At 59.3% G+C, this 69,298-nt stretch overlaps 2 protein-coding genes across 2 annotated transcripts; both read right to left on the reverse strand.

The window, feature by feature from the left end:
• Positions 1-7,207: 7,207 nt before the first annotated feature.
• FOXL3 (forkhead box L3) lies at positions 7,208-8,540 on the reverse strand. Its single transcript, XM_057749572.1, has 3 exons — positions 8,434-8,540; positions 7,907-8,075; positions 7,208-7,609 (listed from the first exon to the last, which is right to left on the reverse strand). Exons 1-3 carry the CDS (start codon positions 8,538-8,540, stop codon positions 7,208-7,210), a joined length of 678 nt encoding a protein of 225 aa, XP_057605555.1.
• Positions 8,541-16,154: 7,614 nt separating this feature from the next.
• On the reverse strand, positions 16,155-52,482 carry FAM20C (FAM20C golgi associated secretory pathway kinase). Its single transcript, XM_057750342.1, has 10 exons — positions 51,021-52,482; positions 49,061-49,236; positions 43,168-43,246; positions 24,976-25,068; positions 24,470-24,585; positions 19,051-19,231; positions 18,391-18,500; positions 18,151-18,232; positions 17,482-17,541; positions 16,155-16,996 (listed from the first exon to the last, which is right to left on the reverse strand). Exons 1-10 carry the CDS (start codon positions 51,629-51,631, stop codon positions 16,747-16,749), a joined length of 1,758 nt encoding a protein of 585 aa, XP_057606325.1. The 5' UTR covers positions 51,632-52,482; the 3' UTR covers positions 16,155-16,746.
• Positions 52,483-69,298: the final 16,816 nt, after the last annotated feature.

The raw sequence follows: 69,298 nt of genomic DNA on the forward strand, positions 1-69,298 counted from the left end.
GGGCGTTGGCACTTCTCTGCCTCTAAGTAGACTTATCAGGAGAAAGGAACAATGTCAGGAGTGAGAGAGGTGACATCATTGCAGATTCTATGATTATTAAGAGGATACCAAAGAGACTGTTAGGAACCATTTTTCTGTTAGACGATGTATATGAAATGGACAAATTCCTTAAAAATTGGAAACCACCAAAGCTTATTAAAGATTAGATAACCTGAATAGCCCTATATTTGTTAAACAAATCAAATTAGTAGTTAAAACCCTCCCTACATGGAAAACTCATGTGGCTTCACTGGTGAATTCTACCAAAATGTAAATTCTACACCAATTCTCCATGAAATTGAGAAGGTGGGAATATTTTCAAACTCATCCTATAAGATCAGACCAGCAGTACCTTGAAACCAAAGCCAGACCACATCCTTAGAAGAAAACTGCAGCCCAATCTCTCTTATAGACGTAGATATAAAAAGTCTAAACAAGATTTTATCAAATTGAATCCAATATATATAAAAAGAAAAATATATAATGACCAGTGGAGTTTATTCCAGGAATGTAAGGGTGATTTAACATTTGCAAACAATTGATGCAATCACCATATTAACGACATTATCTCAAGAGGTGCAGGAAAAAAATTTGACATAATCCAATATCCATTCCCAGTAAAACCTCTCAGCAAACTAGCAACCAAAAAGGAATTTCCTCAACCTGACAAACACATTTATTTACAAAAACCCGTAGCTGGGGTCACACTTCACAGTGGAAGATGGAATTCTTTCCCCTCAGGATAAGAGCAAGGCAAGGATACCCGCTCTTGCCACTTCTATCCAACAACGTGCTGGAGGTTCTAGCCACTGCGAAAAGCAAGAAAATGAGTAAAGTGCATCCAGATTGGAAATCATGAGATAAAACTCCTTACCTTCTGTGCAGAAAATCTGTTGGAAACTACAAAAAGCTAATAAGTGAGTTTACCAAGGTTTTGGAATACAAGATCAATATACAAAAATTAATTGTATTTCTGTAGACTACCAACAAACAATGAGACATTTAAAATTTAGAAATACAATTCATAGTGGTATCAAAAATATGAACTACTTATGATGTCAATTTTCCCCCAACTGATCTGTGGCTTCAACACAATCCCAGTCCCTCCCAGCAGGTTTCTCGTAGAAATCCACAAGCTGATTCTAAAATTTATTTGGCATTTCAAAGACTCTAGAATAGCCCAACCAACTTTGAAAAAGCAAAGCAAAGTTGTGAGACCAACACTCCGTACTTTCCATATTTACACTGTAGAATACAGTGCGGTATTTGTGCCAAATAGATGAGCAGCTCAATAGGACATTACGAGAGTTTAGAAACAGACCCATGCATGGACAACCGATTTCTGACAAGGACATCAAAATAATCCCACAGGGAGAGGGAATTAATGGTGCTGAAATGACTGTATGGGGAAAATAAATTTTAACGCTTTCCCGAGGCCACCCAGAGCTTAATTCAAGATGGAGAGGACAACTAAGCGTTAGATAGAGAACTGTGAGCTTCCAGACCAAAGTGTAATATAAGACGTTTATAACCTGGGGGTTACAGGAAGGACAGCTGGGGAAGGCTTCCTGGAGGAGGCAGCCTGCGCACTGCGACTCAGAGCGCAAACATGAGTTAGCAAGGCTGAGAGGGAAAGGTGGCCCAGCGGAGGCATGCCCAGTTGGAAAGCTGGCAGCCCTGGCTCTGGGCTGGGGAGAGGACGTCGTCAGGGTCTGTGGAGGCAGACAGGAGAAGGGGCCTCATTTATTTACTGCAGCTGAAGAAATGCTAAAAAATGAAGTAACTGGCCAAACAGGGCTGTGATTTTTAAGAGTAGTTTCAATGCTTAAGTTTAACAATATTTAACACAGACTGCAAGCATCATCTCACTTGGAGATAACATAGAAAGCACACCTGCAGACCTCTGCAGACGCGAGGCCCAGAGCCCCGACATCCCGCTGCCGCTCAGGCCCTGGGCTGGGTCCTGGCTCTTGGAGGCTGCCCGCTGGCCCCAGGGAGGGTCTTGGCCCCGTTTGGAGTGTCCCACGTGAAGCTGGCAGCCACAGGCAGGCAGAAGGCACGGGGGCCTGGACAGAGCAGGGCAGGAAACGGGCTGCACGGGGAGGTCTTGGGAAGGAAGGTGTCTCCTGAGCTTTCTGTCTGGCTCCTCAGGGCCGATCCCAGGACGCACATGCCCTCGGGCCGTGTGGAAAGTTCTTGTGACCTGACCCCATGTTTGTGATGCGTCCTGGGTGTCCTCGGGGCCCCGGGGCCGATCGATGGGCACACACTCCCACCGGGGAAGCAACAGAGGATGCGTCTGGATCGAGGGCTATTAGTCCGGAGGTGTTATGGACACGACTTTTCTGAGGTTCTGTGAGCAAGTGCCGGGCGCCCGGCCCCACCCCAAATTATGCCTCAACCAAGGTTAAAAGGCCTCTGACACTTCCTTTTGATTTATGTACTGGCCTCCCCAGCCAGCGGCTCCGATGACGTTCACGTGAGCACGTCTCACCCCGTCCTGCTGAGTGGCTCCTGGAGGCAGGGCTCCCCACAGAGGACCCCACCAGCCACCCCACGGGGCAGCTGTTCCCCTGAGACCTGGGGAGCACCTAGGCACCTTTGCTTTGCACACACTTTTTTGGCACAAAAAAGATTGGAAAAGGTGTTGCCGCGACACACACTCATGAGTGTACCCTGGTGTGTGCACGCTCTCTCGTGTGCACACCCACCTGAGCACACTCGCAGGTGTACGCTCTGGTCACCCACGTGCGCCTACCACATACGTGCATTCACACCCACACGTGCACACTCACCAGCGCTCACAGTTGCACACTTGGCAGGCACGCCCACACGGCCCGTGCACAGCCAGCATTCAGACACATGCAGAGCACCCCAGCGGGGGAGCCCTCTCTGCTCCCGGCGGTCAGGACCCAGGGCGACAGGACTTCGCGTCACCCGGTGGATGAAGTGTTCCCATGACAGTGCCCTGGGCCTGGGCCTGTGTCCGGGGGAGGCCACGTGCCACACCCCCCCACCCCGAGTGCACCAGGCCTTCCTCCCGTGTCCCTCCTCTCCCTGAAACGCCAGGCTCCCTGCGTGTGGTTGGAGTCCAGGCTCGGCAGCCCGGAACGAGGGGTGTGCCCGCCCCAGACTCCTCGCGGGGAGCATACCGTCCTGTCCCTGTCCCCTGAGTGAGGCTCCAGGATGCCCGTAAGCGGGGCATGGGAGGCAGGCGAGTTGCCCTCGGGAGCCTGGGCTCTCAGGCGTCCGTCCGGGTCTGCTGCTCCCGCGTCTCCCACACCTCGAGGCCCCAGGGCCCGCGCTCTGTGGCTCGCTGTCTGCATGTGAAGGGAAGGAGGCAGGTGTAAAGCAACGAAGGCGGGAATGGATGTGGGAACCCCGCCCCCACCGCCCATCGGCAGCTCAGCGCTTCCCTGTGAGTGTCTGAAGAGACTGGCTGGTCTGAACTCTCTCTTCTTGCCCCCAGTTCAGGGGCAAACAGTGTGGTGTCTCAGATCCTGGGGGCCCTGGGCTTGGCGGGGCCGGGGGGACGCGTCGGCCGTCCCAGAGGACTGAGGGCTCCTGGGTGAGCGGAAGGAAAACCACCACCTGATGGGTGACAGGTGAGCGCCGGGCAGGAACCCGGGACGGGAGCGCCCGCCCCCCGCGCCCCGCCCCCCACTCGCATCCAGCGCAGAGCAGGACAAAGTTCTCACTCAATTTCCGCTCTTTAAAAGCGGCACAGCCGCGCGGCCCCTCTCAGTTTATTATAAATCTAATACAGCGAGTTTCAGCTGAGTGAGCGCACACCTTCTTTGGACTCTGGGCTTGAAGTCGCCTAAAGCTGGGGAAACGTAATTGCACAGTCGTGTGTGAGGACAGTTCATCTGTCCTCGGCGGTAGCCTGACGAGCTGTGCCTTTGGTTCTGGGGAACCGATTTCTCCAGAACAGCGAGGCCCACTTATATGAGATGCACTTGGTATTTTTAACGGGATGAAAACAAGCGATCGTGCGAATGTGTGTGGACTGTTAATTTGGCTGAATACAAGGTCAAATTACAGCTCCCAGACTGTGTCCCTCCTGGCTTCCTCTTGAAGTAAGTACTGGGGACCACACACCAGGCCGATTCCCCCCGACTATGGGGCAGAAGGTTAGGCCGCTCAGGGGTCCACACCCTGGAATTCCCAGACTCGGGTGCCTGGCCCTTGCTCAGGGGCTGAACGCTAGCGGGCGCAGGGAGTGGATGGACGGGCCTCTAACCTCCTGGGCACAGGATGCTATGCCGCCCTCCGCCGTGCATCCGGGGCACCTGAGGTGGGGGAGGGCGGGCCCAGCACCTGCCCCCCCAACCTCAGTTTCCTCTTCTGTGAAATGGAGCTCTGTGTCTGCCCGTCCCTGCTCATAGGGCTCCTGGAGCCTGCGGAATGAGGCCAGTTGTGTTTACATACGGGCTTGGCGGTTGAGGGCCCTGGAGAGGGGAGCTGCAGGTGTCCCTGTAGGGATGTGGGGATGCCGCAGGCGGGGTGTCCACCCGCCCCTTGGTTGTCAGTACCCTGTCCTCACCCCTGCAGCACCCAGCTTGGACGGAGGCCCCTCGCTTGGCCGGCCGCTCTGAGCAGGCACACCTCACCGTCCGTGAGCCCGATACCGCACAGCCCAGGAACCTGCTCTGCACGACGGCAGTTCACACGCGCCTCCCACACGCAGCCCCCTGACTCTGCTAATGGAAACCTGGTGATCCATGACGCGTGTGGCAGACATCTGCCCGGGGTAATGTGCTGGTGATGTACGTATCGGTGATCAATCAGCAGATTTGCAAGAGAGGCATAAAGTATTTAATTATAATTGCGTTGGGCAGGTGTGCGTGGTGGAGGCGACATTTGAATAGGTCAGGCCAGCCCTCGCCCCGCTGTGTTGTTTGGGATTAAATGCCATTCACTGTGAGGGCTGGGAGCCTTTCTGAAGTCGCAGGGTGTCACATGTTGGCAAATTGAAAATGTCCCTTCGCTTTTAAAAACATGATTGATATCCTCTGCAAAACAAACGCTACACCTCACAGTACACAGAGCTCACGGCCCGGTGCCGCCCCTTGGCTGCGGCCGCCGCGGGCCTCTGCCCAGGAACGTGTGCGGGGAGGCTGTTCCGGGGCTTCTCCCCTCTCCAAGGCTGGCGCCTCCAGACTGCCTGCTCAGGGCAAAGCGTCTTTCCATCTCAACGAAGCTTGATCACCGGAATGAAACGCAGGAAGATAACTCAAAAGATAAAATGAAACTTTATTTGCTCAGTTGGTAGCAGAAGAATACATCTTCAGATACTCTATGTGCGGTGTACTCGTGTGTAGAACCACCTGTGTCCGTCACCCTCTGACTTATATGTGGTATAACTCAAAATGATGCTTTCTGCACAACTGACAAGGAGGGATAAGTAAAAGGAATGAGACAGACGCAACACACACCCATGAGGCACATGCACGCACACGTGTGCATGTGACCACGGCACAGAGGAAGTCACGTGTTGGCAGCCTGGCCCCGGAGTCACACGCTTGCATCTCAGACTGGGGCCCGCTGTGCTGCAGGTTCCAGATCTGCAAGTGGGATGAGGGGAACAGGGCTGGGGTGCTGGCCATGGACCGCTGGCGCTGGGGGCTCAGCACGGTGCCTGGCTGGCCCTGAGAGCCCACAGACGCTGGCTGCTGCCCCAGCAAAGAGTTCCGGCCGTGGGTGTGTGAAGGCGCGGGTGGCCTCCGTGTTACAGGCCACGGTCCTCTCCCATTGGCAGAGGCTGCCTTTGGTGGCCCGGCCATGCCGAGAGGGAGCTGGCAGGGCGAGGGGGCACATGGCCGCCAGTGCCCATCTCCGGAGTTGGGGCCGGGCACCTCCCACGAGTTATCCCCTCTTCTCCAAACAATGAAAGGGAGGACATGTGGGGTTTCTTTTTTACAGGGTGGTGAAGGTAGGAATACGGTGATCTAATGAACTGCCCAGGCTTCTGAATCAGACACGGAGCCGCGTGGACGCATGTCTGCGTGATTCCGTCTGTCTCGGCTGCCCGCCTGCCTGCCTGCATCTGCCCGCAGCCCCAGTTTCTCAGGGTCTGATAAAGCAAGACTGTAATTCCCAGTCGAGACAGCCAGCCTCCTTGGGTGTGTTTTTGCCGTTTACAAAAGTAGCCAATCATTGTCACCTAGTGAATCAGATTAGGTGCAATCCATACTAATGTTCAAATTAAGTCATGGAAGCAATTAACTCTGCAAAAACGGGCTGGTGAAAAATGATAAGGTTGGTCAAATAGTTTCACTGTGCGTAATTGTGTTTTTTAAATGCCCGTCTCTACACAGTAATTAAATCATTTACATTTCAAATGGATGCACCCACCCCCAATGCTTGCAGTTGTGTACTTCCTAACCACACACCTCATAGCGTAGCAGGAATTTATCAGCCGGCTGCGACGGAATGTCTGCTTTCTTGGGAAGCCAGCTGGATGGAAGATGCCGGAATAGGGCTTCCTCCCTGCTCAGCTGTCCCAAATTTGGACCTCCCTCCCTTTCCCCTCCCATCCTTCCTTTCTTCCTTCCTTCTTTCCTTTATAAAAAAGGACACAGAATTTTTTAAACAATCATCAAATATTCTGCCCACAACACGAGATGCATTTGTCACTTCTAATCACATCATCCATGACACAAGGACACAGTCAAAAACCTTGGGCAACATTCATGGGATTGATTAATAGCTGACTTGACCGTCTGCACTTTATTATTATTGTTTTCAGCTCTAGGGAAGATGCCCACCGACTTCACCGACTGGACACTTAGCTCACCGGGAGCCTGGCGTGCTGCCGTCTGTGAAGCCAACTCTCCAACGTTACCTTGACTCTGAGTGAATGTGACCCTGAACCCGCGTTCTTAGTCCTCAAGCAGGATCACCCCGTGAGTCTAGAGCAAACCCTTAGGTCATCAAACAGGAACCCTGTGGGCGTCATCTGAAGGGATAAAGCCACAGTACAGAAATGTGTGCCTTTCATCAGATCCCCATCTTCCCCTCCAACCCAAGCTGGCTTCAGCTTGAACTTGAGTCTGTGGAGGTTCAGGAGATGTGGCAGGACCTCACTTCCCCGCCTGAGGTGGGCTGAAAGCACCTAGGAGACCCCAAACGGATGGGGTGCCAGCCCCAGCCCCTCTCACACCGTCTAAAGGTGGAGGTTCATTTGCTGGGCCTCTGGCCGGGGGTACCTGCCCTCCTGCGCGTAGGGCGACCTGAGCCCGGGAAAAGGGTCGGGGGCAGAGAGGATGTAGTCGATGCTGAACTTGATGTCCCTGTGTGCCTCCCCGCCCAGGGCGGCGGGGCTGGCTGGGGTCGCGGGCTCGCGGCGGGGGATGGGGGTCCCCCTCGCCCTGGCCGGCTCAGGGGGACCCGAGGGAGCCTCCGCATCTGCCGCGCGCGCCGCCCTCGCCTCCTCGCTCTTGGGGCCGCGTCGCCGCCGCCGCCGCCGGTAGTTGCCGTTCTCGAAAAGGTCCAGCAGCGACTCACAGCCGCCGGCGAAGGTCCAGTAGTTGCCTTTGCCCTTCTCACGGCCGTCGATCCGCGGCACCTGTGTGAGCGAGGCGCTCAGCGCCCGGCCGACGTCCAGGCGCGCCCTGCCTGCCCCGCGCGCGCGCGCTCTCGGGGTCCCTTGGGGTGAGCCCTGGGCAGCTCGGGGATGACGCGCCCCCGCCCCGGGGTAGGGGCGTCCCTCGGGAGCAGGCGGAGGCAGCCCAGGTTGCTAAGAATGAACTTTCCAGCAACCACCGCTGCAAAATACACCCTCCCCCCAATCAGGGACGACGGGGTCCAGGTGTCACAAGGCCTGGGACACTCGGCCGCCACTCAGGGGGCGGGAGGGGCTCACCTTGACGAAGCAGCTGTTGAGCGACAGGTTGTGGCGGATGGAGTTCTGCCAGGCGCGCTGGTTGGCGCGGTAATAGGGGAACTTGCGCATGATGAAATCGTAGATGCCCGACAGGGTCACCCTGCCCGTTGGGCTCTGCTGAATGGCCATGGCGATCAGCGCGATGTAGCTGCAAACAGGGGCGCTCAGGCCAGGCGGGCGCCGGAGGAGGGACCCCGGGGCGCGTCTGGAGTCTCCCCTGCCGGCCCTTCCCGGCCGGGCCCGCTCTGCCCTGCCTTCCCCCGGGGAGCCTAGGGGTGTTGGAGGTGGAGAGCGGGGACAGGTTGTTTGGGTTGGGGACCCCTAGAGCTCCCCGCGCTGCTCTGCGCAGACCCCAGAAGCTCTCCCTCACACCTGGGGGCTCCCCAAACGTGAGGACGAGCAGAGAGCCAGCCCTCCCCCGTCCCAGACGGGCCCTGGCCGGCTCACGGAGGAAGGCCGCTGTCCCCCACGGCCCCGCCCCGGCCCCGCCCCGGCCCCGCGGTCACCTGTACGCCGGCCGCGTGAGCCGCTTCTCCTCGTCGGAGCTGCCCGCCGGGTAGTCGTCGGCGTCGTAATTGAAGCAATTGTAGGGATACTGCGAGCTGTCAAACATCCTGGTGCGCCTGGCGCCTGCGGGGCCGCCGCTGCTGCCGCCTCCTCCGCGCCGCCCGCCGGCGCTCCAGGTCTGGGCGGAGGTTCTCTCCCGCGCGGACCAGCGGCGTCTGCACTTCCCGCTGCTCTCTGCCTGAGCTGGGAACCTGGGCTCCTGGGGTCCCCCCGCCCGCCCCCACCCGGTTCTCTCGCATCCAATCCCGGAGCGGGGGAGGCCCCAGTCACCGGTAAAGCGGTCGAGGGAGCCGAGCGGCTCGGTGACCCTGTGACTCTCGGCAGGAGGAGGGAGCCGAGCGTTGGGTGGTCCGACGGGCGGGGCCGTCACCGCCTCCCGCTCCAGGATGCGCTCGCGCTCCCGGCTCCGGCCCCAGGCTTCAGGGCAGAGCTCGCTGTGTCCCCCAAGCCTGGGCGCACCCCGAGACATGCAGATTCTTCTCTGGCTCCTGGACCCCCAGAGGGGACTCCGGAGCTGCCAGGAGCCTCTCGCCCCTTCCCCACCAGGCCCTGCACCTTGCCTTCAGCCCTGGAGCAGCAGTGGTCCAGGGTGTGTCCTGCCTGGACACTGGACCAGAGCTGGGCCAGAGAGACAGGGTCTGACACATCCTCCGACGCCCTGTGTCCCTGATGCACTGTCTCCAACTGTCCCCTCCTCCAGGGGCCCGGTGCGGCACTCTGAGCCCAGTGGCCACCTGCTCTGTACCAGCTCCTGCCGCCTGGGGTGAAGGGCTGGCACTCCTCCTCAGCCGAGGCACTGCTTCGCGGGTCCCTTCTGGGGGGTGCCCGTGGGAGAAGACAGGGCTAGGATGTTTTAGGAAGATATGAGGTGGCATCTTAAGGGGGTCCCTTTGTTTCAAGGTGGACGTGCCACCAAAAGGCATTTCCATGAATAATCTGCAGAGTTCCAGCCATGAGCCCTGGCTGTGAGTCTGCCCAAGGCCAGGACATCTGGATAGTCTTCTTTCAGAAGATTCTACCTTCAAAGCTGCGCTTGTAGCTCTGAAATGACCTGTGCTCAGTCCAGCCCGCTGCCCCGGGAGGGCCTGCTGCGCTGGGCTGGGGCGCGGCCAGGACCTGGGGCCGCCGGGGTGGCTGGGCCAGCCCCCTTCCTGTTCAGGTGGAGTCCGAGGCGCACGCGGGCTCAGATGCGGTCAGTGGCATTTCTCTGCATCCTCTCCACAGGTGGCAAAATTAAACACGCTGGAACGCGGGGACAGGAGGTGGCGCAGCCCCTTGCGGGAACATTCTGGTTGTTTCTTTAAAAACTAAACATGCGACTACTGTGTGACCCAGCAGTTGCTCTCTTGGGCGGTTATCCCAAGTGAAGACCTAACGCACACGGGCCCTTGTGACACATGTTCAGAGGGGCTTTATTCCTCTTTTCCCCAAATGAATCAGCCCAGATACCCTTCAACAGGAAAGCGCTGGACAAGCTGTGGTCCAGCCACACCACAGGCACCACCAGCGGCGCAGAGGCCAGCGGCTGATACAGCTCCGACAGGGGCCCGCCCGCACAGTGGAAAGGGCAGCACTCCCACCCTCCCAGCAGTAGAGCCAGAAATCTGCACTGTCGTGACCTTTCTTGAATCTGTCAGAGAACTAAGGTTGCAGGGCAACCAACTCACACCCAGGGGAACTGGCCCATCAGAGGAGAGCGGGTCTGAATGCCCACTTACCTGCAGCAGGTGGGGCTCAGAACAGTGAGTTGCTGAAGCCACACGAGCACCTGTGGGAGAGCCCAGAGTCCCGGACAGGATAGGCGGAAGCACGGCCGGCTCTCCGGTGGACCTCACTGGATGCACAGGAGGAAGAGAGGGAGACATCTGGGAAGGCCTCTTGCGAGCCAGGCCTGGGGGCACAGAATCGCACAGCTCTTTCCTGGAACAAAACAGGATCTGCTCAGGGAAGGCAACAGCCAGCTGGTGCCCTGTCCCAGAGGTGCTGCAGGTCCTGAGACAAGGTTTCGGGAGAGAAGGAAGGAGCTTCCGAAGCATTAAAGAGTGGATGGTGGAGGAAACGGCTCAATTTGTTCACTTGTTTAACTGAATAGAAAAATGAAGGATGATTGGTTAGGAAACCTTCTGAATGTGTTTTGGTCTCTTAGGCTTCTAAGACGTGCTTGACTTACTTCTGAGAATAACATTAATTTGGGGCCTGGCAGTGAGAAGGAAAGAGTTAGGGTTAGGGTTTTAAGCCTCTGGTCTTTAAGCCAAAAATTTCCTCCAAAAACCACTAATACTGGCAGCACCAGCAGCAATCCTAGGCCAGCAGTGTTCTAAGATTCTTTTCTGTTTCTTATGTTTACTCACTTCTCAGGACAGTCTTGTGAGACAGGCCTACAGTTTAGTCCCCTCTACCGGGGCGGAGAAGTCACAGCACTCGTGTGGGGGTGGAGCCGGGTGCGGGGGAAGCCAGGCCCTTCAGGAAAGGATGTGACCAGAGTGTCAGGGGTTGGGAGGTGGCCTGAGGGAGCCGGCACTCCTGTTCACGGGGAGGCCTGTGCAAAGATGGGGGGGACCAGCCAGGGGGCTGCAGCTGGTCCTTGGGAGAAGTCCTGGACCCCAGCAGCCCTCACCCAGCATGTGTGATGCAGAAATGTCACAACCGGTGCAAGAGAACGGGGGGCGAGGGGAGACGGGGGACCGCACGTGATCTCTATAGTGTCTTGTAACTTCCTCACACTCTTGTATTTTGTAATTCAAAGTTGTGTTTGTCACAGAAAGTTTATAAAGTAGAGAAAGGTAAAAACATAAAAATCCTCACACACGGCAGCCCACCCCCTTCACGAGAGGTCCAGAGAGAGGGCTCGGAGCCCGGGGTGTCCCGTAGCCCCGCTCTGACCCTGACCGGCTACCACGCACGTGTCTCCTATTGGCCTCACAGACGATCTGGGCACCGGGTGGGGGTGGGCTCATCGGCTGTGATACGAGGAGGCGTGGACCCCTGTGCGCTGCCGCCACACGTGGGGAACTGGGAACCCTGGACCCCGACGGCGGGGACGGCGTGGGGTCTGGAGAGGATCAGAAAGGCTGGAGCAGCTCGACGACGGACCAGGCCAGCCTGGACGCGGGGCCGGGGGGCTGGTGCCTCTGCGGAAGCTGGGACGGTCAGGGTCGGGAGAGCAGCCAGGGCAGCGGGGCTGAGCCAGGCAGAGCTCATCAGGCCTGTGTGTGCGGGGAGCTGTGCTCTTTCTTGTCCTCATGGGGCTTCCAGTCTAGTGGAAAGTGGACGCTGGCCAGATGACCTCAGAAACATATGATCTGAGATGGGGTGGGGGGCGTCCGCGGGAGAACCCACTGCGGTCACCCAGGCTAAAGGCTAGGATGGGATGTTTGAGCAGCACTTGGAATAAGAATTAAAGAAATAAAGGTGGGGTGGGGCAGACAGCTCCAGGGCGGAAGGCTGGGCTATGACCCAGGGGCACCACAGAGATGGTGCTTCTAGAAGCTTCTGGAAGGCCAGAACACTTCAGCCCTCCAGATGAATTCCATATTCTTCTTTGCTGTTTAAATATTTATCACTGAAGAATGACCCACTGACTCTGCAGGTCTTTTTGGACACAGGCAGTGTGCCAGGAACTGGACGATAGGGGCCACAGTGGACAGCCCCTCACGTGGACTCCAGGCCTGGCCTGGGGGCTGGAGTCACCACCCTGAGCCCCTGGACACGGAAAGGACGGGCTGGCCTGGCTGGGGCCCGGGTGGCTGGGGGACCTACCTGCCAGGCAGATGAGGGTCTCTGCAGCACCTCTGCTTCTGAGGTCTTGGATTTGGACCTGAGGACCTAGGGGGCTTCCAAGGCCAGACTCTGGTCATCTCTGCCCCGAGGAGGACGGTCCCGCTTTTCTCAGGTTCTCCTCTAGATGGTGCAGGGGGACCAGATGTGGCCGTGTCCCCAGTACAGGCCTCTCTGCCCCCCCGCCCTGGGAGGACAGTGACCACAGGGTACAACCGGCAGCTGGGAGTGCTGCGACCAGGGACGGGACCGAGCACAGGCCTTGGGCGGGGCTGGCGGACTGGAGCCCCCACAGCAGCCTAGCAGGGCTGCCCTGGGCCTCGTGCACCCACGGACCCCACCCTGCAGCCAGCCCCGAGGGCCCCTCCTCTGGCCTCCTCTCCCCACTTATTCCATTAAAGCGGCAAGGCCAGGAGCTGCTCCTCCCCTTAAGGACTGGATGGACACTGTTCTCAGTCCCTGGTCAGCCCACAAGCTCCTGCTCCGAGAAGAGTAAGAAAGACCCCTCTGTGCACGTGGGTATCCCCTCCCACGAGGGCTTTGGAGCTCTGCTCTCCTTATGAAGGTGGGGTTCATCCCCCCTGCCCCCAGGCCAAGGCCTCTGAGGTGTCTCTGCTCACCTGCTTTGTTCATGGTCCCTTTGGGTGGGGGGGACTGTGACTTGAGAGAGTTTCCCAGGGGGACTGGGCAGGACCCCGGGAGGGTAGCCTGCGGGCCCCTGCGTCCAGCCCTCCTGGGAGCCTGCACCTCTGGGCGTGGCCTTTTGGGGGACTGGCTCCGGGAATCTGTACCTTTGACTTGCTCCCAAGTGGAGAGGCCCCGGGGAGGGTCAGGGTCCACGTGGGGCCTCTGCTAGCGCCCTCCTCGGCCTCCCTCTCCTTCGTCTCTCTCAGGCTTGCGGGTGGGGGCCGGGAGTGAGGGCGAGCCCACCACCTGCACCCCTGGAGCCGCACGGACACACGCCACCCCTCGGGCCCACGGGGCAGAGGTCACGCACGCATCCCCATCTATATACTGATTCGTTTGTCCATTTACTTGTTTTAATTCCGGAAGTGGTCTCTGCCCTCAGAGGGGCCACTTTTGCCTCTTGGGTCTCCACAACCAGCTCCCAGGCCGGCTGAAGGAGGGTTTTTGTTTTGATTTCCACCCAGTTTGTTTTTTCAATCACGTTTGAATTCTTACCACTTTCTCCTTGGCCCTGTGGCAGGTGCTGTCCTACCTGTGGACAAAGCAGGCCGCCTACCTCTCCCGGGGAAGCAGACCTTCACGAGAGGAATTTAGTCGAAAGCCTTTCCCTTCATCCTGTTCAAGGCTTCCTCCACGGCCCTCCCCCCTCGGGCCCTCCCCCTGCAGATCTGGGTCCCAAACACCAGGAACACCCGAGTTAATTCAGGACAGTCCCTTCACCCATGTGGGCCTCGGTTTAGGTGGTGACAGTGGGCATGGTGGAATTCAGATTTCAGCCGCTCGGCCGTCGTGAGCAGCAGACAGGACAGGGCAGGAGGGCCCTGGGCGGCCGGGCTCACCCCCTTCTCCCCTCCTGTCCAGCAGCTTCACCCGCTGTTTGAATTTGTATCAAATAGACGAACACAGTTTTAAAAGTCAAACAACACTACAGATCAGATCATGGAGAAGAGCTGGCCCTCTACCCGCCTCACCTCGTTCCCGAAGCAAAGACCCAGAGCATCCCCCGTTGGCAAGTCCCCGGGCGTGTGGTTCTGCTTTGTCTCCTCTGTGCGTTACCTCCACCTTGCTAGACGGCAGGCTTTTCATTTTAAAGTTTTACAAGATGCCTACCAGCTTCCAACCTGAGAGAAGACCCAGCTCTCCCCAGCGCCACCCCCGGCCCCCCCGGTTCGGTTGTATCGCATTTTCCTGTGGGAAACTGTGCTGACTGCTGACAGGGCCACGTCTGTGAACCTCCTCGCGGCCAAGCCAGACTGTCCTCCATTGGGTTTCCTTTCCTGTGTGACTCTCACCCGGATGTACCCTGTTCTCGCGGCTGCCGTGCTAGGCCTGTCCTCACCCTGACGCGGCCTCAGCCTTTCCCCACAGAAGGACCGAAGTTCCTCTTCGTTCCTGTTTTCCTGGGGACCGTCTTCGGAGCCCTGTCTGGTAACTTTCTTCATCATGCAGGGGTCCTGTCCCCCACCCCGTTTTGCTTTTTCTTGACTTCTTCCGGGTTCTGCACCCCCGACAGCATCCTCAGGACCTTGGGGGCGGGGGGTGTGCACCGTCTGTTTGCTGCACGTCTGTCTGTCCCAGCCTCACCTCTAGGCTTCCAGGCGGGCAGCCTGCTGGCTGCTGCCCCGGCTCTGGAGCCTCTGAGAGTGCTGCCTGCCGTGTGCCGAGGGGTGAGACCCGGTCCTACTGGTAGGTGTCACTCAGCCTCCTTGGAAGCCCCTCCCAGCAAGGCCTCGACTCCCGTGTCCGGCTTTGCATTGCCCAGTTTTACCAGGAATCTTGTTAACTCGGTTGGATGAGAGACCCTGGCCTGCCATCACCAAGAGTCCTGGTTTAGCCAGAAGCCCGGATGCAGCAATTTTCCACCCCCCACCCCCACCCCGGCACCCGCCCCTTGGCTATCGGTCCTCACCTTCCAGGCGGCACTGGGAATGAAGCTGGCTCTGCACTGAGGCGTTTTGTCCGCACTGCAATGGTGCTGAACCAAACTGTCTCCATGGCTTCAATACTGGGCAGTTCTGGGCCTCTCGGGCAGCTCTGTGGCGCTCGGAAGCGCCTTCGCAATGCTGCTTGGCCTCTGAAGGGAAGCAGATGCCACCCAAAGTGTGCCTCTTTGGCATTATGAATATTTTGAGCTGATTATTTTGAGAAACAATGGAGCAGAAGCTGCCCTCGCGGGAGGGGCGTTCGCAAGGCTAAGGAAATCTCTCTCTATAAGTGTCTCTCTCTCTGCACCCGCACGGGGGTGACTCGGGGTCAGGAGACTCTTATCCAGGAGAAGCACACATGTCACCCACGTAACAACCACACCCTCATCTCTGCTCTCCCTGGTCACCCCCGCAGCTGGCTTCCCCACACCCTTCTTTCATCTTTAGCTCAGGGAGTTCCGAGGGATTGAGAAGCTCTGTGTCACGATGGAGGACAAAGACCACGTGTGTATTTCTGGTCACGCCCCAGACACCACACCCGGACAAGGCAGATGGGGCGGCTGAAACACAGACGCTGCTCCGTGTTCCAGAGGCTGGAAGCCCAAGGTCAGTTTTCTGGCAGGGTTATTTCTGGTGGGGTTGTTTCTGGTGAGGCCTCTCTCCTGGCTTCCAGACGGCCATGTCCTCCCCGCATCCCTACGTGGCCTCCCCTTCTGTGTGCATGGGGACATCTGTGGGGAGACGGGCGAGGGAACCTCTAGTAAAAGGCACAGGGGCTGTGATTTCTCTGCTTCAAAACCGAGGTTCTGGGGAGCCCTCAGCCAGTAGGCTCCCTCCAGGAACGGCCCGGCCCGCGTGTAGGAGACGCTTGGAGCTGGGCGGAGGCCAGTGCACCCTGCCCTCGAGCAGGGTGCTGCGGAGCTGGGTCGCTCAGGCCAGCACTGGCTCAGTCCCGCCCTCTCCATCCCTGGAGCCCGTCCAGCCACCGCTGTCCTGGCTCCTGCTGGGTAAACACAGTGCCCACGTGATGCCAGGCCTGTAGAGACTCTGCAGCCTGCCCGTGACCTCAGGGATCTCCGCTCAGCTCCCTGGGAGCAGCCACACCAGAAGCGGGACAGGCCGCCCCGCCTCCAGGCCCCCCTCAGGTCTGGGGTCAAGCCCCTCCTTCCACCCTGGACAAGGGGCCCCACCTGGTTCTAGGACTGGCTTTTTCGGGGGGCGGGTGGGCAGGCGGCTGCGGGACCCAGAAGCCAGCGAGGCCCCAGCACACTTGCTGAATCTTTATTGCACTTTCACCACATTGCAAACTATTCCACGAAAATGCCGCGGAAGTAACCAGCTGCCCGGCCTTGTGTCACACACGCGCGCAGGCTTCTGAGGCAGGTCACAAGCTGCCGTGAAGACAGCCCAGGCGGCCAGGAGGTGACTGCTCCGTCTCGTCGCCCAAAGCCTACGTGCTGTTCACCTGTCCACGCGAGTCCGTGATGACCTCGGGAGCCTCCGGCAGCCCTAGCCACCGGAAGGGAGGAGAGTTTTTACTGTAAGTTGGGTCCAGAGTGGGAGCCCTTCACAGGAGCACCTGGCCCTGCCGTGATTTGCTGGGCGGTCGGGGTCTGTATAGACGTCTCTATTTATGTACATTTACACCAGGTATAAATACAAAATAGTAAATAAACGCTTCCTTTCCGTACAAAAGGGTGGTGGCCCGCCGTAAGGCCGCCTCTGTCCGTGGGTGCAGAGTGCGTCCCCCGGGCTGTCCTGGTCTGGAAAGCAAGGAACAGGCGTCCCCGGGCGGCCCGTCTGCTCCCACGTGGCCCGTGGCCTGTGGCCCTCGGCGGCCGGCCTGGCCGCAGCTCGCAGTCACTACCTCCCGGCAGCAGCTCTGCGCTCAGGGCCCAGGTCGTCCGCCACGACGCCGTGCAGCCCGTCCTTCTCCACGCAGTCCCTGACCACCTGCAGCACGACGCGCAGCCGCCGGTCCAGCGCGTCCAGGTGCGGCTGGTGCAGGACGGGGGCCACGCGGTCCCCGCGCAGGGACTCGGCCATCAGCAGACTCAGCTTGTACTCCTCCTGGGCCAGGAGCTGCAGCCGCAGGTACGTGGACCTCCTGATCCTGCAGGGAAAGCAACGTCGGGCTGGCACCGGGAGGAGCCCGGCCGTCAGCTGCATCCGCCCCGGGCGGGGGGCCCGGCTTGGCCCCCGGCCCGCTCAGGCCCCAACCTCTCAGAGGGACACCGTGATTATTCCCGGCGGACGGTAGTGGGGAGGGAGGCAGCCCCAGCTCGGCTCGCTCGTGGTCTGGGATGGGCAGCCGTGGAGCTGCCCCAGAGCCAAGCAGGTGGTGTAGCCCCACAGCCTGTTTCCCCAGCTGTTAGAGCAGGGGCTGGCGTGGGAGCCCCGCAGAGGGGACCCGGGGCCTGGTGGGCTGTTACGGTGACAAGCAGCTGGGTCCTGGGAGGGGCGCTGGGTGCTGCCGGGGGGGTGGGGGTGGGGTGGGAAGGCGTGGCCTGATCCGTGGCTGCAGCAGCTCTGGCCACCGAGCAGCGACGGGGCCGGGCCAGGCCAGGGCGGGGCCCTCGGGGAGGGGCAGAGCCGTACCTGCAGCACTGCTGTAAAGGCACCAGGATAGAAAGCTCATCATGGGAGTATTTTCCAAACCTGCGGGAAGAAGCGCAGAGCTGTGGAGAGGCCACCTGCGGAGGGACACTGCATGCAGAGGCCAAGCACAGGGACAGGAGCACCAGAGCAGGTGGTACCCTTGTGCGCCCTGCCAGGCTGTGAGGACCATGCAGGCTGGGCCGTGTGGCCTGGCTCCTGCTGTCCAGCCCCAGATGCAGGGCCTGGGATAAGGGAGGCGCCTGAAAACAGCCTGACCTTCTGGCCACTGGACGGAACAGAAGGTCAAAAGTCAAGGTTCTGGGCAGGCTGAGTAGAGAAGGCGCGAGGGCGGGTCAGCCTAGCGTCTAGCTGCAGGGCGCCTTTTACATCCAGTAACGAGTGACCCACACACGTAACTGCCCCCCAGAGCTGATTCCCCCGAAGCGTCCGAGCACGTGCAGCTCTGACCACGGGAGCCGCCTGTCCCCTGCACACACACCCACTCCAGGCCCCAGTCTCCCCAGCTCACAGGCTCACAGGAGTCCTGGCCAGAGCCCTGCGTCGCACAGCGGGGCCTCTGGGGCCTGCGCGTCCCTCCCCACGCAGCGCCCGTTCCCTTAAGTCTGGGCGGGGACAGAGCCGGCCTTCGCTGCGTCTGGAAGGACTCACCCTCTCCCGTTGTCCAAGTGGATGATAAACGTCTCGTTCCCGAACTTCTCGAAGGTCTCGTAGTGATGGCGGTCCATGTTTCCTGTGGGGACGAGCCTGCTGGAAGCCTGCGTGCGGCTCAGAGGCATCCCCCCCCCCCCCGCCCCCCATCTGGCCTCCAAGCCGGGAGAACTGAGCAGGACCACGGTGGCTGGATCTGTGTCGGGCCTTCCCAGGGCGGGCCTGTGGCCCCACACCTACCCATGAGGAAGTCGAAGATGCTCATGTCCATGACGTCCAGGATGCGGTGGCTGCTGTCGTAGGGCGGCGTCTGCTTCACCTCCTCGCAGTAGTCAGGGTCCACTTCCCACCTGCAGGGCAGCCAGCGTAAGAAGGGCAGGCTCCTCTGTACGACAAGGAGGCCCAACCAACCTCTGGGGCTTCCGGCTCAGTACGGTGGATTCACGGGGCGGCAAGAGGAAACAGGTGAGAGACGTTGTCACCGCAGAACAAAGTGTTTGCAGATGATACCCCCCAGCTGTGGGCTGAGGCTGCATTAACAGGAGCACGGGGCTGGGAGGTGATTGAGCCACAGCAGCCGGAGGCCATGTGTTTGGAGGGGGCCCGGGCAGCACACTTGCAAGGACATCTCTGTGGCTGGAGGGACCGTGTCTCTCTTGCAAGAAGAGCAGGGATCAGAAGCCGTGTCCACACACGGAGAGACCCCAGCGGCCAGTCAGCACCCAGCTCCTGAGTGAAGGGCCCTTTCTGGTCATCAGCGGCCCTGCCGCTCCTCACACCACGTGGCACTGACAAGGCCCCCGCGCGTGTCCCCTGCTGCAGGTCGGGGACAAGCCAGCCCTCTGGAGACCCGGGGGGAGTCGAGACCCCGGAGGCCCCTGCCCGACACCCCCGACTCACTCCGCCTTCTTGCGCTTGTGGTACGAGCGTCGCCAGGGGTTCCGCCAGGTCTTCCTCTTGGCCAGGGACAGGTCCGGCAGGAAGGCAGCCAGGGAGCCCTCGATCTGGTCCGGCTTCCCGCACAGGGCGTGCTCCGTGGAGCAGTAGTAGGAACATTCCCCATAGAAGCAGATGTTGTTGGCTGCCGGCAGAGGACACTCGGTCAGTGGGGCCACTTGGGCAGCGTCCCTGGGCCGGCCCCTCCTGGACATCTGTCCTGGGCCAGCGTGTCTGCACCACGTCCGACGCGTTCCTGCCCTGGGCAGGGCCACCCACACTCTCACGCTTGATCTCAGCCGCCCGCTCCACCCCGGCATCACAGACCGCTCGGGACTCAGCTCATCTGAACCCGAGCTTCTTCTCGTCACCATCAAAACTAAGTCTGGAGTCTGGGGATTCCATCCAGGGACTTGAAAAAGGCCCTCGTACCAAGAAGAAGTGAGACTCGGCATGGGGGAGATGCTTGCAAATCGTCACCTAACAAGCATCCAGTATTTGCACACAGAAGAACTCTTATGTCTCAGTAATAAAAAGATAAATAACCCAATCAATAAATGGGCAGAGTAGTTCAAAGGACATTTCTCCAAAGAAAATATAGAAATGGCCAAACAAGGACACAAAAAGATCCTTGACACCTTTAGTTGTCAGGAAAATGCAAATCAAATCCACAATTTCTCACCTACCAAGATAGTTTTGATCAACAGAATAGATAATAGCTAGCGCTGCTGAAGGTGTGGAGAAACTGGATCCCTAACACAGTGCTGGTGGGAATGTCAAATGGTGCAGCTGCTGTGAACAACAGCCAGAAAGGTGGACACAGAACTAGCACGGGACCCGGCCATCCCACCCCCTGGCACACACAGACACTCATCACAGATGCTCACAGCAGACCATTCCTGGCAGTCAGAGTGGAACCAACTCGCGTGCCCGTCAGGGATGGCTCATAAACACAGCGTGGTCCACCCAGAAAGTGGAACGATATTCAACCCCAAGGAATGAAGTGTGACACCTGCTACCACATGGACGAACCATGACACTGTGCCCCGTGGAGGAAGCCAGACACCGTTTACATGAAACACGGGAACAGGCAAATCCACATGGAAAGACTGGAGGCTGCCAGGGCAGTGGGGAAGGGAGAGTGGGGGTGGCTTTAAACAGGGACGGGGTTTCTTTTTGGGTGAGCAAACTGGAGTCAGCTAGTGAGGACAGTTGCGCAACACTGAGAATGTACTAAAACCCAACTGAGCTGCACACTTCGGATGTTGGGTTTACGATGTGTGGATCATATCCCCACAAAGCGGGGTGAGCCGAGAGGCACCGGGCACGGGGCAGGCTGTGGCCACGGCCTCAGTGCGGGGCAGCAGGCGGTCTGCGCGTGCGTTCCCCAGTGGACCCGTGCGCTCAGGGTCAGTCACTCCCTTCGTTCGCTGGGGAAACAAACCCCAAGCCTGGGGTACGCAGGAATATGGGGCCAGAGGCCCGGCACCACTGCAGTCCCCTCCCCTGGCAGACGGCCAGTTTCCAGGCCAGGGGTCCCCCACCTGCCGCACATCCTGCCCGAGTTACACGTGTGACCTTCTCTGGCCACAGGCAGCAGCCACGGCCCCTGGCGCGGTGGCCCCTGGCACGTGCAGTCCCAGCCAGGTCAGGACACGGGGGTGGGAGCCCGCTGCCACCACACCCCCAGCAACAGCAGGCCCTCCCCTCCCCCTCCTCAGGGTCCCAGGGCCGCAGCTAGGTCACGACCATCAGGCCAGCAAAGAAAGATCAGCCTGAGAGCCTGTCGCACCGACACAGTTCAACCTCAGCCCCGCTTTCAGGAGAAGAGCCCGTGCTGAGCCCCGGGGTTTGTGCCTCTAACGGCCTATGCGCCAGGTGGATCCACGTGAAAAGAGAGGCGTTCCTGGGCCCACAGCCCTCTGCCCATCAGAGACCCAAATCCGGCCTCTAACGGGGCGTCCAGGGTGGGGCTCCGACAGCCCGCGGCCTCTCGCCTCTCACTGTGCAGCCTGGGGGAGGCCCTTCACCTCTCTGCGCCTAGGTCTCCTCTGAACGGGGGGCTGAGCGTTCAACTCGAGACCCGAAGGAGGGGGCAGGAGGGAGGGGCCGGTCATGGTGAGGGCCCTGCGCGTGGAGAGCAGGCGACTCAGGGAGGTGGTCCTCCTTCATCTCGACAGTGACACTCAAGACAGACAGCTCGGGGCGGCCGAGGCCAGATGACCAGGAGGACCTGCCTGCTCTAACGCCCTGGGGACTTGGATAAGACGGGAGGCCCGGGGAGGGAGCCTCGTCTCTGTGAGGGTCAGGAGGTCCCAACACCTGCCAGCCTGGGGGTCCCGGGGGGTCCAGGCAGGCCCTTCCCTGAATGTTTCGGGGGTTTGCTGGCTGGAGGAGTGAGTCCTTGCCCAACCTGGATGCTGCCAAGTGCGGGGGCGGGGGATGTCACATGGGGTGGGGCTCCTGCGGAGGGCCTGAGGACGCCGGGGTGCAGCTCTGGGAACCCCTCTGGCCCTCAGTGGGACTCTGACTGGACACTGACCACAGTGTGTGGACAGAGGCCCAGTGACCACCCAGCTAGACCCTGGCCGACGTGGCCGGAAAAGAGCCGATTTATAAGTGGGGCTGCGTGGCTGGGAGGGGGGTTCACACGGGGCCCCTGTAGGAGCCCACACATCTGCACAGGAGAGCACAGGCTCATCTTGGGATACGAGACACGTCCACAGAAATGTGCAGGAAAAGCACCAGAGACGTGTTTCGCAGAAGGTGTGGGCTCCGGCTGCTCGTCTCCGCGCAGCCCCACAGTCCAACGTTGCCCTTCCCCTCCGGCCGCTCACTGCTGCCCCGGGCCCAGCGGCAGGCCAGCCACCTCCACCTCTCACCCCCTTGGGCTCCCCGCCCTCCACTCAGACCCCTGGAGGCGGCAGGGAGTGGGGGTGTATTGGTCTCCAGCAGGGCACAGCATCTACGGAGCTTCTGGCCTCCGATGGGTGCAGAAGAGCAAGCACAGCACACACGGTCCAAACACACCCGAGCAGATTTCACGCCCTAAAGCGAGATCAAAGCTGCTCCTGGTGTCCTGCTGCGCAAGAGAAAGCCAGACGTTCCCCAAGGCTTTCAGGAAGAAAGCTGGCAGAGCAGGGGCGGTGGGAACAGAAACAGTCTGGGCAGAGAGGCTGGGTGTCAGGAGCAGCAGGTGCAGCTGAGCCCGCAGCCCCGCCGCACGGAGGAGAGGCTTCAGGAGCGCGACCCAGGCGGGGGCCTCGGACCGCAAGCGGATGCTGGAGAAACCCTCAGCGCCGCGGAGAGCAGCCGGAGCCGGGGGCCGACCGCAGTCAGAGAGACGGCTCCGCTGAGGGTGAGGCAGGGTGTCGGCCGCCAAACCTACGCTGGCATCAGGCCGTGCACGTGGGGAGGGGGACGGACGGTCCCGATGCGGGCGGAGCAGAGGACGGGGCGGGACGCCCGGCGTCCCAGCGCATCTGCTCAGACCACGGCTGACTCTGCTGTCGAAAGGAGCCCGCACTCATTTACAAATGTCCGCAGGACATCAGAGCCCAGGCGAAGGCGGCCCTTCCCCAGGAGAGCGCGGCGCGGGCATCCACTAGGAGGTCCCTCTGCCCCAGAGGAAGCGAACCCAGCACAGAGACTCCCTGATGTACGGCCCTCACCTGAGATTTCAAACGTCACGGCCTCCCCTTCCTCGTGGCACGGTACCTCATCCCTTCTGCTCAGGGCCCAACAACCCATCAACCGTCGGCCGAGTTTGGACACGAAAGGGAAAATGCGGGGACAGGCAACAGTGCGGGTGACTCTCAGAGTCGCTGGAAGACGAAGCGCAGCCCGACGCCGCCCACCCTCCACTGGCACAAAACTGGCAGAAGCAACCCAACCTACAGACGTAAGGCGAGCCACAGGCCGTCTGGGGGACGCAGGGACGGACACGGTCGCCATCTCGACCGTGGGGACAGTTCAGACTCCAAACATCAATGAGACCGTTTCAAAATGGGGATGTGGAAAAGACGGGCCACCCCAGGGGCTGAGTGAGGAGGGCCACGGGGGTGCTCGGCGGGGCTGGGGCTCCTGCCCCTGTGGCTGCGGCCCCTGAACCTTCCCACCTGGGCCGGGGCAGGCCTGGCTCACCTGTCCACACGGCTCAGGCAGAGGCAAGGTGGCCGGGAAGCCCTCAGAGACCCCTCCCAACGCACAGGCTCTCACGCGGCCTGCTGGTTTCCGGTCACGTGGGCGAGGTACTGCCGCAGAAGGGACTGGAAACCCTCCTGCCTCAGGGTGTGTGTGGGGGGTGGTTTCTGTCCTGCTTTCCTCTCCTTGTGGCTCTGAGAGGGGGACACGGAGGAGGCTCTCGGGGAGCTTGGACGACACAGGTGGAGCTTAATGAGATTACGGGCGCGTGGGCCCGGGCCCTGCAGAGCGTATGAACGCGGCTGAGAAGCGTGCTGAGGACGTCAGCTGAACATCGATCCACGAGGAAGGAGCTTCTAGGCTGGCCCTCTCGTCACCAGCAGATCTGCAGACACAGCCAAGCCAGGGCCGCGTGTGGGTTTTGTCTGCACGAACTCACCGGGGTGGGTGCCGGGTGTGGCTGAGGCGCTCCTGCGGGGGTGGGGGGGGCAAGGTCCACGCTCTGTGGGGTCTCGGTGGCCCAGCTGGGTCACTCCACTTTGACGGCATCCCTGGGACAACTCAAAGTGCTCCAAGATAAAATATAAGTGACAAGAGTCCCAGGACGCAGGAGGAGTTCCCCACTGCTCAAGTCTAGAGCGTGGGGGGCGCCTGGAGCAGCTCAGGGCAGGGCCTGGCTCACAGGAAGCGCTCAGGAAAGGAATGGGCGGGTCGTGGGGCCCCAGGCGCCAGATCTGCAACAAGCCAGGGCAGGTCACTCCGCAGAGGATGGCTCACCTTTCTGTGTGCCCTTGGCTGTGTGGTATGAAGTCCTGAAGGTTTGCACAAACATCAGCACCTTGTGGTACGGGGAGGGTGCAGGGCGCCCGAGTCGGGGGGGCCAGGGCCAACCCTCCGGGGGACTGGGGGACGTCACCGCGCCCCGTCCGGTGCTTACTGGAGGAAGGGGAGGCAGCATGGCCCCTGCCACCACGTGAGGGTCTTGCTAGGGTGTGTTCAAATCTGGGGGAGTCCAAAGAATGGAAGCCACCCGGAGAAGAATTCCCAAGAGGCTGGGAGTTTCCTTTTGCCTTTGGTAGAAACAACATCTATGCCAGCCCAGGGGACGGAGTCAGGAACGACCAAGACCATCCTGGCAGCTTTTAGACTCCGGGTGTGTGGCGCACGGCGACGTGAACACAGCAGCCAAAGCCAGTGCCACACATGGTGCGGGGGCAGATCACCCGGGGAACGAGGGTACCTGGGGAGATGAAGAAGGTTCTCCACAGCTTCTTGTCCCGCGTGACGTCCCGGATCTCCTTGGTCATGTTGACCAGCCTGCCGGCCACGGGCGGGACCCGGCGGAAGTCCAGGATCCTGCGGATGGACAGGGAAAGGAATGGTCACCTCGGGCCTCTGGCCGCTCCCGCCAGAGCTGAAAGGACGCCTGGCTCTCCCCCGTCAGGTCCGGACCCCTCGTGTCGGCCGCCCGCCCTCCTCCCCAGCAGCAACGGGCCCTGCGAGGCCAAAAGGCACTCGAGTTCTGCTGGCAGAGCTGCCCTGAGACAGGTGACCACGGAGGGAAGGGGCCCAGTTCTGTGGTCTCGCCAGTGGGCTGATGCCCTGGGAGTCTCCTCTTTTCTCTCCTCTATTCCTGATGGCTGGCTCTCTACCCCGGGTCACCGGAGCATCTCCTGTCGGCTGGGCACGCAGCAGGGCACGTCTCTGGGGTGACAATGGCACGAGAGCGCCGGCGGGAGGGCTCACCTGTCCAGGTGGAAGGCAGCGATCTCCGCGTTGTGCCTCTCATAGTCGGAGAAATAGAAGAAGTCAGGGGGTGTCTCCTGCTCCCTCGTCTGCCTGGAGAAAACGGGACAAAACAGAAGGAGTTTACCGCAGAGAAATCCTCCCAGTGGAAGGGGCCGTGTGGCTCTCACCAGCTCCGGGGTGCTGACTGTCAAATTCCCAAGGATTCTGGGAATGAGTCGTTAAACACAGTCATCGTTAAAAATTAATTATATAGGGACTTCCCTGGTGGTCCAGTGGTTAGGACTCCGAGCTTTCACCGCTGCGGGTGGAGGTTCGATCCCTGGTCAGGGAAGTAAGATCCCACAAGCTGTGTGGCACGGCCGAAAGAAAAACAACAAAAACAAACAAACAAAATCCCCCAGACATTAACTTATATAAACGTACAGTTAAGTACGCTGCATTTAAGAAGTAATAACCACTTAGATCTCACGGTGTCCCGGCTACTTCACTCTGTCTACTGTCTCCTGAGCTGAGGCAACTCCTCTCGTCTGCAGGTGGAAACCCGTGCCGGGGCCCCCTGTTCCCAGCCCACCTCTGGGACCTCGTGCTGGGAGCCTGAGGCCTGGAAGTGTCCACACCGCAGAAGTCGGCAGACGCTGCCCATCAGGCTTCCCCCACAGGGGCCGGTTCCTACGTGATGCCCAGCGCCCCTGCCCCACATCCAGGCCACCAAACACAGACTCGCGGGAGAGGCTGCCAGCGAGGGTGTGCAGGCAGCAGAGGCCCCGCCCCGAGTGAGCGGCATCCCCAGGTGTGCGCTGGGGCCCAGGTCAGGTTGTGCAAATTGACCGGGACCTGCTCTCAGCTGCCCGGCCGCTGCCTGGACAGAGGGCCCCCTGGGGGTGTGCGGGAGGTGGGTGAAGCCTGTGGGACCTGGTTCTGAAGTCCACGAGGTGACCGTTTTCTGTGTCCCCAGGGCACCCTGGCGTTTAAGACCCACGTCTGGCCGCCGCCCCTGAGCTGCGTCTTCTCATTTCCCTGAGCAGAGTCGAGATCACCACACTGTCTCCTGAGCCTCCGTCTTCCTGGGACAGCCTTCCCTCCGCATCTCCCACGGCTCGGTTGGCGTTTCCAAACGTGTGTCCCGCCCCACCAGGCCCGCAGGTTCCCAGCACAAAAGAGTCCTTGAAGGAGTCTGGAGTCTGGGTAACAGTCCTACTGGTGCACACGTGAGCACCGTGAAGGCTCTGACAAGGCCTGCAGCCTTGCCCACGGGGCTTGAAGCACAGTACCACGCTCCGCACCTGTGAGAACTGCCCGCTGAGCTCTCGCTGCAAGTCCTCCCCCCTCCACCCCCCGCACTCAGCTCCTTCACAAGCCTTGGTGGATGTCACCCTGCGAACAGCAGTGCTTAGCAGGCACCTGGAGGCAAACACGGTGACGGCCAGTGTCTGACCTCAGACTGTGGGACGTTTGCCCACGGTCCAAAGTCGTGTGGGAGCAGACATGCTCCCTGCATAAGATCCAGGTCCGGTCAGTGCCCGGCCTCCACCGCTGGGGACACTTTCCCCAGGAGGCACCGCCTGGCCGTGCTCAGGGAGGAAACTCAACCCTCAACCTGAGAAGAATTTACCAAACGCTGGTGACCTTCCCCGAGATGGGTAACATTGGGCGAGAATCAGGGCCCACATGATCCGGCCCACACCTCCCACTCAAGGCAGAGGCTGTCGGGTCTGGGCTTGAGTGTACCGGCGACAGGAGACGCACCACATTTCCCCAGGTAACTCTCTCCAGCCTGGCTTCCCTGCCTGAGTCCTCACTCTCCAGGATGCAGCTCCAGTCAACCAAAGCCCCCCTCCCCCCAGCATCCGGACCCTACTGCCCGCCGATGTCATTGCTAAATGCACACGCACAGGTACTGAGTGCTGAGTACTGGAGAGCCGCCCTCAGAAACCCGAGACCACGCCAGCAGGACCAGACCCAGGCCTCAGGCCAGCGGGCTGCACGTCCACGGGTGGGTTCCTAGCTCCCGGTCCTCCCAGAACTCCTGACGTAACACGCCCCTCCCCTGTGCCTCCCCAAATGTCACCTGAATCAGCCTTTCCAGGAACCAGTTTCTGACCCTGGGAACAGACTGTCGTTCACAATTCCCGCTGGTGTAACTCTCGCCTGGTCAGGAGTCCGGCTGGGGACAACCCTGACCTTGCACTGGTCCCTTTGTGAGCCACGCAGGGATACCCCGCGGACGGCTGCTGGTGACCGAGGCGCAGGCCACCCAGTCACCTGGAGGAGCTGGAGGTGGCTGGCGTGTGTTTCCCAGTCCCAGACCCTGCAGGGGGCTGGCGCAAAGGGCTGGGGCTACTGGGCACCCGGCAGAGGGGAAGGCCATGCTGACCAGGGCTTCTGAGACGCCAAGGAAACCACGTCCAGGCTTCCTGGCGGAATCTCCTGACTTCTAAGTGCTGGCAAGTAATTCTCCTTTTTAAAAAAACACTGTGGGTCTAATTAAACATGTGAGCCTCCCTCACTGGAAGCTGCCCACGGCCCTGAGTCTGCCACGGCTGGAGGACCGGGTACTTGATACTGAAAGTGGTTGTTGACTCAGCTGAGACTCCCTGGCTGAGCCAAGCACTGTCCACACCAGGCTGCTTCTACGCATTTTAACGTTTTAACTGGAAAGGGGGTGGTGCAGATTTAGGCAAGATTTCTTGTCTGCAGAACTTCTGTGAGCCTTGAATGTGCCGACCTCAGACGGCCCTCCCACGAGGCAGCGTTGCCCAACCGCATACGTCGGCAAACCCCACCCCACACGGACCGGCTGTGGAACTGAGAATTATTTTCGTTGGAAGATACATCAGGACTCACCGCCAGCCCCTGGGGCAGAGCCTTTCACAGAACCCGAGAAAAACCTAAGGCGCTGTGGGCCCTCGGAGGCCCCGGGGCCACGCCCAGGGCTGGCAGCGCCGCTCCCTCCTGGGCTGTCAGGGGACCAGCCGTCCTCGCCCCACCCAGGGACTCCGGGCCACTGACCCTGCTTCTCAGCATGGCCTGCGAGTGGCCTGCACTCCCCTCCCCAGCTCAGCGTGGCCCAGCAGGACTTTCCGCAGGGATGGACGCGCTCTACACACCTCACGGGCACACCCAGCTGCTGGGTGCAAGACCCAACATTCACATTTTATTTTAATTAAGTTACACATAAACAGGCACATGAGGCTGGTGGCTACTGTCCTGGATGGTGCAGATCTAGAGGACGGCCTCTCTGAGGGCTCTCTGCTCCCTCTGACTGGCTCTGCCTGTCTATCCTCACTGGGTGGAAGGTGGGACCCACATCCTTCTCTGCCTGCGGTCTCCCGGGCTCTGTCTCTCCACTTGCCTCATGGCTCCGCTGGCCCAACAGGGCTCTGCCTGCCCTCCCACTGCACCTTCCTCCCTCCCCTCTCTCAGCTGGGCCACCACCACCATCACCACCACCATCACCACCACCATCATCGGGGCTCTGGCCTTTGTTCCCTCTCCCTCACCCTGGCCCACCCGTCTGAGCAGGTCACACACCCGACGTGCAGGTGGCTCTGAGCCCTGCTGCTCTGGGAAAAGCCCAGCCACGTCCTGGAGGCTCTGTGACCAGGTTCTAGAACAGTTCCTGGTTCCTTTCCATCTGCCGCCTCGGGGTTTTCCGATGCCCTCCGTCCCTGGGCCACTCACAGGAAGCCAGCTCTGCCTGCCTCCTGGCGGATGTCCTCACCAGCCAGTCCACGCCTGGGAGGAGAACGCAGGGAGCCTCGGAGCTCTGTGCATCTGCTGTGGGATGGAGGCTGGCGCATCTCAGGGCCTGGCTGCTTAGCAAGGGACAACCTGGCGGCACCTGTGGGATGCTGGGGCCAGGGGCACCAGTCCCACTGGGGAGACTGGGATTTCTTTCCTTGCACTGAGCGAGGAGGCAGTGGACCACACTCCCCTTCACAGGGAGGGGGGCAGCCACATTCCTGCCACGTCCTGGGCTGCACCGGGGAACAGCAGGTACTTTGGAAAAGTACTGAACCCGAAGCCCCAGGCAGGAGACTGGACTTGGCTGAACTGGGTTGCCTGGCAGCCTCTTCTTCCTCTGGGTGTCCTGGCGGAAGGTGTGACCAGGTGTGGGAGGGCAGGCGTGGGGTGCCGCCCGCCCCGGGCTTCTTCCTGGGAGGGGGAGTGTAGATGTGGAAAGGAGATGCTACCGGACCCTGTGGGGTTGGCTGAGCACCCAGAGCGCGCCCTGACGAGGGGTGGGGAGCCTGGGGGCCAGGAACCAGCATTTCCTGCACCGCACCTGGAGCCCAGGAGTCACGGCCCTCCCCCGCTGACTGACAGGGAGCAGGGCCAGCGGCAGCCCCTCCCATGGGAGATACCCAGACCCCCAAGGGACCAGGGACGGGAGGAGCCTCCTGGGGCCCACTGCCCCCACACAGGGAGCAGCTGGCACCTGGAGGCCCCCTCCACTGCCTTGGAGGTCAGTCGGGCACCCCGGCCTCGGGCCTGCAAGGCAGGAAAATGAAGACGTCAGACAGCAGCTGAGGCAAACCACGGATTAGGTGCCTGGCGAAGTGAAAGATGGCAGGGCAACTGGGGTTAGAAAGGAAAGAAGGGCAGAAGCTGGTGGACGTGAGAAGGCCCAGGGTCCAGGGAAGGTTTGGACCCACTCCTCCTCTCTCAGGAAGGCTCGGTTCAGACAGACACATGGAGCCCCAAGGCCACCCGAAAGCAGGCAGTGAGGGGCAGCCCCTGACACCCTCAAACCCAGGCTCGCTAAACCCTGGGGAGAGGCCACTTGGGACCAGTTCTCAGGGCCTCCTGCACGTCCCCCTCTCCTTCCTCTGCAGAGCTGACCACACCCCAACCCCCTTCCTTTAGAGGGACTTCCCTTAGCTCAGAAGGAAGCATAACAATACCTGACTGTGGTTATTCATACTAAAGTGAGAATGACTACTATGTGGACCTCTCCCAGGAAATCTGTGACCTAAATCCCCAGCATCTGTAAATATGCTACCTTAAATGGCAAGAGGAACTATGCAGATGTGATTTAGCTGAAGATCTTGAGATGAGGAGATTATCCTGGAATATCTGCGTGGGCCCAATGTCATCAAAAGGGGGACACACAGGAAGATCTGAAGGCAGAAGAGGCTACAAGGACAGACAGAGGCTCTGGGAGGCAATCTGTCTCCTTCTCCAGCTTCTAGAGGCGCCGGCATTCCTCGGCAGGAAGCCAACTCTCTCCAGAGCCTCTAGAAGCCCACAGCCCACAGACCCATTTTAGATTTTCAGACTTCCAGAACCATCAAAGACTAAGCTTATGTTGCTTTAAGCCACTAAATCTGTGGTAATTTTTTATAGCAGCAACAGGAAACCAGTATAGAATCTCTGGCACCATCAAAGCAGCACAAAGGACACAGTGATTTAGCAACCTTGGAAAGGTTGTGAAATCTGTCCTATTTCCTCCAGATCTGGTCATGCTGAAAGGTATTACACTTTCAAGAAATGACGCAGAATGTTTTGAGAGAAGGTACCTCTGTTTTCACAGAAGCCGGGGGGGCAGAATCCAACTCGAATCGTGTGCCCTCCCTGGGCTGCACAATTCGTCCTTGGGGAGCCCCTCAAGGCTCTGATCTTTGTCCCTGTTTTAATGATACAGACGTCTGAGGTTGGGAAAGGGGAAGTGACATTGGCAGAATCACACAGCTGGAAATGGCCGGTCCTGGGTCAGGGCCTGGGTGTCTGACCCAATCCTAGGCTCTTTCTCTCGGGCCCCCGAAGTCAGACATGGCTCCAGTTATGGGTCCCGAAAGTCTGTTTCCTCCGGGATCAGAACCACCTCTGGGCACAGCGAGGCCAGAAGACACTGGCTGCCAATCGCCAGGTCAGCTGCCAGCTGCCAGGTCAGGTGTCTAGGCTCACAGGGGACAGGGGGCTGCAGCCCCAGAGGTTCAGCTGCACGAGTCGTCCCCACATTCCCAATAAAGGTCCTGGTTCCCGGGGGAAGGCACTGCCCACTGGTGTGTCCAGTTCCTGTGGGACGCCTGTCCCAGACACAGCAGGTCTTCACCCCCGCACCCCGCTTAACAGCTGTCGGACCCCTCATCTCCTCCCATAGACCAACAGCCCCCCGACTGTTCCCAATGCCACCGTCAACATCTCAGTGTTCTTTACCTTGTGGGAAAACAGAAAATTTTTGCTTTGGTTAAAAATAGAGTAAATCGGCAGCTTATGACCAAAATCCGTGAAGGAATAAAAGCCAGCACTTATCTGGCTGTTACTCTGAGCTGAGTGCCCTGCTAAGCGCTTTCTGTGCATTGACCCCCTGGGTCCTCATGACCCCTGGGAGGCATCCCTGTCCTACAGCCAAGGACACAGCCAGCGAGAGGTCTCAGTTCACAAACAGAGGGGTCCCGACGCAGGGCCCAGTGCCGGGGTCCAAGGCCCTGCTTCAACCCAGGGGGCCCCTGGATTGAGATGGGGGGTCTGGGGCGGGCAGTGGGCTGGGCCATGTTCTCTCCACTGCACACCTGGGGGTGTCCAGTGGAGGGTCTGCTCACACAGGCCGGCCCGGGCTGCCACCCTCTCCAGGCTGATGGGGCAGGTGCGCCCTTGGTGCCTCTGTGAAGTGTGGCAGGTGAGACGGCTCAGGGGTGACACCTCCGGGGGAGCAGAGCCCCGCTGTCCCCCCTGCTGCCGGCTGCCTCACCAGCCTGGGCATAGAGGGACAGGGCCACGCAGTCCCACACGGAGAGCCCAGGCCCACCGAACAGGGATGCGCGAGCCAGGGAGAACAGCAAACCGTCAGGTCAAACTCCGGAAAAAGGGCAACTGTGCGACTGCTCAGGGCACACACAGCTGTCACGTGGCTCTTGTGTGTCCTCATGAGAGCTAAGGGCCCCCAAGATCCCTGAGCCCAGATGGGAAACTGAAGCCCAGAGAGAGGTGGGGCCACACGTACAGCTTTTGTGCGTCATGCAGAAGGACCAGCATCCCAGACCCAGCGAGACAGAGGCAGAAAGAAAGAGAGCACTTCCCAGGCCGCGTGAGAACCGTGAAAGGCACACGTCTCACTGCAGGGTCTTGCTTGGCCCCAGAGATGCTCACAGACAGATGGCGGGGCTCCCAAGGGTCCCCCCCACCCCGGGTCCCCGTGCACCCAGCCTCCCCTGACCCTCTTCTATCCGTTATTCAGTAAGTTATTGATGATAGCAAACCCTCATGGAGAACTTTCTAGCGCCTGGCTTGAAAGTCTAAGATCTGCCGTGTTTTAAATACCGTTGTGCCAGCTCATCTGGAATTTGGGGACATGACTAAGGAATGAAATTATAGTGGAAATGAATGCTCTGTCCCTGGCAACTGTGGACACAGGCCCGCAGTTCTTCTTTCTGTATTTAAGCCCCTATTGCTTATCTTTTTATTCAAGGTAAAAAAAAAAAAGATGTTCCAAATCTACCAAACTGTGGATTAAATATTTAGCACCAAGACAACTGCTGTGATGTTGTTTTTCCTCCAGCAGGAAAAACAAACTCAATCCCGAGCATAGAGTCGACTCCAGCTTATTCTCGAGGCTTTTTAAGGAGACCTCAGGTCTGCAAAATTTCCCTCTGGGGTGAAAAAAACAACCAGCTGATCAAACTGCTCTTGAGACGCCCCACCTTGGTTTCTTCTCTGGCATGTGGGAACCAAGACCAGAGTTTCTTTCCTTCTCTTCACCTTCTGCCCCTTCCACGATAGCTCGCTGACGGCGCCCCACCAGCAGGCACCCGAGAGCCTAACACCAGAGAGAAAGACAGAAAGATACTCTCCATGCTGCTGTTCAGGAGGATGTTTTCGGGAAAAATGACTCGCTTGCTTTGATTTGAACAAAGGCGATAATCTTTTCCAGAAGCTTCCAAGGAAACATTTGTCCTGGTTGGCCAGGGTGGGCGTCCTGAGGAGGCTGGGGGGCCTGGGAGATGGCGCAGCCCCTACCTGTTTGATGGGGGTGAAGTGGGGCATGGGGCCAGAACCATGCTCTCTGCAGGTTCTACTAAGTTCTTACCATTTACCCATTTCCCTGCCAGCTTCTCTGCTACTGTTATAGAATTGTGGATAATTTCCTTTTTCTTTTATTTTGTCAAGCAAAGGAATTCCAGCTGCAGCAGCAGCTGAAGACAGTGAACTCCCATGGTCCCCCAAATTATGCAGTTTTGGCCGATGGTGAAACAGCAGGGTGTTTGGGGAGCCAGGATGACCGCGCCCTGCCCACACCAGCCCGTGGGCAGTAGCGGCCCAGTGCGACGGCTGGGCCAGCCACAGGGAGTCACCACAGAGCCCCGGGGGGATGCTGTCCCCTTGGCCGCGACGCTGGCCTCACAGCTCTGTGGCTGCCCGTTCCCTCCGTGAGCCTCTGGGTACGGTCCAAACGGGTGAGGATGCCAAGCACCAGGGCTGCAGTGGGGATCAACGAAGAGAGTCCTCCCAGCGCCCACCTGCGCCCGCGCCCACCTGCGCCCGTGCACACCTGCGCCCGCGCCCACCTGCGCCCGCGCCCACCTGTGCCAGCACCCTCGGCACGCGGAGGTGATGCTGCTGTGCTGTTCTCAAGGTACCCCGCCTCGGACCCTCAGGATCCTCTGACTGGGCAGCACCAGACCAGCCTTTCCCAGGGGCTTAAGAGCTCAGCTGGTCGGGCGCAACCATGTCCTCCACATGGGGTCATGGGGACGCTTGGACCCCAGGGAGCAGGCTTGCCGTGGACCCTGGAATCAAAGCAGGGATTAGAGCGGGAGACGCCCCTTCTCCGGAGCCCCTTCTCCAAGGCCCTGTATCGTGCTCCCCAGACAACACCCCCCCCACATCTCAGGTGAGCCCCTCTGTCCCCAAGATGCTTCTCCTGCCCTCTGGTCTCCTCGAGACAATGACTCTCTGTGATGGTGGATCTCGAGGGTGGACAGCTGTCTCCTGATGGTGCTCTGAGGCAGGGAGCCCAGGGTGGCCATGCAGGCTGAGCCGGGGTCCTGGCCACTCTGCCCTGAGCCTCCTCTGGGCTACCAGCTCTGCCCTGATGCTGACTAGCTCAGGAGAGTCTCTCAAAAGCCTATAATGAGTTGTTACTTGTTTTTCAAATAATAAAGTCCACTGTTTCCTGACTATAAAAATAACCCATGAAATTGGAGACAACCTAAGTGTCCTACAACTGGGAGCCTGTAAGGTGATCGACCACATGAGATGCGGTGTCTGTTCACCACTCCCGGTGGCATGAGGAGGACCATGGAGATGCACCAAGGGCCAAGGACTAGACCAGGCACAGCTGCTGGAGAGCCCCCCGCACGCTCAGACCCTTGCAGGTCAACCACAGCACCCGTCCACCCGCCTCCCCCGTCACAGGGCCTCTGCTGGCTGAGGAGACCCCCTGGTCCTGGGGCATCTGGGCTCCGCAGCTCTGGACGTTGTTTTCTGTTTGCACCGCCCGCAGTGGCCAGAACGGCCTCAGAGGTCCTGCTCCTTCAAGTAGGGGCCACATGGAGACACCAGGGGCGGCTCTGAGCCTGCGCGAGCCCTGCACACCATCCCTGCTGGGTTGCGCACATTAACTGCCAGAGTCTGGAGCCTGAAGCTCCTCTGGGTCCACTAGGCCCTGTGTTTACTGGGGACATCTGATGGGTCACACCCAGGGCTCAGTGGAAGATCCACTGAGGTGGTGGACAAACCGCAGGGCACTGGGCAGCCCGGCATACGGAGCCGAGGTGGGGACGTCCCCCGAGGTAAGTGCAAGAAGGGGACTCCAGGTGCTGCTGACCAGTGGAGGTGATGAGACCAGGCCAGCGGGGTGCAGAGCGTCAGAGCGGCCCAGAGACCCCACCTGTACTTAAATCCCACAATGGCTCAGGGAGAAAATAGCCAGCCCGGATGCCCTGCTATGCTCCCGGTGTGCCCCATGGCGCAGGCGAGGACGCCAAGGCCCAGGTGAGCTCAGAGCCCGCAGGTGGCACCTGCCCCTCTCAGCAAAGGAGGCAGCTGTGCGGCTCACAGCCCAGTCCCCGCTGTACAGGATCCATGCGGCACATCTAACGGGAGCACCAAAAGAGATTAAAAATAGGAGAGATGCTGTTTAACTCATGTATAAATTGGTCCTGGAGACCAACACCCAGTACGGGGCCATGGACAACAAAACTGCGTTTTACACATTAATCCGGGAGAGCTGCTAACCATGCAAGGCTGTAGCGGGACCTGTGTTGCAACATAAACATGGCCGCGGCTCCCCTTCTGCTGGCCGGGGGAGCACAGCGTGTCATCAGAGCCTCTTCAAATGCTCTCCTTGTAAGAGTGATGAGTGGAAATTGTGTGCAACAGTTTCACGCTTTATGATGAGGCAGAGAGCCCCGGGGCCACTGACGGGTAGGCCATGTGGGGACCGTGGGGAACCCCACCGCAGCCCCTCTGCCTCCCTCCCTCCCCCATCCCTCCAGGGCGGGAGGGAGGCGGCGTCAGGGAGCAGCCAGCTCCTCCAGTCGCCTCCCACATCAGACAACCGTCCCGGACAGACCATCTCCCAGAGTCAAGTCCCATGCGACTCCTGCCCCGTGCTGGCCCCAGAGCAGCGCACCCTACGTGGCTACAGCCAATCGGCTCCCCTGGGCCGGGGCTCACGACAGCTGGATGGGGTCCTAGGGCAGAGGGGCCCCAGCGAGGGGCAGGGCCTGCTCAGGGCCAGGCCGTGGGTCCAGACCACCGTGTCGCTAACCCAGAGGCAGCTCAGGCACCAGGAAGATGGCCGAGAGGGCGCCCGTCTGAGCTCCACATCTAGCTGGGCCCTGGTCCTCAGGAGGCCTTGGCAGGGCCTGCAGGGCAGGCGATTCAGGGAGGCCACCCGCTCACCCCGCCAAGGCACCGCCTGCCCCGCTTCCCCCCACCCCATCCGCGCCCCGGCCCCCGCCTGTGGCCAGAGCAGGGCTCAGCAGGCCTAAACCACCAGGCGAGGCCCTGCCCTCCCGCACATCCTCTTGAGCCCCGCGCGGTCCCCTGGGGCCCGGGTGGGGTGGGGGGCTGGGGTCCCTGCAGTGAGAAAGACTGGCTGGCCTGCACGTGTTTCTGCAGCCGCCTGTGTGCGCACCTCAGCTACAAGGAACTCCTGGGCCTCCAAACAGCTGCTCAGGGACAGTTTCTCTGGGAGATGCGCGCGCGCACACACACACACACACACACACACTTCTCTCCTTTGCAAAAGTAATCCGGGTACTTAGAGCCTCTTCACACGTGGTGCCTGTGGGAGGAATGGGCAGCGTGGCACCTCCAGCAGAGACCCCAGGTCCAGGGCTCCCCGGCTGGCTGAGCCTCAGCCTGACGGGCCTGCAACCTGACCCTGGACCCAAGCCCTGGCCGGACTCCCACTCCCGATTCACATTTAAACCCTCTGAGCCTCAATGTCCTCCTCCTTGAAGGAGGCTGGTGATAAAAATAAAACAACTTGAGCCAGGGTCACTGGCTCCGCCGGCCGGCTGGAGCAGAGGCTGTGAAATCCTAGCACGCTCGAGAAGACGAGGGACCCGCTCTCGCTGGGGCGGAGAACCCCGGCCCAGAGTGGTAGCCTCAGGGAGCCCAAACAAGAAGCGCAAACGAGAAGCACAAGGTGGGCAGAGGCGGCTGTGTGTCCCTGCAGGGCTGGCAGCAGCCCCCGGGATGTGCAGACAGGCCCCTCCCTCCCAAGGTCACACGGTGGTTCCTCCAGACCAAGGAGCCCAGAGCAGGACAGAGGGAAGCTGCTGCCCCCAAATGAAGGGAGTGAGGCCCCAAGGGCCAGATATGGGGGTTAGGCCTGGCCTGGTCCAGGGGGTCAGGGCATTCATGGCCTGTGACCTGCCCAGGCTCTGTGTGTACGGCCATCAGACATCGGCATGCAGCCTGGGCACCACGCCCTGCCCTGGAATGTGCTGCTGGAGCGCAGATGATGGGATGGCCGTCCTGGGCAGCGGCTCTACTGGAGCCAAGCTGAGCGGAGCCCGACCCCAACCCCCAGCACGACGCTCCTGGCACGGCCCTGCCCCCCAGACGAGCCCTGCAGAAGTATGAGAACGGTCAGAGCAGCTCCATCAACAACATCCTTGAACTGAAACGACGCACAAGCCCATCCACAGGAGGCGGATGAAGAAACGGGGGGTTTTCACACGATGGAATGTGACTTGGCCACGAGAACAGTGGGCCACGGGAAAGGTATGTCACGGATGCTCCAGCAGCAAGGGTGGGAGCGGGGCGGTTGGGAGTCACTTGCTGGGAACAGGAAGGCAGGAGCCACCCTGGGAGGAGGGACCTGCAGGGGCCACAGGGGACTGGGGCTGCCGGCTGTTCTCGACCTGGTGCCGGTTACCTGATCACCTGGTCACCTGCGTGTGCTGTAAAGATCTGCTCACCACCTGCGTGCATTTCTGTATGAAGGTTGCAATTCAATAGAATGGTGCATTTTAAGAAGGTGGGAAAGTGGGGAATTATAAGTGCTGGTAAAGAGAGAACTGTCTTGGATTTTACCAGCACTGATGATATTTGCTGTGACCTAACCAACCCCTCCTCATGCACATACAGAGGAGACCAAGGCAGGCGGCAGGGAAAGCCACCCGCAGTGAGGACGGAAGCCCTTTCGCACCTTGGTCACCCAGGCCCTGGGGAGAGCCGCGGGTGCGCACAGAATACAGTCTCCCCTGGATGTGGAAAAGGGCCGACTTGTGTTCCCCAAAAAGGTATGTTGAAGTCCTAACCCTGGAGCCTGTGACTGTGGCCTTGTCTGGTAACAGGGACCCGGCAACGGGATTTGTTAAGAAAAGGTCATAGTGGATCAAGGTGGCCCTGAGTCCAGTGACTGGTGTCCTTGTAAGAAGAGGGGGCACAGACATGCAGGGGAGGCCATGGGACGACAGAGGCAGAAACGGGAGTGGCCTGGCCGCAAGCCACTGAACGCTGAGGCTCGACGGCCACGTCCAGAAGCTGGAAGAGGCAGGAAGGACCCGCCAGGAGCCTTCGGGGGAGGCCGTCTTGTGACACTGTGGTTTCTGCCTCTGGCCTCCGGAACTGAGAGAGAAGTGCTCCTGAGGCTGGAAGCTGCCCCGGACACTCCCGCGGTGCGGACACAGAGGCTCAGAGCTCAACTGCGGTTGTGCATTAAGGAAGCAGAAACGAACCTACACGTTAAAGACATCCACGATGATGACGGCCCCTGCTTTGAGACTTGAGGAGGGACAGTGTGCTGGTCACTCCAGGCCCACCTACTGCTGGCTGGTGCCCTTGGGTGCCCACGGGCACCCTGCGCTTCACCCTCCTCGTCCACAATGAGGTCTGTGGGGGTTCACAGCGGCTTCCCTGCCTGGGCCCACGCGGCACCATGCCTGGCATGGCACCCTCTCCCGCACCCACGACCTCGGCCCCATCTTCCTCCAGGCCGGGGCTTCCTGGGGGCACCTTCTACCGTCCCGCCAGCGTTTGAGCCTCGGATGACAGGTCGAAATGACCCACTTCAGACTCACTGAGCCTACCGGCCCGTCTGTGCTGGAGGTGTCATCTTGCTGTTGGAGTTATTCTCCCCTCAGAGCTACCGCGCAGGGGCGGGGTGGGGGTGTTTTCCTTCCCTCCCTGCATCTGAACATCCTTTGGATCCCAAACCACACGCGGCACAGAGGGAGTTGTCGTCCTGGTTCCGAATGCTCAGGAGGCGGCCCGACTGTTTTGCTGAAGAAGCACCTTTAAAGCAGCCTTGCCAGGCCACGGGGAGCGACGCATTGCCTACTGGCCAGTGACCTGAGCAGAAGCGCAGCTGCAGCTCCTGGAAAAAATCCAAACATCCAGGCCCAGATGCCCTCCAGGGTCTAGCCCCTGCCCTTCTCCAGCGGCCTGGCCTCATCCCCCCTCGAGTTCTGTGCTGACACACATAACTGTCCCACAGAACCTCCTGTGATTCTGGGAGCGTCCAGCACGACACCACCAGCCACGTGCTGCCACGGATGCCCCAGGGGTGGCAGGTGTGACCGAGACAGTAGGTTGTGACTTCGTCTCATTTAAATTAACCTCAATATAAACAGCTATGTGATGTAGTCCTCTGCACAACGGCCCTGGTCCTCCAGCCTGCAGAAGCTACCCGGTCCTGGGCCGTGCCGCCTCCTCCAGGCTGGCCTCCTGGCCTGGGGTGACGTCCACTTGACCGTCACACGGGTGCTCATGCCGCAGCTGGAGGTCACTTCTGAGAAACCTTCCAGCTGCCTCCCAAGTGCTCGCCAGCCCTCAGTCTCCCATCTGCCATCAGTGGCTCATTCTCTCGTTCGTGCTTCAGACGCAGCACCCGCTGAGGACCAGGCCCTGCGCCCCGGGGGCGGGGCGGTGGAGCAGACACTGCTCTCTGTCCCGCCCGGAGCAGCAGCAGTGCCGGGCCTGAGTCACGCGTGCACTCCCCGCGCCAGGCACGAGGCCGGGCCGGGCTCCGTGTTCGTGGGGTGGCTGAGCGCATGTTTCTGCCGGGAGGTGGTCACAGCCGGCGCCACAAACACGCCTGGAAGCTTCCTTCCCAAGAAGCAGGTTGGAATCTGTTGCAAAGCCCGCACACTCTGGCCATCTGCCCAGCCCCACCCCGCCTGGCCAAACCTACCAGCTCCTCCCGGCTTCCTTCCATAAACTTGGTGCCCTGTCTCCGAAGCCCATCCAATAGAGTTTAGACCTCAAACCTATTCCCACAATGCCCTTGTTGAGAAATGGGTAAACTGAGTTCCAGTGAGGGGAATGAGTTTACTGGAGGTTACACAACAATGGCCTTGCCAGGCCTGCTGTCTCCGTGGATACACCAGTGCTGCCAAACTTCAGCTGCACCACTCACACCGAGCACGTACATCTCTCGATATTAAAATGTAAACACTATACCAACAGCACGAGCAACAACAAAATAATCGTTACATCCAGCATCCTCAGAGCCAGAAACATGTGCTTCAAAGGACACCACGTATGTGATAAGGGTCTCATATCCAAAATAAATAAAGAATTCTTACAACGTACAGAAAGATAACCAACCAAACAACGGCAAAAGACCTGAGCAGATGTCTCTCCGAGGAAGACCTAAGTGGCCAGCAAGGGCACAACAAGGCCCTCGACATCATCAGTGCACGGGGAACTGAGGCGGAAGCCCAAGAAGACACCGGCCACGCCCCCACCAGGATGAGGAGGGTGGAGAAGGCGGATGAAGACGAGCACTGATGAGCACGCGGAGACGGCCGGCGGCGTGACACGGCCCAGAGCTGCCGAGGAAAAGCGTCTGCAACTCCTCAAGCAGCTGCACTTAGATATCACGTGACCCAGCAGTTCCACTCCCAGGCATACCCAGGAGACATGAAAACATATGTCCCCCCAAAACCCTGTACACCAATGTTCAGACACCATTATTCGCACAGCCAAAACGTGGAAATAACTCAAATGCCCACGAACGGGTGAAAGCGTAAGTAAAATGTGGTCCATCCACACCGCGGAGTACTGCTCGGCCACAGAAAGCGTTGAAGCTCTGACACCGGCCACAGCGTGGGTGAACCTGGCACACATGATGCTCCTTGAAAGACACAGACCCAAAGGATCGGGCAGCGCGTGATCCTGTTTACGTGAAACTCCAGGACGAGCCCGTCCGCAGAGACAGACAGCAGAGCACTGGGGGTCCAGGCCTGCAGGGAGGGCAGCACGGTACAAGGGTTCTTTCTGGAGTGACGAAAAGTTCTAAAATTGTGGTGATGAATGCCCGGTTCCGTGAATATGTGAATTACATCTTGATGAAGCTGTTAAAACATCTTAATTTAATCTAATACTAAAGCAAGAATATCTAGCAACTCATGCGCTAAGGTGCTAGTTACATAGTTTTCAATGTTTATGAAAAATATATACCCATTAAACTTTAAATGCTCACCCACATACCATGTAAATTATACTTCGCAGGCCCCTCCTAGGCTCTACCTCCCACCTCAGGAGCGTTCCTCTATAGAGCCTTGCAGCATACATCTTTCAAGTTCTCAGAGGAAAAATACTACCACCTAATTAATTCAGAATATTCAACTTACAAAGCTATAACGCGCTCATAGAAGAAAGTTTTTCTTAAAGGAAACTTCTAATTTTTTAATGGTATGGTCATAAACCCCAGCTGTCTCCTGTTCAGACCACAGGGACAACACGTGCCCTCCAGGGTCACCAGAGGAGTGATGTCTGCTGGTGACCAGACCATAGCCAACGTCGGACTCGGGGCCTGGCCAGCACAGCAGGGCCCTGGGCGCCGAGACAGGCCTGGACCCGACCAGCAGAAGCAGCAAGAGCACTGGCCAGAGGATGACGTCAGCCGGCTGTGAACTCCACCTGAGCCCCGCTGCCCACCGGGGCCCTCTGCCCAGGGATGCCGTGCGCAGGGGAAGGAGGCCAGCTGGCAGCTGTGAACGTGTCCTTGTGCTTCCCGGCCTCAGTTTCCCCAACTGCCTTGGGATTCCCCATCTTGTTTCCACGGCTTTGACTCGGCCTCAACCTCAGCCCACTGGACACAAGCCCTGCCCCAGGCTGTCCATCCGTGCTCGGCCTTCAGACAGGAGCCTGACGTCCTTCCCACGACAATCAGGTCGAGGGAGGGGAGGTCAGGGGAAAGGGGCAAACGTGAGCCACGTGAGCTTTCCGAGGGGCCCCCAGAGCCTGGCTGCTACAGACTGCCAGACCGTGGGCAGGCTGCCTGTGTCCTCCTCCGGTGACCACGGAGGTGATGGTCACACTGCAGCAGGGGGAGGCCTGGGGAGGCCGGGCGTCCTGGACTCAGGGCGCTCCAGAGGTTTGGGGTCCACCTCGGGCGGACAGCTCCAGCTCTCGGAGCCCTGGTTCCCACACCTCCACGTGGCAGAGTAATAGTGATGACGGCACAGAGGTGTTTTGAGGGCTGAACAACCGGTGTGTAAGCTCTCAGCACAGGGCACGGCCCCAAGGTGCCTGCACACGCAGCACAGCTGGACACCGAGACCCCTCGGAGGTGAGAACTGACCTGGGAGAGTCCCACGGGGACCCATACCCGCCCCAGGCCTGGGCATAGAGCCCAGAACCACTGCCCTCTGCGACGGGCCAGCTGGAGTCCCCGGGACTCAGACCCCCGAGCCCTGGGGCATCTGCAGAGGGACCCCTGCCTGCACCACCGAGGCTGAGCCTCTGGGGCCAGGAGGTTGCCAGCGCCTCCAGGCGCACCTGGAGAAGGTCTGCTGCACTGCAGACAACGCACCTCTGAGACGGGAGGCCTGTGCCCCGAAGGTGGCCGAGGAGGCAGCAAGGACATTGTGGTTTTCAGCTTCCTGCGACTGCCAGGGAGAGGTCCGGGGCCACCTGCCACCTGGCCGTCGACGCAGCACCCGAGCTCAACCCCGCCTGGAGCACCCCCCTTGCCGCACAGCTCCACACACACCGTGGCGACGTCGAGAGGCTGGAAGGGGCCCCTCCACTCAAGCTGCAGTCTGAGAGGGCGTGAAGGAGCCCACGGTGGCCAGAAAGTTCCATGAGGAGCCCGCCTCCTCTCAAGAACATCTCTCAAGGATCCCACACGCGGCCCAGGCCTCACCTTGCGCAAATCATCCCTCGTGAACGATGGGAGCGACGTGAACCAGGCTGGCCGCCCACCCTGGTCACAGACAGCTGCTTCTTCTGGGGGGGGCCCATGCCCTGTAGCTGTGCCACAGTCCCACCCAGCTCAACAGCCCCACGGGACCTGAACGGCCGCACGGGCCCTTGGGGGTGCAGCCCATGCTTTAAAAAAAGCGAACCCTCTCACTAGTGCAAAAATGGCCCTGTTTGAAACTAACCAAAGATGGCAAACACGTTCAGCCCATGTGGGACAACCAAGTGCCACGACCCTCAGAGTGGACATCACAGACCACAGATGCTCGTTCCTGGGGGGGTCTGGCTTCCAAATGTCCCTTTTCCACCATCCCGTTCTCAGCTGCCGCTGAGGGCTTCATTTTGATTTTGGTAGCACAGTTTCTATTTTATTTAGAATGGGGATCAGGAATCACATCAGCTGACCCACTAGTTTCAGAAATAAAATTCCATGGGCACACCTGTGCCCATTCGCAGACGCAGAGTCTGGCTGCTTTCGGGCGAGGAGAGCAGAGCTGAGAGGCTGAGGTAACAGACCCCACGACCCGCGCACTCCCAACCCCAGCCCCTTGCACCCGACCCCCACCGCCCGGCACTTACTTCATGGGCTTGAACAGTGCTTGCCCGTAATTCTGGAAGGTCATGATGAGCTTGAGCTGCGTGCCCCCCGACTTCATGGCTGCAATGGGAGGGAAAGAGTACGGCGTCACCTGCTGCCTCAGGGCAGGCCCGTGCGCTGGATGATGACGTGCGCTCCGGGGCCTGGGGGGACCCCTGGGAAGTGGTGGCCTGAGGCTCTGGGCAGGTCAGGATACGGGTGCAAACGTGAGGGTCATGGGGGTGGAGGGGTGAGTGAGGGTCCGGGACCAAGGCCTGCGGCAGGCGGGTGTTTCAGGGTCAGGGAGAGCCAAGCAGGGGCTGGAGGAGCCGTGCGAAGGAGGGTGAACGGGGCCTGCGAAAACGGGCGACGGCAGAGGTGGTGAGGGGGCCCCGCACGGGAAGGTGTGGGTGTGCGGCGGCCCCGGCGGGAGCCCTGGACAGCGTCTCCGGCTGCCCTGCGCGCAGCCCCCCTCTGCTGAAGGGGACTCAGCACACCTGCCCAGCCTCCCCGACGGGGCTGGGGGCAGGGCTCAGACCCACTCGCCGGCACCTCCGGCGGCTCAGGTGAGCGTGGCGCAGCTTGCACCCGCTCCCAGGGCCGCTCTTGCGACGACCAGGGGTCACAGCAGTACAGCAGTGACGCACCCGGAGCGGCGTCGGGCGTGGTTTAGGTCGGCGGATTTCAGGGGAGAGTGAGGCAGGGCCTCAAGGTCCAAGTGCCCGGACGTGCCAGGGGCCACAGGACTCTGTGGGTGCCGAGGCCAGATCCGCCCTCCGGGTCCCCGGTCACCTGCCCTGACTCCTGCCGCAGGGTCAGCGGCTCCACCCGAAGGGGCCCTTGACGCGGCATTGGGGACGATGTGACCCGGGTCTATGGGTGAAGCTCTCTGAGTCTGTGCCCCCCCATTCTAACAAGAACCCCGACCTGTGTTTTGATGGGCCACCCTGACTTTAAACGAACGAACTCTGTCCTCTGGAGACTGGGGGACCACAGACACCTCTGCATGGGAGGTGCCGCCAGGCATCGGCAGGGCCACTGACACTGCACCTTTGGCCTTGGCCGGTTCATCTGTGAAGTGGGACCAACGTCTGTCTTTAGGGGTCACGGTCGGGATGCTGGTCCAGCTGTTGTCACAGCCCCTGTCTTGTTTTAAGGGTCAGAGGAAGCGAGGGCCTCACCCAAGGACGGCTCAGATTTGGAGCATGTGGCACCGGGAGCAGCTGGGGTCTCTGTTCCCCCCAGCCACCTCCCCGCCCAGTGACCCGCAGCCACGGAGCAGGGCGACAGCGTGTCCACATACGGGCGGTGGTAGGCGCCCTGGGGCCGGTACGAGGGGCCAGCCCCGTGGGCACCTCCCCACGTGAGCCTGTTCCCTGGCCTGGGTCCTCGGCCCGACTCAGGGCTACAGCCCAGACTTCAGCCCGTGACAGGCTCCGGGGTGTCTGAGCAGCAACGGCCTCCAGCCTGGACCACGCCTGACGCTGTGATTGTCCACGGCCCAGCTCGCCCTTACGGGGGGAATTCTATCTACTTGAAAGGGAGACTGCAGCACTGCCCCCGGTGGAGGCCAGGGCCCGCCCTGGACTTAGACGCAACCCAATCGGAACACGCGCCTGCTGGATTCTGGGGCCACGGCTGCCGTAGGTTCAAAATGGAGAAAGCAGGCGCCGGGGGTGCAGCTGGGTCAGCACCGCACAGGCTTTGTTCTTGACCTTCAACCTGACCGTAGAGAGAGCTGAGGAGGGACTCAGCTACTCCCCACCTTCTCTGGGTCCTCTGGGGTGGCCTCTGTCCTTCTTCCGGGATGGCTGAAGGCCTCTCCAGCCCTAGGCTTGGCGTCCAGCTTACCGGGCATCTTCAGTTCCCCGAGCCCTGGCTGGGCCGAGCTTGGCCCAAAGTGGCGGTGCCCCTGGGGCGGGAGAGGACTGTGGCCTTTCCGGGGTCGGAGCCGCCTTCCTGAGAAGCCCGCTCTTTAGGCAGGGCGGCCACGTGGCCCGCAGGCACCCAGGACGGCGGCCTCAGCAGGTCAGCCCGCACCCGGGACTTCCGTCCCACGGAGCTGTCCCCGGGGCTCAGCCCCAGCCTCGGCTTTGTCCTGATCCGGAGGAGCAGCGGCGGGGCCTGTGCTTCGGGCCGGAGGCTGCCTGCATCCCCTCCTGCCGTTGCACGACTTCTTTTTAAGTAACTCCAAGTGCAGAGGAGCTAACTGTGTCTTTTATTCTTTGCACCCTAATCGTGCACGACAGTGATCTACTTCTCACCATCAGCACCGGCAGGCCTGGCTTCAGGCGAAATGGAGGCAGATAACACCCGGAGCCTCTTTGAGGCCATTACCAACCAGCCAGGAGCCCAGCTGTAAAGAAACCTCTGCTGGCCACACGCATTTCGCATTTCGCATTTTGTGAGTGGATCAAGGGGTTCTGAACAGGCAGCCTTGAGAGAATCTTTCCATGGGAGAGCGTCGGGGCCCTCTTGGGACCCGTTCTCATCGCCACACCATTCCTGGGCTCGTGTTCCAAGACTGAACAATGCGACCACGCAGGTCTGGACAGAGCCCAGAGCTGGGGGCATAGATGTGCTGACCGTGGGCAAGCCTGCCCTTCCAGAGGCCTGTTCCCCTGACTGCAGGACGGGGCTGGAAGATGGGCTGGATTTCTAGCTCTTCTTATGTTTAAACCTCAAAAGGATGGCACCGCTGAACCCTGACTCCCAAGGCAGGTTCCAGGCTCCCATAGAGAGGCTGCAGCCCAGGTTCCTGTGGGGCCTCCGAGGACGGCACCCCTCAGATCACAGCGGTGCCACGGGCAGTGCCCTCAGCAGCAGAGAGCTCTTGTCCAGGGACCCCAGTCGCCAAACCCACCCAGTGGCTCTGTTCGGCCAAGGGCCCAGTCAGGGGCCGCCATCTCAGCAGCTGGGTTTTCAACAAAAACGTCCAGCTGCATGTGGGGGCAGACACCCCCGGGAAAGCATGCATTCCCGGGGGATGTCTGCAGCCCGGCCAGGCCAGTCCCTCTCCTGCTCCCCACCCAGCAGGAACCTGGGCCTGGACACCTGCAGCCGTGCTCCCAGAGGCTCCACTGGGCTCCAGGTGAGACATCCTGCTTCCTCAGGAAGAGGGGCCTCCTCTCCAGTGAGCTCGCTGGGAGCACCTCCAGGCCCAAGGCCGCACGGAGTAGGGCTAAGTGTCAGTCGAGGCCATCACCGGACCCCAGCTGGCGCAGTGCTGGCCGCCCCACGCAGAGGTACCAGCAAGGACACTGCCGGGCCTCGGCTCCCGCTTCTTCCTCTTCCTCACCAAAACCTCTCAACAGCCCCGTGAGGCAGGGTTCACGGGTCCACACCCTTCTTCAAAATCTCCGGGGGCACAAGCGTTCAGGGGCTTTCAAAAATTTCAGATGACAAAAGGTACAGGTCGTGTATCCATCCCACAGATTCTGTAGCCCTGAGCGGGTCAGGCGCAGAACCCCAGAATTAAACACACTCCTGTGCCCTCAGGGGAACACGGGAACATTCACTCCAAGTGAGAAAAACAAGGATTTGTAAACAGCCTCTCATTTCAGGTTTTGCCTCCATGTCCATTCATGTTGGGCTGGGTTTTGCTGTCGGATGGGTTATGATTTCAGGTTTGCGAGCCGGAGATTACAGGGGCGAGGTTATGACCACCTCTGTGATCCACAGGAGACTCGGGAGGCCCACGGGGTCATCCATCTGCCCAGAGTCACTCTGGCTCGCGACTGGAGGAGCCGGGACGCACCGGGCCTGCTGTTCGCCGTGGGGGACGCCACCCGGTCCCACCCGTCAACCTTCCCAAGCTCATCAGGCACCTGTACATGCCAGCCTGGGCTCTGACCAGCCCACGGCCCCAAGGAACACGCTGGATTAGGACCAGCTGGGCCAGGGTAGTCCTGGGGTGAGATCAGCTCAAACAGCCCGCAGGACAGAGATGGGCAGGCACTCAACCCAGGTCACACTGCCGGGTGCAGAGCAAGCCAGAACTCTGGGGTGGGATCCCCGGCCACTGGGACATCAGGCAGCTAGGCGCCACTGCCTGGGACAGTTGGACCAAAGGTGGAGCGGGTGCCACAAGGCCAGGCCCCTGAGGGGACAGGGGAGGAGGACGCCCAGGGTGAGCAAGGCTGCCTGTAAGCCCTGGAGGCCTGTCGTCTTCCTCCGGCAGCTCGCTGGGCTCCTGAGCTCTGCCCTCTTCACAGCGCAACATCCAGTGAGAGCTGGGAGGCTGTCTGTTCCCTGAGGGGTACGGGGAGCCTGGCCGTCTGTGGGATGCTCGCAGCCCTGCCTCTACCCAAGACCCTGCACAAAGCCTGAGTTTACACTGTACAAGCCTGGGTGCACTGTCCGTCTTCCTGGAATAAGATGCAATGTGCCCAAGCCCACTTGACAGACGGGAGAGCAGGGCAGACAGCAGCCTGCAAGCATCAGCACTGCACTTCCCGAAACTCTAATTTTAAAACGCTGTCGTCATTTTCCCGAAAGGCCCGTGCTCCCTGCCCACTTCCCTCACGAACGCCTTTGCCTCATTCAAGACCCTGGCCTCCCACGTGGAGGTCACCTCTTCGCTAATCACTCTGGACTTTATCTGCCCATCAGTGTGTGCACTTCCCAGCCTCCTGGAATGTGCAGGTCAGGACTCAGTAGAAGCTTGTTGAAGCTGGATTCACCCCCAACTCCCACTGCCCAGAAAGGGACCCTGAGGTACCGGAGGTGCTCAAGAGAATCTCCTGAACGGACGACAAATGCTCCTCGCACTGGATGTTTCTCTAACAGCCTCGTCTACTCAGGAGGGAAGGGGACACCCCAGCTGTGGCCTCTCCCAGGCAGTCCCCGTTGTCCACATGGACTGCTTTTTTAGCACAGGAGGAGGGCTGGATGGGGCCAGGGGCTGGGAGGCGCTCGGATTCCTCCTGGGCAGCAGTGAGGAGGGGAGACCACCATTCTGCCCCCGTGGGTTCTCTCTCAGGGTGAACAGCCACATGCTAGGGAGAAGGTGGGTGCCAGCAAACAGCTCAGCACCGGGCGCAGACACCCAACACGCCCTCTAAAGAGCTCTGGAAACCCAGGCACCAGCCTTGCAGGCAACACCCAGCTCCCTGGCATCAGCGACAGGACAGACCCCAGGTTAGCAGAGCCCTTTCAGCCTCAGGATGGCCCAGACGCCAGGAAGACAGTGCCTGGAACCCCTGCTCCCAGCACTCGTGCTTCTGGGGCCTCCCTCCACCCTCGGCACCTCCCAGGACTGTTCCTCCCACCCAGGGCTTCCGCCCGCCCCCTCTGCCCTTGGAGTCACTGGTGACTAATCGGGACCTTCACAAACAATCGCCTACAGGCCCGAGAACAATGGCACCAAACCTCCACACTAAGAAACCACTGCAGACACATTTTCCTGAAATCAGCAACTGGATGCCCTAGGCAATCGGATTCAGCAGGTACCAAAGTACTCAGAGATGTTGCCTCCAAACTACTCAGTGTATAGGGCTCTGCCCTGGACAAAGTTGGGCCCTGGTCACTCCCCGTCCACACCGCATCCCAGGAGCATCTGGGGAGCTCTGAGGCAGAGCTGCCCCAAACCACCGGAAGCCTCCGAGCTCTCCGCAGCACCTCCCTGTAGCTGCCAGGGGTGCCTCTTCTTAACCCGTGGTGGGGAACCACGGTGCCCCCTCTCCCAGCAGAACAGCAGGGCGGGCTGGGTGGCGTCTTGCCCTGCCTTGCTCATCCTGCCACAGCAGAAGGCAGCACTCCTCAACAACCCCCTGCCCCTCGATTGCCGACAGCACCAAAGGCCTGCAGGCGCCTCCTCTGGGAAGGCTGCAGGTATAACCACCCAGGAGCTGATGCTCCGGCACAGAGAGCTGGCCGGGCAGTGAGGGCACCTACCAACACTGGTGATCTTCTGGGCGCCGAGGTCACGCAGCAGGGCCTCCACCGCTGGGTTGTGTCGAGAGTACAGCTCATAGCGGTTGATGCCAATGTGGAACTTGAGCCAGTTGGGATAGGAGTCCACGGCCGCCTCCCCCGTGGGTAGGAATTCATCCTCAGGACCTTCGTGTGGCCTGCACAAATGAAGGTGACCAAGGTCAACAGGGAACAGCAAGGTCTTGAGGTGGATGGGAAAGTTGGCACCGATGCCAAGGTCTTCACTTTGGATCCAAACAAATGCAGATTTATTCAGAGGTGCCTCTGCTCAAACAGGACCCTGCGACGTCCGCACTTTTTCTGTGGCTGTTGTTCGACCAACTAATAACATATCCGAAGGCCCGTAATTCTCACTTACCCTTGGGAGACGCCACAGACAGCTATAACTAAAGCAGACCAAAGCCAGACCGTCAGCGCTAGGCCCCGCCGCGTCTGTCCTGGGGCCACCGAAACAGCCTGACAGGCATGATGTCAGCCTGGGGTGAGAGGGGCTGCCGGCTTCCTGGGGGCAGCTGAGCCCAGTCTGGAGAAGCCTTCGCTGGGTGCTCTGCTTCGGGGCAGCCGTGATTCGAGAGGCTAAATTTGACTTTCAGGAAGCAGCCTTGGGTGGCGAGAGAGGAAAGTGGCACTCACTCCAGCCAAGGCCCAAATTGAGGACTTGCTGCCCACGTGGCCCGTCCTTGTCTCTGGAGTCAAAGGGCCAGTCCGGGGGAGGACAGACCCTGTTTGCTGCTGGAGGCAAAAGCAGAACTTGTCCACACGCTAATTCGCCTGCAGGTGAGGCTTTTTCAGCCCCACGTTCTGCCCCACAATGGATACGACAGGTTATGAGAAGCCAGCCACGGGCACCATCACCGACCACTGGCTCTGGGCTCTGTTTCTCCTACAAAGAGGCCCAGGCCTGGCCTGCTGCTCTGCCTCTCAAATTTCTGAGCATTTCCGTGAACCTAGCCAGCAGACAAAGCTCGGAGGCCACCAAACACCTTGGTGTGTTTAGACAGAAAACACTGAGCCTGGTCCAACTGCAAAGGAGAAAGGATTTTATGAGATGTTTTGGAAACCTGGCCTTTCCCCTCTGCTGCCTGGGTAACCTTTTGCAGGTACTTATTTATCCTGGTCTTGCTGTTGGTTAATATTTCACCACGCTGGGCTGCAGCATCTGCTTATTTTGACCTGTGTGGCTGCGGAGGGCCTTGGGGCGGTGGCGGGGGGTTAAACCAGGATGGTTTAAAGAGATGCTCCTGAGGGCAAGATGCTACTTGCCTTTAAGGAAACGGTCACCCCCTTGCATCCGGCACTGTCTGCGTCCCAGCTGGGAGAACCCCTGGTTATGCCTCACGGGGGCCAGCATGCCCCTCGGCTACGTTTTCTCCGGGACTGGTTTACAAGGCTCACTAGGCCTCTCCAGACTTTCTCGATGTGTGCACCAGAGCAGTGTCGCCAAGTACTTGGAAGCCGGCAGCCAGAAGCTTCCCAGGGAGCGCCTTCACTCACTGCCTGAGTCCCTTTGTGAGCCAGTGAGCAGGGCCTTGCAGGCCAGCACTGCTTTCCTGTAAACGCAGCACAGACTCTTCCCGGCTCCTGCCTGCCCCGTCTGCCTTCCAGGCCAGTGGCCACAGGGAACAGCTCCCAAACCACCCAGCAGCGCTTCTCAGGGAAGCAGTCCCTCTGCAGACAAAGGCAGGGTCTGGAGCCTGCACACTGCCTGCCCCGCAAAGGTCCTCTGCCTTGGGCCTCTGCCATGGGGTCCGCACCCTCTGGGAGTCTCTGACCCCGAGCCTCTTTACACAGTGTAAGGACGTGTAAGGGCGGCACTTTCTGCGGCGGGGCGCTGGGGTGGATCTGTACTCTCAAGGGGCGCACGGCTGCCTTGGGGGTCAGGCCCGCCAACACCCACCTCAGCAGCCGAAGCCCCACTCACCAGTCCGGGCTCTCCGCTGCTGCCGCCTTGGGGTTGAACCTGATGTCGCTGTTCACGTTGAAGAGGACGTCGTCCTCTGTCAGCGGCGGAATGGCGGCCTGGTACAGTGGGTGCTGGAACAGCCTGGCCAGGAGGGAGCCGTCCCCACTGGGGCCGGGGGGCAGCACGGGTCCACGTGGACCAGGGTCTCCAAGCAGGGGCCGGTGAGCGGGCTCTCGGGGTCGCTGGGCGCCAGGATCCGGCCCCGGCAAGGCGCCCTCCGCCGGTTCGGCTGCGGGCGGCAGTTTCTCAAGCGAGTGGGACGTGAGGTTGGAGGAAGGGTCGGAGCTGAAGTCCTGCAAGATGCGCAGTGTGTGCTTGTTGGGCCAGCCCGCGTCGCCGGCGGCGGAGGCTGCGGCCGGGGGCTCCCCGGGGCGTCCGCGCGCCTGGGCCCAGCCGGGCGCTGCTGCCTCGGCCGCGGGCTGCGCGCAGGAGCAGCCGGGCTCCCCGGAGGGCCGCGCGGCGCTCCTCTCCAGCCTGGGCAGCAGGTCCAGCACGATATGCAGCGCGCAGGCCACGAGGAACGCCATCAGGATGAGCACGCGGAACCTGCGCACCAGGATCATCTTCATTGCCCGGCGGGCGAGCAGGGCCCGGAACTCCCGGCGTGCCCCCGGAGCGCGTTCCGCCCGTGCCCCTCTAGCCTCGGCTTGGCACCAACGCGGGGCCGCGGCGCGGGTCAAGGTCCATCTGGCGCCGGCCAGCGACTAGTCCCGTGGCTGTTCCACGCGTAGGGTGCCCACCGCCAAAGCGCCCGCTCGCGGAGCCATCTCGGGGCCGTTCCCTCTCGCCTCTCCGGAACGGCCGCGCCCTCAGCCGGCCGGGCCCAGCGGCCCTCGTCCGCGGAGCTGCGGGCGCAGCTCGGTGAGGCCCCGCGCACGTCGCGGCCCGCTTGGGTCTTTGGGGCCGCGGCCGCGCTCATCAGGCGCGCAGGGGCCGGACACTTAGGCCCATCGCGGCCAAGGCGCGGCGGCCTGCGGGGGGTGGCGGCGACCGCACGGCGCAGTCCGATCCGAGGTTCGGCGCAGTCTCTTCCGCGGCTCCGCGGGCCGCGCCAGGCGCCGGGCCGGCCGGGCGGAGAAGGGGAGGCTCCCTCGGGCAAGGCTCGGCTCTTACGCGGCGGCCCGCTGGCGGGGACCTGGAGGCGAACGCGGGCGCAGGGCCGCGGGTACGGAGGAGGGGGCAGGAGCCGGGGGGAGGTGCACGCAGCGGCCGGGAAGGCCCCGGGCAGGTGCAGCGGCCGTTCCCCGAGCGCAGCGCCCGCACAGCCGAACCTCTCGGCGCCCTGCGCCCCGGGCGGGCAGATATCCGAGCGCCGCGGAGCCGCCCCCCGCGTCAGCGCCCGCAGATTGGCGGAGCCGCAGCCCCGCGCGCCCGGGCCTGCTGGGCTGCCTCTGTTCTCTCCTCCCCTCGGCCGCGCCCCGCGACGCTCTGCAGCTCCCGGCCGGCCGAGGCGAGCGCGCCGTCTTCCCGCGGCTTGCCGAGAGCAGGCGGAGAGGAAGGCGGAGGGCGCCGGCCCCGGGCTGCGGGCTCTGCCGGGGAGGGCTCCGCGGCCTGGCTGCCGCGCCCAGGACCTCCGCCCGCCCGGGGCCGGCCGCCGCCCGCTGCAGCCGCTGGGCTCCTCCCCGAGGAGCCGAGGGCCAGGACCCAGGCCAAGTCCCTCCCCGGAGCCGCGGGGCGTCTGCGCCGCCGGATGGGCGCCCCCTGTGCGGCGGCCTTGCGCCCCGCGCCCCCGGCGGCCGGCGGCGGGGAGGAGGAGGGGGCGTTGGGGCTGCCGCCGCCGGAGACGAGCGGAGCAGGGGGTCCGGCCCAGCCCCGGAGGGGAGGTCCGCGCCGCGCCGGGGCTCCTGCACGCGGCCTCCCGCCCCACCTCGCGGGGACCACGCTTGCGCCTTAACGCTGGCTGCGCCGGCGCCCCAGCTAGAAGGCGCTCCGCACCAGAGGCGCCCGTTGTGTGCGGGAGGCGGCACCGCCCTCGCTTGGGCGGGATTGTGTGTGTGTGTGTGTGTGTGTCTACTGGCCACAGCCAGGGGCCCGGTACTTCTGGGCCCACACAGCTTCCGGACCCCCAGCCCCCACAGGGAATATTAGTGTGCATTTCAGCCTGAAGTCACAGTGGGGAAGGTAAGTGAACCGGGCCAAAGGAGATGTCACAGACACTCCCACCAGCAGGCTCGCTGCCCCCTGCCCTTCAGGGGCTGCAGGTTTCCACAGCAGACAGATGAAGCCTCTCTGGCAGGACTGAGGGGAGGCCAGGCTCGGGTGGGACCCCTGCTCTCCCACTCACTCACTGTACTGCCCTCTCAGGGCTGCAGTTTCTCCTGTGTGAGTTCAGGGTCCATTTTCCCTGAGACTCATCCTCAGATCTCAGTGCCTGGCCCAGTGCCTGACATTCAGAAGGCGCCCGTTAGATACTTGGGGTGAAGGAGGGGAGTCCCAGTCCAGCGAGTCAGTGAAACAGATGTTTCTGAGGCCATTTGAAGTACGTGAAGTGCTGGGCCCTCCTGGAGCTGGATCTGGAGGAGGTGGGTGGGGACCAGAGGGTGAAGGTGGGTTTGACTGGAGATGGAACTCCTCCCTTCCTCCCTCTCACACTCAGGGGACCATTTGTGTGCAGAAGAGGTAACTTCGGACAGGGTTACTCAGAGGCCGAGGAGGTGACGTGCAAACTGAGATGGAGGTTGAGAAGCTGCCCCCCATCTGGGGAAGGGGAGCCAGGCAGGAGGGAGCCTAGGTCCGTGGGCACCGCAGTGTCTCCCTTGGCCTTGGGGTTCTATAGGCTCCAGAGCCAGCCCTCCCCGCCCCAGGCCTCCCATGCTCAGTGTTCTTAGGGTGGACGTGGGGTGGGCAGATCCATGAACCATGGATGTCGGGAGTGGGGGCCTCACTGGGGCTCCCTGCACTTAGGTTAGCTCTCCCCGCCCCCCACCATTCCCAACTCCCCCCCCCCCCCCACCGTGGCTCCCCTGCACAGTTCGTGCTTTATCTCAGCCATCACCTTGGAAAAGCATTGTCTCACTAGCCCCACCCCCTTCCCCTCCCCCCACCACTAATTAGTTTCCCAGCAATGCCATCGGTGTGTGAAGGTACCTTACCGTGTTCTGTTCTCATTTTTGGTTAGTCTCCCCTAAAATGCACATGCTCCGCTAAGATCAGTGCCTCGGTCACACCTGTGCCCTGGGCGGGTGCAGGGACCACTTGGGGTCAGGTGTCCACAGGTGAAGGTGACACGTGAAAAAAGCCTTTGAAAATAGAGCACTCACCATAGGAGGTAAGAGTATGGAAAACTCTTGGCCAGGTCTTTCCTTCTGGTGCCTTGTATTTTGCTCTGAGAAGTAATTTGATTTGGTTTAATGGACTCATCCAAGGAAATCACAAAAAGGAAAGATACACATACACACAGAGACATGCACAGACACACATACACAAGCACACAGAGTGGCACAGCCACAGACAGATATACACACACACACTCAGAGACAAGCACACAGGTACACGCACACGCACACAAGTGCACAGGGTCTGACGCTCCCTCAGGCCTCTGCTGTACTGTCCCCGGGCGGAGGCCTGGCCGGGCGGCGCTGCTGCAGGAAGGGCACCAGGAGGTTAAATGTGGTCCCATCTGAGACTGGGGAGTAGTACGGGGAGCTTTTCCTCCCAAAGGCTGTGCTGCAATAAACCGGTGTTGAATATGTCAGGTGGTGCCAGGAATTACATAGAAAAATAAAGCTGGTACCACAGAGAGGGAATAAGGCACGTTCTGGGTGAGGAGACTATTTACACAGGGACAGACCCTGAGAAAATGACGTTTGAGTAGAAAGCTGCATGGGAGGGAATACGCGACTTGCAGGTCTGTGAGGCTGAAGAGCTTGGCAGGCTGAGTGGGGTCTCCTGGATGCTGAGCTTTGCGTTTGCTGAGGACCCTGGACGGGAGCCACTGTCTCCACTGCACCACCTCACCCTGGGCTTCTGCGAGGAAATCCGCTCTGAGGCCCGGGTTCAAGGCTCAGCAGCTGCTCTGCCAGGACAGGAGGGGGGTGCTGGGGCTGCAGGGGTGGGTGCACCTCGCAGGAGGTGCTAGGACAGGGCCAGAGCACAAATGGGGGTTCCCAGTGAGGAGGCGTGTTCCAGGCGGAGAGAGGTGAGGTCCCTGGGAACAGACACAGGGGAGACACCACCTGCCTCTTACCCGTTAAGGGCCCCTGGCTCCCCCACCCACCAGGTGCTCCTTCTGCCCCAAACCTCCCCGGGATGTGGGGAGCCACCAGCTGGCCTGGCTTAGGGGGCACTGTTAGTCTTTTCAGGCAGGAAGGGCTGCCAGTGGCGACTGGAGAGGGGAGAACAGGAAAGTGGCTGTCTTTGTGCAGAAGGGGAGGAGCATGCACACTTGCTCTTGCGTGTCGTGTGAGGGGTGTGGCACCAGCCCTGGAGCCTAATGCAGTGTCTGTCACCTGTAAAGTGGCGCCCGGAGGCCTGGGACAGGCTGGGGAAGAGACTGGGGCCTTGACGTTTGCGCGGATGTTTGGGGCGGGAGGGGGAGGACTGTCCCAGGATCGGCGGGCTGACAGTTGTAGGGTGACAGTTGTCCTGCCCTAATGGCTGAGGAACATTCCAGGAGGACCCAGGACCCTCCTTCCTGAGTGGGGGGTGGGGAAGGGGAGCAGCATGGCCTGCAAGTTGTCCTGCTTCTGGGACACCCAGCCTGCCTCCCCCACTGCAGCCCCTCTGCCCAGTGTGGAGGAAGGAGGCCTGGAGGGACCCGCCCACCGAGTCGGGTCCCAGTGCCCACACCCCTGTGTTTTCCTAAGGATGACTCATCCGAGACCCACCAGGGAGGCTCCTGGGCTGTTTACCACAGGCCAGCCCTGGCCACAGGCTATTCTGGGAGCTGGGGGTGGGGGCAGCTTGGCTGGTGGGGGAGGGCTTGTCTCTGGGCAGTTGGGGGAGTGGCCCAGGTCCTCATAGGGCATCCACGTGTGCCCAGGTGTCATGGGGTTTGGGGTTTTAACCCTTGTCTGGTGGAACTAGAAAACATGGAACGATTCCTGCCCTCCCCCGCCCGCCCGGGACGTGGGGTCAACAGGGTAAGGCCCTGAGTAGAGAGATTTACACTGACCCCTCGCAGGAGGGCCACCTCCGTGGGGAGCGGGCGCCAAGGCCAGGGTTATCTGTGCTGGAGTTGAGGGACTCTGAGGGGTGGCTGTCGTGGGGTTAGCCTCCTGTGGACGAACCTGGCCCCACCGGCCCCACCAGCCAGCCCGTCGAGCACCTCCTGCTGGGATCTGGCCCATTCATTCTCCTGTCCTCTTCCTCACAGCCACAGTCTGAGGGGTCTTTGGAAAATAGAGCCCCTTTGTTCTAATTAAAATCAAGAGATCAAGAAGCCAAAAAAAAAAAAACAAAAACAGAGGGACTCAAGCAATAAAAAAGCTCGACTTTATTTTGCACATTTTGTATCATTCAAATACATAATTTATATTATTTTCTATCATATGTGGAATAGCCACCAAAAACTGACCATCTACTGACTATAAGGAAAATGGTCAAGAAATTCCAAAGGAAGAACATCTGTAGTGTGTTCACAGAGAGTGTGTGTGCGTACAGACACTTGCATGTAGGTACACATGCACATCCCACCTACAGTCTGTGCACCGAACACAGTGCAGTTTAATTAAAAAAAAAAAAACCTAAGCTTTAAAAGTATTTCTACCTGGAAATTAATACCACAAATAAAAACACTGCCGTATATAATTTGGGGGCTATGAAGGAAACCAAAAGGCACATTAGACTACTTGAAAATGAACACAAATGAGAACAGCACCTGTGAAAACCTGTAGGATGCCCAAAGGGGTGCCCGGTGGAAACCTGGAGTGGTTAGTGCGTGTGTTGGAAAATGATGATGGCGCCCTCGGTGAGAGAAGCTAGGAAAGAACGATAAAATAAACCCAAATGAAGGAGGAACGGATTCCTACAGAACAAACCGAAAACAAATGCCATAGAAAACAAACAATGGCGGAGATGGCAAATAAAACAAGAAAGCATTTCTCTGAAAAGACCAATGGAAGGGTCAAAATGCTGTGAAATCTGATGGAGGGAGAAGAGAAGAAAAATAGCCCTCTAGGATAAGAGGGGGTGTGGCTGGAGGAGTGAGTTCTGGTTCTGCAAATCTCTGGCCTCGGAAAAGCAGGGGAGAAGGCGGAGTTGTAAGAATCCGGTGGCATAAGATCTACCCTGCCCAGGGGCCCCATAGGGTGGGGGATCCCACAGATTGAGAAGGATGTGACAAGTCCTGGGCAGAGCCTCCAGGACACCCGGGGCAGAAGTGGGCTCTCCTCTCCCAGAAGCTCTGGTGTGGCTGTTGTGGCTCTGGGTGCTGGCTGGATGCTGTCTGCTGTGGTGTCCGGCCGGCCCCGAAGTGCTCTCTGTCCTGTGAACACACAGATATCACAACGGAGGCGCCTGCAGGTCCAACAGGAAAGGCATGCTGGAGTATTTGGGGTGCCACCTCAATCATCCAGGGCTATGGCCCCCAGTGTGGGAGGGTCTGGGCAGGGTGAGGACGTAGTAATTAAAGATGGTATTAATGTAGTTGTCTTTTTCCTTTCAATAATTGAGGGACGTTACTAGATGTCCACTGCTAACCTGAATATCAAAAGCCAAAATTAATAAGACTTGCTAAATACTTTTGTCTCCAAGTTACCAGTGACACCTTTCTGTCTTTCCTGGGGTGTAGGGAAATAATTTTAGAAGGAGGCGTTTTGTAAAATTAAAAGGCATTCACCAAACATTATTTTATGCCTGAATGTAATTTACAGCTTGAATGATTAAGGATGAAAATGCAAATATCAGACAAATAAGATTTGATATTTAAAGGCAAATGCGAGATTCAAGTGAGAACGAATCACAGCAGAAATTCTTACTCAGAGCTATCGAACGTCTGCATCTGGAGCAAAAACCTCATGCTGAGAAGCCACACGGTGGGCTGTCAGGCTCTCCCTGGGGGAGCGGCCTGCTGTGGGGCCCACTGACCTCACCCCAGCTTCACGTCCACCCCGATGGCACCATCCAGCCCCCCGTTGCCACAGCAATGGCTTCCAGTAATCAGCCCTTTTTGAGAATTCCGTCTCCTCCTCTGCCAACCCATGAAGAGTCCACGTCTCCTCTGGTGTTGAGGGGCAAGCCCCAGGCTCTGCCCGGGGGGACATGGCCAGGGGGGGCTCCCCCACGGCCCTTGCCAGGGAGGACCCCCTGCGTTAGGGTCTCATGACCAACCCAGACAAAACCTACTGTTCTCTATGTTACCATAGAAACAGATACAGGACAGAGCTCAGCTCCTCTTCCCTGGCAAATTGGAGATTGGCAACTTTTCTGACCCTGCCTGTCAATGCATCTGGGGGCAAAGGGCACAGCAGCACAGCTCTGCCACTTGTCACACAGAGGGACAGTGGCCCGTGCTCCCGAGACTGCTTGCAGGGGAGGTTTTGGGAGGGGTCGGATGGTGAACACGGTTAGAGGGGTGTAAAATGGTTGCACGTAAGTAATCTGGAAACAGCTGTCTAGAATGTTCTTTACATTGGAAAGTATGCTTTGAGGTCATTATTCAGGATTTTATAGGCCATTTCTTGGCTGAGCCCCAAGGCTGGCTTCCGGCTTTGCAGAAAAGTGATGTCGTGTTTTATGAGTGGCAGATGGCTTTTATCACACCTCTGCATCATTGCTATGGTGACAAGGCTGTGCACTGCCCTGGGACGGGGCACTGCGTGGCAGCATGCGGGCAGAGTCTGCAGCCTGGGCCTTGAGCAGGGGCCCCTGGACGACACCTCACCAAGTGTATTCCTCCCTCCAGCTTCCCTGCAGGCCCATTGGCTGCAGCAAGGACAGAGCCCATGCCCCCTGCCCCATCCCCAGGCACAGCTTGGCCCAGGCCAGTTTTGCAGGGACGGCATCCACTCCAGGCCCCACGGAGGCCTCTGGTCTCCCTCACCCCCGCTTTGCTCTGCAGTCACCTGCACGAACTTTCTTGGCCAAGCCCCGTTCTCTTTATCAGAAGACAACAAAAGCACTTCTTCTTCTATGTCTGAGCTCCTCCAGCCCAGGTCCTCATCGAGGGGTAAAGGCCAAAGCCCCACTCTGCTCTGCTCATTCCCACTGGGCGAGAGGTCAACGGCCTCCTGCCTCCCGGGGGCTCCTGTAACCATAACCATGGCTCGACCTGCCCCAGCCTCCCTGGCGCTGCAACAGAATTTGGAAAGAACTGAGTTCACTCCAGGGAAATCACTGCGTTTGGCCCCAAAAAGGCAATGGCTTCAACTTCTCCTTAAAGCTTTGGCTCCTTGTCTCCACTCTTTCCAAAGATTAAAGGAAAACTTGGGCCCACCGGAGGAGGGCCAGCTCCCGGGGCCCCAGCTGAGCTGCCAGGATAAGGAGTAAAGAGAAAGGCTCAGAAGCGTCTCCAGGGCCAGTGAGGTGGGGCAGAGCCCCAGGTGAAGCGTGATCCAAAACCAGGGCCAGAGGGACTGAGGCGGGCACGGGTGTGAGTAGTGGTCCCCGCGGCCCAAGCTCCCAGGCGGAAGGAGAACTGGGGGTCAAGCTGGCTCACTTCTCTTGAGCACGTCTGTAAGCTGTGTCAGCACCGCATGGACCCTGTGCCTCCCAGACCACCCTCCCCTCCCCATCCCCGTCCCTCTGAGCAGAGCCCGCTACAGGCAGCTGCCCCTCAGATAGGATCTGACCGTGGTCCACACTGGTGCCACACAGAGTAGTGTTTTCTCCCTCAGAGGAGCCAGGGAGGGGCCCCTGAGAGGCTATGGGGATGCTGAGTTCTCTTTAGAAAGCTCCCCTCTGCGGCCCCAGGCCTCAGAGGACCCGGCGGGGAGGGGACCCCTCCCTGGGATGCAGCCTCAGGGATGGTGTGTGCGCCCCCAACATGTCTGACTCTCAGCCTGGCCTCTTGCTTCAGAAGGCAGGTGTGGAGATCTGAACGATGTTTTCAGAGGCCTCAGCAAGTTGGACTAAAAATAGGGTTAATGAGAAGTGGAGAAGCAGGAGCCGAAGGCTGTATAAACACTGGTGCCTGCAGTGATGCAAAGCAATGGTGGCTTCCCAGAAATCCCAGCCTGTGGTCCTGGGCCTTCTGCCCCAGTGCTGGGGTTCCCTGCCCGGCCCACATCCTTCGCTCTGCAGGATGGACAGGGGTAGCCCCCAGGATTAGGGTTCCCCCAGCAGCCTCCCAAGGCCCTGAGTTGCCTACAGTGGGGTGTGGCCTCCCCAGGACACAGGGATCTGAAATTGCTCCCCCAGATTCTGGGTGCAAAGGCAGCACTGCAGGGCAGCAGGGGCCCGGGTGTGACAGGGTGGGGTGGGGGCGTTGCTCAAGCCCGAATCCCCTGGAAGTCACTCCTTGGACAAAGTCACCAGGCTCCCAAAGGGCTGATGGTGCCACTGGAGACCCAGGGGCCTGGAGCCAGGCCTGCTGTGAACCTAATCCAGTGTCTTTGGACCAAGAACAAAGTGAATATTTAGGGTGTGGCTGATGTTATTTTCAGTACCTATGGAACCAGCTGATCTAAAAACAAAACCGTTTTCTGAAAGCACTGAGCATGAAGGCTGCCGAATATTCGTTCCCTCCCTCCAGTGGGCCCAGCTCCACCTCCCTTGTGGTCTCTGCAGGGGCCAGGGAGGTGGGTGGGGTGGGGGGCCTGTGTCCACCTCCCTTCAGCTCCCTCTGTCTCCATGGGTCTCACAGGGTGGTCAGGCGACTTTCACAGAAACACCACAGCCTGGACAGCCTAAATAAAATTTATTTCTCAGGCAAGAGGCTGGATGTCGAGGTCAAGACGCTGGCATATTTGGCATCTGGTGAGGCCTCACTTTCTGGTCACTAGCCGGCTGCCTTCTTACTGTATCCTCGTGGCTGACGGGGAAGAGGGTTCTCTGGGGTGTCTTCTCACCAGGGCAGTGATCCTGCTTATGAGGCCTCCACCTCCGGGACCTCATCGCCCCCCAAGGCCCACCTCCTGACACAGTCATGTTGGGCATCAGCTTTCAATACACGAATTTTGAGGGGGACCCCAGTGTTCAGTCTACAGCAGAAGTGGTGCAGGAACTGCCTGGGTCTCACCTCATCCCAGAATCTAAATCCATCGGTAAAACAGAATGGGAACGGGCGCCTATCTGGGCCAGACACCATCCCGCCCGCCTACCCTGTGAACAGCAGAACAGGGTGTGAAGTGCCTGGAACCCAAAGGAGTGCCCAGTGGACAGAACACGCTGTTGGAAGATCTGGAAGGGGAGGCTGAGGGGGTGGGGGGGACGGCCGGTGAGCAGAGGGACCCTGGAGGATCCCTGCTGGTCCAGCTGCCGGCCCAACCTCCACCCTCTGCCCCCTCACTGCACGCCTGGCCTCGATCAAGGAGAGCACGGCCACCACACTCACACCATCCGCAGCCCCCCCCCGGCCATTTCTTCCTCCCCGTGGGAACAGACCAGCTAGCCTCCAGACCTCCGTGCTCATGGCAGTGGCTGCTCCAGCCGTGATCCATCGCCTCCCGGGTAAGTTACTCCCAGTCCTGGGATCCGTCATCTCTCCTATGCCAGGAGGACCCCAATACCAAGGAAGCTTGGTCTCCTAGCCTCATTGGGCTCTGCCCCAGCCCTCCATGCAAGCCCAACACAGGAGGTCGGGGTCTCTGGAGCGGAACACGGACATGGCCTGTGACATGGAGCATTTTAGCCTCTGCTGGTGTAGCCAGTGGGAGGCTGGGCCCAGTAAAACTTTATTATGGACACTGAAACTTAAATTTCATGTAATTTGCACATCAAGAAATATTCCTCTTTATATTTTTTTCCCAACCACTTAAAAATAGAAAAGTCATTTCGGTTTGCCGGTAAGTGAAGATGGAGGTGGAACAAGGCCTCAGATCTGCAGTTTTCTGACCTGGACCTAGATGGTTCTTTTTAAAGAGACATTTTGGGTTCCATATTTTAAATACAGACTATAAAGTTTCCGTTCATACAAATTCTTTAGAAAGACGGCTGTGTTACTCTAGGAGCACACTTGCTGATTGGTGCAGAACATGTAGATTCTATCCTAGACTTCTGGGCCTGGAGCCCTGCCTCAGGCAGCCAGTCCAAGGGCCTTGGGGAGGCAGCTCCTGAGGCCACGCAGGCCCCGACTCACACGTAGCAGACTACATGGGGCAGGGCACCCCCCACCCTCACCCTGGTGCCATCCACCCTCATGCAGCTCATTCCACCCGAAGGACCCAGGACACCTGGAGCCTTCCAGCAGCCACTGAGGCCAAGGGGGTGTCCACCAGCTGAGGGTGGCCAGCAGCTGCCCAGGCTCTAAGTGAGGGTCAGAAACATTGGTTTTCCGGCTCAAACTCTGCTCACTCTGGAGCTCATATACCGAGCTGTGTCCACACCTCAGACACACAGGGCCTGGGACAGGGGCGGCACACAACCCATGCAGGTGTGGGTACCAGAAGAAATCCCAGGCCTTGGCCCTAGGCCTTCCCAGAGGTCCTCCTGATGCAGGAGCCGCGTGGGACCTTGGGAGAGCAGGGAAGGGCCAGTGTGCCCCACATGGCAAATCTCAAACAGACACTAAAGCAAGGCTGGAAGGAGGGCAGGTATGACGTCCGTGCCTGAGCGCCCCACTGAGGCACTGCCTCCCGTGGGTGCTGGAGGGTCCCCGGCCTTCTCATGCCCTTTGCAGGGGGACGGGGGCAGAGAGGTGGGGGTGTCATTCCCCAAATACCCCCAGATGTTTGGTAGGGACACACTGGTTTCTGGCCAGTATAGGAGGTATGGCCCCCCGAGCCCCTTGGATGGGGCCCCCACAGCATTTCCAGGCAAAACCCCCCAAAAGACTGGACACAGTAGTTAGGCTTGAAGCACCTTCCCAGCATTCCCCGTCACAAAAAGAAAAAAAGGCAAAAACTTTCTCTCTGGGCCAAGGATAAATTAGCTAAGGGCAAACACAGCACAATGATCATTTATCATCTCGAGCCAGAGAGGGTACTGGGAACCCTGTCCCGGCCTCAGGACTCAAGGTCAGAGCTTCTGCTTTCTCTCATTATTTCTATTTTTAACAATTGCGCTCAAGCCTCTTGCAAAAATAGCAAGAGGTGAGAACATTTCAAGCGCTAACATGCCCCTCTTTGTCAGAAAACCGCAGGGATGCAGGAAAAACCGGCCAGGATCTGGGCAAGTGGCACTGAGTCGTCCACTCCCAGGGTTGGTGGTCCCCATGGTTGCTGCACAAGCGGGTAAACTGAGGCAGGTAACCAGCAGGGTCAGTCTGGGAGCGAGGCCCCAGAGCCACGGTTACTGGTCCCTCTGAAGCACCGGCGCAGGCACCCAGAGGCCCGGGTCTAGGGCCCTGACGGCGGGGCAGCAGCGGGAGCAGGACTGCCCGCCCGCAGGTCCCCGCCCTTTCTGCTCTGACCGCAGGGGAGGGCTTTCCAAGCCGGGCCCGAGGGCCCAGACGCCGGACACTCAGCCCCATCACCAGGAAACTAGGACGTGCCCCTTTGGGAGAAGCTGAGGGACAAGGAACACACATGTGTACACACAGGCGTGGGTGAGTGCGCACGTGTGTACATGCAGTCGTGTGTGTGAGGCATGTACATGTGTGTTCGTGTGTTCAAGTGTGTGTGCGCACATGTGCGTTTGTATGTGTATGTGCGTGCACAGCCCCTTCCAGGCTTGGAGGAGCGGCGATTCTTTGGAGGGTCAGGAAGGCCCTTACACAGAGGCCTTGATTAACCCTTTGGTCTGCTTGCCCCTTCACTAACTGAACACACCCCCCCAAAGTGCCCCCCGGGAGCCAGGCTCTGCCCTCTGTCCTTGAGCGTGGCTGCATTCAGGACAAAGAGGAAGAGGGACGGGGGCTCCTGGATGGCTGCCCAGGGCTCCCACTCATCACCAGGAGACCAGTGGCGTCATCGTGCCTCCCCGGGGGTGGGTGGGAGCCCGAGGATCACTTTCGCAAAGGTCCCATGACCCCTTTGCTGGAGAGAGGCTGCTTCCTGCATCGGGGCCCCGGAGAGTCGGTCTGCAGACAGCCCTGGGCCAACACGGCCTTGCAGGGTGGGGGCAGCTGCAGGGCAGGCTGGTTGGGAGAGGATGGTTGTGTGGACACCTGACGAAGGGAAAGGCACTGAACCCTAAAGTGGTCCAAAGTGGGTGCTACTTACCAAGCTTCTCAGGACCCAGCATCATAATACAACAGCGTCCAGCTTCTCGTGTTTTCTGAGGTCAGGGGATCTGGTGGCCTGGCTGTGTCTTCAGCCTTGAGGGCTGTCAGGGGATGGGGTAGGGGTGTTGTCAGTGCCCCCGGTCCATGTCCCATGGGCCCCTCTGCCTCTTCACGGGCTGCCCACAGCAGGGCAGTGGCCTTTCTAGAGGGAACAAGGCGGGTGGGGCTGGTCAGAATCCTTATTCCCTAATCTCTGAGGAAGAGTCCTCCGTCCCCACACTTTCCCATTAGAACCTAGACCTGGGTGGTCCTGGCTACACACACAGCAAGGGGGCTGCACAGAGGTGGCTACTGTCTGGGATGATAACACTGAGATGTGACACCTTAAGAGGAGGGGACCTCACCTAACCCCAGAGGCACGCCTGCCACCTGTTCCAAGGGCCCCTCTTGCCATGGCTCTGTCCTGAGGACCCACCAGGTCTCCCCCTGAAGGCAAGTGTCACAGCCTTGCAGTCTGCACAGTCTTTTTGACAGTCAAGACCCTTAAAGCTATTCACCCCGTCGACCCCAGAAAGAAATTACTCAGCTGAAGAACAAACAAATAAAAACAGAATAGCAACAACAAAAAGGCTACCATTCCTAAAGATACTTGTGATATTATGTGTAAAATATACACATGGAGGAAGAGAATATGTCAGCATTCAAGGGGTGGGTGGTGGATCATGGCTGACGCAGTTATTGGAATGTGATGCGGTCACTTAAGACAGGCCTCGACAGGACTTAGATCCTGAGAAAAGAGTGCCAACTACATGTTCAAAAATGTGGTATGTGCACTGAGACAGAAGCCATATGAAATGTCCACATTCGTGCTGAAAGTGGTAGTAGGTATGAGCAAGTGTGTAAAAGAATTTGTTAAAGTAACAGGATTATGGGCGTGTGTATGCCTCCAATTTCTCTTTGACAGAATGATCCAGGTTTTGCTAACATAGAGGAGATGAGAGGTCAGGGCAGAGGGTCCTTGCTGAGCCAGAAGAGGCTGGGTGCTTGGGGCCCAGGGGCGTGGAGGCTGGAACAGGTGGGTCTGAGGAGGGAGAGGTAGGGAATGGTGGCGGGTGAGGAGGCCTCGCCTCTGGGAACCTCCCATTCAGGCTCATCGTAATTTAAGAAATGAAGATTAATGATGTTAACATTCTCCCAAAATGATGATGGAGAAACTAATTATGGAAAAAAAAATTGAAGACAATAGGAAATGAGGTGTGCGCATATAAATATTTTCCCTTTAGTCCGCCGCGATCACAGAAGGCAGCGCCTCAGGCTGTTGTGAGGAGACGGCCCGCTCCCACCGTCCTGGCCGGCACTGGAGCTGGGGCTCCTTGGTGAGACGCACTTTCACCGGGTCATTTCATGGCTCATTAAGCAAGCACAGCAGACGCCCAGGCCTGCTCCCCACCTTGAGGAGAGTTTGAACATGTGCACTGCTAATGAGGCTGGATTTAGCAAAGGTCAGAGCGAACAGTCACGGAATCCTTATCCGCACAGAGTCAGGGGCCCGTTTCCTCCTCCTGCAATCCTGCGGGTGCAAGTAAAAGCCAGGCTGGAACCCACACATGAGGAAATTGCACAACTGCCTAGTGCACTGGGGCGGGAGTGACCGGAGCCTCCGAGTGACAGACACACCTGCGTCCCGGGCATCAGGACAGGAGTAGCCCTGACTTCATGAGTCTTTTTTTCAACCAAGGTCACATTTAAAGCTTTCATAGGAAGTGGGGTCTTCCTCTGAGGCAGGGAGCAGCTCAACTCCATTTTCCCTTTGAAATAATCTTCTTGATTTTTAACATACAAATGGTTTAGAATCAATGATTTTATACTTTTTAAAACATATATAAGGACCTGTAGTGGACAAAGGGATTAGTCTCCAAAATTTACAAACAGCTCACTTGGCTCAATATCAAAAAAAGAAACAACTTGATCAAAAACTGGGCAGATGACCTAAACAGACATTTCTCCAAAGAAGACATACAGATGGCCACGGAGCACATGAAAAGATGGTCAACGGTGCTGATTATGAGAAATGCGAGTCAAAACTACAATGAGATACCACCTCACACCAATCAGAATAGGCATCATCAAAAAATCTACAAACAACAAATACTGGAGAGGGTGTGGAGAAAAGGCAACTGTCCTACACTTTGGTGGGAATGTAAATTGGTGCAGCCCTTACAGAGAATAGTAGGGAGGTTCTTTAAGAAACTAAACATAGAGCTACCTTATAATCCAACAATCCCACTCCTGGGCATATATCTGGAGGAAAACATGGTTCAAAAGGATACATGCACCCCAATGTTCGCAGCAGCACTATTCACAAGAGCCAAGACATGGAAGCAACTGAAGTGTCCATTGACAGGTGAATATGTAAAGAAGAGGTGGTACATATATTCAATGAAATATTATTCAACCATTAAAAAGAATGAAATAATGCCATTTGCAGCAACATAGATGGACCCAAAGATTATCATACTAAGTGAAGTAAGTCAGACAGAGAAAGACAAATATCACATGATATTGCTTACATGCAGAATCTAAAAAAAGAAAAAAAAAAAGGTCACGTGAACTTATTTGCAAAAAGAGAATGAATTTATGGTTACCAGGGAGAAAGGTGGGAAGGAGGGATAGACTGGAAGTTTGGGATTGACATGTACACACTGCTATATTTAAGATAGATAACCAGGGACTTCCTTGGTGTCGCAGTGGTTAAGAATCCACCTGCCTCGGGGTGAGGGGGGGAGTCAAGGAAGGGAGGGAATATGGGGATATGTGTATAAAAACAGATGATTGAACCTGGTGTACCCCCCCCCAAAAAAAAAGAATCCACCTGCCAATGCAGGGGACATGGGTTTGATCCCTGGGCCAGGAAGATCCCACATGCTGCAAAGCAACTAAGCCCGTGCACCACAACTAGTGAGCTTGCACTCCAGAGCCTGTGAGCCACAACTACTGAGCCCGGATGCTGCAACCATTGAAGTCCATGCATCTAGAGCCCATGCTCCGCAACAATGAGAAGCCCACGCACCGCAACAAAGAGTAGCCCCCCGTTCGCTGCAACTAGAGAAAGCCCACGCACAGCAACGAAGACCCAATGCAGCCAAGCAAATAAGTAAATAAATAAATAAATAAATAACATAAAATAGATAACCAACAAGGACCTACTGTATAGCACAGGGAATGCTGCTCAATATTCTGTAATAACCTAAATGGGAAAAGAATTTGAAAAAAAAATAGATACATGTATATGTATAATGGAATCACTTTACTGTATACCTGAAAGTAACATAACATTGTTAATCAACTATGCGCCAATATAAAATAAAAATAAAAAAATTAAAGTTCAGCCCTTGATTAATTGACTGATTGAATGCATAAATAAATAACAAGAAAATATGAGGACACGTAAACAAAAGTGGATAAAACATGAAAATGGAGCTGCTGAAGGAGTTGCAAGGGGTGGGGGTCCTGGAATCCCTTGACCCCAGTCTTGGAGTGGCCAGGGACACCCCTGCCACTCCGCAGGGCTTGAGGGACCCCGCTGGAGACCCTGGTTCCTTTAGATGGGGAGCAGCCAGCCCGACCACGCCGTCAGCCACACAGGGGTGCTCCCTGCAAGCCGACTCCCGTTTGGGAGGCTGGTTGGTCTGGCCAGAAGCATGGTCCCTGAGACCAAGAGGACTGTGCTGCTTGAGGGACCCCTGAACCATGGACAGGGTGTGGCCAGCCAGACAGCTGTTGGCGGTGTGGGTCGTGAATGAGCCATTCTCACACACAGACCAGTGGGCTGCACCCGAGGCCACAGAGAGGCCCTCTAGGACTTGTTTCTTCTGACAGTGCTTGCTCTGTGCTCCCATCATCAGGGAGTCTGGGACCGCTCTGCCTGCCCCCACAGTCCAGGAGAAAGGGTGGCCGGTTACAGTGATCCCACTGGCCTGGCCTCCCTGGCTCTGACGGTCAGGACCGGGAGATGATCCGGCTCACGGATGCCTGCAGCGCAGCGGGGGCAAGGCAGCCACCTCCACAGAGCTGCTGCGCACCCCACCCCCTGCCCCATGCTGCTATCACAGCAACCCGCGTGGCCGTGGAGACGGTGTCCAAGCAGCTGGGCACGCGGGCCAGGGCGGGAGCGAGGACCTGTGGGCTTGACCTAGCCCTTCCTGGAATGCCCACCAAAACTGCTGGGATGTGAACTTTGCTCTGAGCACCACGCTTTGAAAACCCTGGCTTGTCCTCCGGACTGGAGGGCAGCTGCTCTGACCCTGGGTGTTCACCTAAGCAATGGCCCTGAGACCTGTTCACACTCCTGGGCGGTGCCGAGGGGACCCCCTTGGGGCCTTGAGGAGCCCTCCACCGGGGGCCAACCCTGCCAGCAACGGGCCGGGGGACCGTCAGCCTGTCTGGGATGCAGGGCACAGCCGTGGCCAGAGCTGAGCTTGGAAGCTTGTCCTTCCTGCTGGCATTTCTCCCCTGCGGTGGGGGAGGTGGCAGGGTCATGAGAGGCGCTTGGCAACTGTCCAGAAGCAATATCTGGCCCTCATCCCCTCCAGCTCCTCAGAGAAGCAGATTCTGTCTGGGGTGCAAGGGAAGTTGTCAGGTCACAGGCTGGAGCTCCCGGTGACCACCGTCCACCGGGCTCTGGTGCCCAGCCTCCCTCCACAAAGTCACCTCATGGCTAGGGAACCCACCGTCGTCTCACACCAGGATGAGAAAGCACCATTTCCTCTAAGAAAACCTACTATTCAGACCCACGATTTTTCTTGGATGGTTAAAGCGAGAGCAGATGAGGACCTGTGGGTCCACCGCAGCTTCACTGCCGAGCCCTGGCCCCTAGCATCGCACCGCGGGCCAAGGACGACGGGACACGAGGGCCAGCCCTCCGGTCAGCGTGCACAGCAGCATCTGCTCAGAGCTTGTAGGAGAGGGTCTTTGTCATGCACCCGAAACTCAGGAGAGGTCCATGCAGGCCGCAGTGGGAACCGGAACGTTGGCC

The sequence above is a fragment of the Hippopotamus amphibius genome, chromosome 9 (assembly GCF_030028045.1).
Source record: "Hippopotamus amphibius kiboko isolate mHipAmp2 chromosome 9, mHipAmp2.hap2, whole genome shotgun sequence".
NCBI classification, from domain to species: domain Eukaryota; kingdom Metazoa; phylum Chordata; class Mammalia; order Artiodactyla; family Hippopotamidae; genus Hippopotamus; species Hippopotamus amphibius.

Bases quoted from the DNA above. Each gene is read 5' to 3' on its own strand.
- FOXL3 (XM_057749572.1), bottom strand. From the start codon at position 8,540: ATGTTTGACAGCTCGCAGTATCCCTACAATTGCTTCAATTACGACGCC. The intron at 8,076-8,433 runs GTGACCGCGGGG...CCCTGTTTGCAG, and splicing joins CTCACGCGGCCGGCGTACAG to CTACATCGCGCTGATCGCCA. The intron at 7,610-7,906 runs GTGAGCCCCTCC...TCGCTCACACAG, and splicing joins TCAACAGCTGCTTCGTCAAG to GTGCCGCGGATCGACGGCCG.
- FAM20C (XM_057750342.1), bottom strand. From the start codon at position 51,631: ATGAAGATGATCCTGGTGCGCAGGTTCCGCGTGCTCATCCTGATGGCG. The intron at 24,586-24,975 runs GTGAGCCCTCCC...GTCCATCCGCAG, and splicing joins GCTGCCTTCCACCTGGACAG to GATCCTGGACTTCCGCCGGG. The intron at 17,542-18,150 runs GTGAGTCCTTCC...TTCTTCCCGCAG, and splicing joins CACTTGGACAACGGGAGAGG to GTTTGGAAAATACTCCCATG.